General features: G+C 34.1%; 7 protein-coding genes, 1 long non-coding RNA gene, 1 other non-coding gene and 1 pseudogene across 9 annotated transcripts in view; 6 read left to right on the top strand and 4 right to left on the bottom strand.

Moving 5' to 3' along the window:
- The window catches only part of LOC109711347 (glutamate decarboxylase-like), a gene marked incomplete at its 5' end in the record, with an annotated part of 4018 nt that extends 3627 nt beyond the window's left edge, over positions 1 to 391 (top strand). Inside the window, 1 exon segment of the mRNA XM_020234346.1 lies at positions 1 to 391. This exon segment is cut by the window's left edge and continues 388 nt beyond it. Coding sequence (XP_020089935.1) covers positions 1 to 89 — 89 coding nt within the window.
- On the bottom strand, positions 663 to 5016 carry LOC109711348 (putative D-cysteine desulfhydrase 1, mitochondrial). The gene is made up of 10 exons (XM_020234347.1): positions 4651 to 5016; positions 3859 to 3924; positions 3578 to 3772; positions 3377 to 3487; positions 3100 to 3191; positions 2793 to 2879; positions 2318 to 2375; positions 2126 to 2239; positions 1484 to 1581; positions 663 to 1087 (listed from the first exon to the last, which is right to left on the bottom strand). Exons 1-10 carry the CDS (start codon positions 4936 to 4938, stop codon positions 883 to 885), a joined length of 1314 nt encoding a protein of 437 aa, XP_020089936.1. The 5' UTR covers positions 4939 to 5016; the 3' UTR covers positions 663 to 882.
- On the bottom strand, positions 9044 to 12249 carry LOC109711236 (protein trichome birefringence-like 1). Its single transcript, XM_020234181.1, has 5 exons — positions 10660 to 12249; positions 10373 to 10565; positions 10077 to 10270; positions 9830 to 9988; positions 9044 to 9692 (listed from the first exon to the last, which is right to left on the bottom strand). The coding sequence occupies exons 1-5, from the start codon at positions 12150 to 12152 to the stop codon at positions 9350 to 9352; spliced, it is 2382 nt and encodes a 793-aa protein (XP_020089770.1). The 5' UTR covers positions 12153 to 12249; the 3' UTR covers positions 9044 to 9349.
- LOC109711800 (formate--tetrahydrofolate ligase) lies at positions 27377 to 31525 on the bottom strand. Its single transcript, XM_020235036.1, has 5 exons — positions 31276 to 31525; positions 31031 to 31180; positions 28721 to 29896; positions 28263 to 28409; positions 27377 to 27813 (listed from the first exon to the last, which is right to left on the bottom strand). Exons 1-5 carry the CDS (start codon positions 31441 to 31443, stop codon positions 27538 to 27540), a joined length of 1917 nt encoding a protein of 638 aa, XP_020090625.1. The 5' UTR covers positions 31444 to 31525; the 3' UTR covers positions 27377 to 27537.
- On the top strand, positions 35675 to 39796 carry LOC109711183 (thioredoxin-like 3-1, chloroplastic). The gene is made up of 5 exons (XM_020234108.1): positions 35675 to 36139; positions 38723 to 38797; positions 39252 to 39318; positions 39442 to 39459; positions 39560 to 39796. Exons 1-5 carry the CDS (start codon positions 35799 to 35801, stop codon positions 39656 to 39658), a joined length of 600 nt encoding a protein of 199 aa, XP_020089697.1. The 5' UTR covers positions 35675 to 35798; the 3' UTR covers positions 39659 to 39796.
- LOC109711184 lies at positions 40824 to 41382 on the bottom strand. The gene has a single exon (XM_020234109.1). The coding sequence runs from the start codon at positions 41314 to 41316 to the stop codon at positions 41032 to 41034; it is 285 nt and encodes a 94-aa protein (XP_020089698.1). The 5' UTR covers positions 41317 to 41382; the 3' UTR covers positions 40824 to 41031.
- On the top strand, positions 45701 to 45782 carry TRNAS-GCU. The gene has a single exon. It is a non-coding gene; the product is annotated as a tRNA-Ser (tRNA).
- Positions 47847 to 51774, top strand: LOC109712114 (annotated as a pseudogene).
- On the top strand, positions 62056 to 62541 carry LOC109711382. The gene is made up of 3 exons (XR_002216580.1): positions 62056 to 62118; positions 62215 to 62295; positions 62385 to 62541. It is a non-coding gene; the product is annotated as an uncharacterized LOC109711382 (long non-coding RNA).
- On the top strand, positions 66965 to 69899 carry LOC109711380 (anthranilate O-methyltransferase 1-like). The gene is made up of 4 exons (XM_020234392.1): positions 66965 to 67072; positions 67765 to 68160; positions 69048 to 69320; positions 69424 to 69899. Exons 1-4 carry the CDS (start codon positions 66998 to 67000, stop codon positions 69784 to 69786), a joined length of 1107 nt encoding a protein of 368 aa, XP_020089981.1. The 5' UTR covers positions 66965 to 66997; the 3' UTR covers positions 69787 to 69899.

The raw sequence follows: 72089 nt of genomic DNA, 5'->3' as shown, positions 1-72089 counted from the left end.
TCAAGAAGAGTGTTCAGGAGATGGAGAAGGATATCACAAAGTATTGGCGGAAACTGGTGGACCGCAAGAAAACCAGTGGAGTTTGCTAGTTGTGGAGTGCTTTTTAGGGATTACACTGGTGTGTTGCTATGGTGTATCCGTGTATGTTTGTGTGAGTGTTAGTGTGAATAGTGGTGATTGCTGATGGCTAGACTCTTCCCTGCCAGTCCATCAGCTTTACTGCTGTGTGTTGTGCCTTCTGAATAAATGTCAGTCTGCTACATGTTGCATCTGTTTTGATCACCTGTACTCTCTCTTCTTAGGAGCTCTTGTAGTATAGTGCTGTTATGAAATTTCTGCGGAAGTACTGTTTTAGAGTGGAACTGTTCAAAAAGATAGTAGAGCTTTTGTATTGAAATCCTCAGGTGGGTTTTCCATGCTGCAGAAAGCCATTTTACCCCTTTTTTCTTCCAAAACTACCTGCTTGGTGCAAAAGCACTTGGACAAAATTCACTGCTGCCCAGCTTTTTGTTTTGCCTTATCTTTTCACTGCAAAGCAGAACCCAATTCCTCAGGTGGAATAAGACCAGTAACATTGTTGAGAAATCAAAGGCCAAATGTCCCTCTCGTTTGTTTTCTGCATGGTAGTATATTGAGAATTCCAGAAATTTGAAACATTGGCATGCAGAAATTTAAAACATTGGCATGAATGATATTAGCATCATGGTTTACCAATCTTATTACAAATATCGACCCGTTATGTCCAAAATAATTAACAACAATCCCTTGAGAGAAAAAAAAAAAAAAAAAAAGGGAAGGAAAAGAAAAGAGAAAACGAAAAAAACTGTGCTCCTATTGGGAAATTGAGCAAGTACTTTGAAGGAGAGTTGATGAAGTAGAGCATTAGAACATCTTCCCCGTCCCGTCCTTGCGTGGAACGGACTCATCAACTTCCATCCTACGCCAATTGCCGACGAGAGATGCCATCTGTTCGGTCTTGTCGTACAACCCGAGGAGGCCGCCGGTATGCACAAAGAGAACTCGCCGCCCTTTCCACTTTGCAGGGTTGTTGTCCATGTCCTTCAACATACCGTATGCAGCTTTTCCACTGCGTTAGGAAAGGCAAGTACATACTAAAGAGCTACTCGTTTCAGCAAGAAAAAATTTGGCACTTAAACCAAATTCAAAGGCATCACTTGACTTGATAAACAAGTTTTAAGTCATGTCTCAAATATGTAACATGGGAAAAAGTTCATTTTTTTCCGCATGATCTTTCAATTGGAAGTGTAAGGTCAGCAGGTTATCTGAAAAAGATCCTTCGCAGTGCGAATTATTTACTTCTCCCTATAGACTATATTCTTGCAAACAGATTGCCAAGATTTCGTAAAATGACCAGTTACTTCATGTAAAATGCTATTTGAAAATAACATCTCAGGTTTAGAAAAGGGAAACATAAAAAACATTTCCTGTAATCTCAATTAGAAATAGTTGAAAACTGTCGCACCTGTAGACTGGGTCAAGAACAATGCCTGTTGCAGCTGCTATCTTTTTAACAAATTCAAGCTCCTCCGCTGTGTTCATGGCATACCCTAAGCCTTTGGCCTATTTTAACGACAGTGCAAATTTCACAACTTGATAGAACAAAGCTTAAATGCCAGTAATATCATCATAGAAGCCAAAAAATTACTTGTAGCACGGCAAATTTTAGTTCAAAAAGTGGTTAGGCATAATAAAAAAATATATCTTTCATTTACTTCAAACAAACTTCACATTTTATACACATAGAATACAAAAGAACCACGATATGTTTACAAGCAATACATGAGTAAACACAACTGCTAGAGCTAGTGCTTGATGTACATTACATGGCTTCTAGGCTGTTACATTACTATTAATTGAGCAAAACCGACTGAAGGGAAAAGGATTTAAGTTCAGTAACCACACAAACAAGCCAAAATGTCATATTATTGTCGCTTAGAAAGATACTTATGACTTCTCTTCCAGGAAAACAACACAAATTAACCACAAACGAAGTTTTCTTCTTTCTTTGTTAAGTAAATTTCGAAGAAGGCATTCATGTGAAGAGAAAAAAAGGTATAGCTAGAATTGTTGGAAGGTAAGAAACTTTGTGTTAAGTACCACTCACATTTTCAATGTCGACTATATCATGTGAATCGACACCAGCTTGAAGTCCATCAATCAGGCCTTGAACATAGTCGTAGAAGTAGTCAGGATCATCACAGACAGAAAATGCATGAACCTATCCTACAAACCAAGGATTAGTAGGTAATTATGTAACTATGAAATAACAATCTGCTAATCTAATGTCGTTGCATACTTTTGCCTTCAAACTACTCAAACTTGACCCCAGAGAAAGGCCAGCAATAGTTCCACCACTACAAATCAAAAGAAGAAGTCAAAAAGAAAACCTTAAACTTGAATTCGTTGCAATATCCACATTAAACTTTGTAAAATTTGACAAGATACGGAGAGTGATGGATAATTAAAACATAAAGAGAAATAGCTCATGTGTGCAAATGTAGTATGTGCTATGCAAAGTCATTTAACTTCCTATCTGTTTTGAAGCTCTTTCTGTGACAGCTCCAAATTTGACAGGAAGCTAACACACTGAAATCTCGATAGCTAAGTGTATAAAAGGAAGCCAGCTTTAATGCAAACTCCTTTCCAGCATATAACAGTATTAGAATGGTTCCGAAATAAAAACAAGCTCTTAGGCCATGGATCATATAATTATGGATAGTAACTAATAAGCATTCTAAAAGATGTAAAAATTTGCTTGGCAAGAAAATAACCTGCCGCATGCAACTACAATGTCATCAAACTGAAAACCAGATAAACGGGTTTGTTGCTCAATCTCCCGCATTGCCTCAATGTATCCCCTGAAATAGCAACCATTGTAACGAGTACTTCAGAAGAAGCCAAAGGGCTAAGAAAATTGAAAAGAAATGCCAATAGATGAGTTCAGGGCATGTTTCGGTATCTCCACAAGTTTCAGTTTCTCGGCATATTTTTTAGGAAATGGAAACAAGTAAAAAAATAATGATGAAATATGACATCGGAAGAGGCATTGTTATTCATTTTGTTTGCTTATTGACATACCAAGTTCCAAGAGAATTTGATCCACCGACAGGAATCACATACGGCTTTCTTCCTTCATTTACAAGTCTCCTTTTCAGCATGTCGGCAAGAGCCTAGGCCCAAAGAATAGAGTAACGAATCATTTGATGATAAGTAAGAAATCAAATTAAAGCAGCAAGAAAAAGAAAACTTAACGTATGTGACTTAGAAACATCGGTCTAAACTTAACGTATAATTAGCTGAAACCCAGAGACTTGATTAATGCCAGTACGATAAGGAATGACAGAGGTGAACAAACCACGCTGCCTATTTTGGCATATTCTTCTTTTGAAACAAGTTCGATGTGTGCTCCTACTAGGCGTTCAACTAGGAGATTACCGACCAAACCAGGATCTTTATCCACAAGAACCTGTAAGAGTACCAATTAGTCAATCAAAATGTCTGATCAAGATATCAACTTTAAGCATCTGCACTTTCAGCCATTTCTAATTTTTGTAACCTTGGAGGTGCGTAGTATCAGATAGCAGTCAAGATTAAGATATCTCGCCGCCACAGCAGTTGCACGACAGTGGTTGCTCTGGATACCTCCCACCGTGATGACGCAGTCCGCTCCTTGTGCCACAGCGTCAGCCATCAAGAATTCGAGTTTCCTGACCTTATTGCCGCTCAATTGCATTCCTGAGAGGTCGTCACGCTAGAATTTCGAAAAGAATGCCAGGTTCAGAAAGCACGAAATCAAGTGAACATCCTCAAGCAGCTTATAATAATTCCGAGTTAAACCTTAATCCAGACTTCAGTGCCTTCTGGAAGGTTAGGAAGGTTCCACTTGTGAATTGGAGTCGGAAGCTGACGAGCGACCAAAGAGAGTGTAAGAAGATAGCTAAACGAAACATGCAGAAGTAGTATATCATGCTAATACAGGAGCTCGGGCATTCGACGTAACAAGGGTATAATCTTAATGCTAACAACACTAATAAGAGATTCTGATCACAAGTACAACGAACAAAACTTTTGTCGCGCTAGGCATCTAAAAATGACTCTTTGATAACATAGATGATGATCTTTCGCGATAATTTTAGCTAGAAACCGGACTATTCTACTGCCACTTCCTCAAATCCAACAGTCTAACAGTAGACCTAACATTTAGTTTCGTATTGGATACAAATTANTAGAGAGAGAGAGAGAGAGAGAGAGAGAGAGAGAAGAGTAGAGAGAGAATAAAGGAGGGGAAAGAGAATAAAGGAGGGTTTGGGAGGGGGACATGGGTCACCTATGGTCCTCCCAAATCCTTCTTTAATGTAGAAAGAATAGATGTACAATATATTAATTATATAAACCACAAAATAACATTTCGAAGGCCCCTAGAATTTTTCAAATTAAACTCTCCATATTAATTTGAGAAATGGTTTGATTTTCAAAAAAAAAAAAAAAAAAAAAAAACTTTACACCCTATTAAATTATGAATTATTGATTCGCTTCCATTTACCCTAATTACTTGTATTGATCCTTAAATTGACCTGCAAAATTCAAAATTAAATTCGAGAAAAGGGGAACAAAGAAGGGGGCGGGTACGTGTCCGAGGGAGAGGGAGTGGGAAGGGATGGGGCGGAGGTGCGAAGCCCAGGAAGGGGGATGGTAGGGCTGCTTCGAGAGGAATCCCCCGATGTCGCGGGCTGCCATTGACGAAGAGGAGGAGGAGGAGGAGGAGGAGGAGGACGAGACGGAGAGCGATCTGCTGTTTCTTCTTCTGCTGCTTCGTCTCTGACAAGGGCTTCGGAGGGGGAGGAGTGGGACGGCAGCACTGCAAGAAGCAGCTCCGCAAATTGCCGGCCGCAGCAGGCAGTACCCTGAGGAGCGCATTATTTTTTTCGTCTGCTGTCTGGTATCATATGTTTCTTTTCCAGTGGCGCCGTCAGCGGTGACACCAGATTCGTTGGATCTTTCTTCTTTTTTTTTTTCCCTTTTTTTTTCCATCGTAATTTGTGAATCAAATTTAATCAGACTTAGATTTTATTTGATAATATGGTGATTAAAAATTACTGATTTTGTTTTACATAAGGCGCAAAAATTTAAATACATTTTTTTATTTTTTATTATTTTATTTTATAAAATTACAGTGTCAAACGTTACTGGTGCAAATTTTGTCGGTGCTGGTTGTCGCTATAATTTTGGCCGTATTTGGCTTAACAATATGATATGCTCGCTAGTCGCACCGCAGACCTTTTCTCAAAAATGCTTCTCTTACGATTTCGCGTAACGAACGGGACGCAACTGCAAGGCCTAACAGGTGCTTAATAGCTCAAAATGAGAAGAAATTTGAAGTTTTAGGTTTTTTTTTGGCTAAATTATAAAAAGCATTATAGCACTTTAGCATTTATCTCAATTAATCCCTGTATAAAAAAGTGTATCAATCATTTTTCTACACTTTGTTATTATCTCAAATAGGTTAACTATTTGAGATAATTGTTGAATTTAGCTATAAAACTTGTTATCTATAAGTAATATAATAGAATCATATAAATTGAATAAATTAGTAAATAAACTATAAATTTAGTAGTATGAGCAAAATAGGAGATTTTCTTTATCTAAATTTTTATATATTTTTTGAGTTGCAAATTGAATATATGTTGAAAAAAATGTAGAACAATGTGGTACGTCAACTTATTTTATTAAAATTTTACTACTTAATTTACCAATTTTTAAAATTTTTTGGTCTATTTAAGATAATAACAAAGTATAGGATGATCATTGATGCAATTTTTAATACAGAAGATAATTGAGACTAGGACTAAAGTGTAAGAAGGTTTTTTATAATTTAACCTTTTTCTTCTCTAAATCTTCTAATAATATATAAAGTTGGTATTTTTAGCCCCCACATTGGCATTGTGGTGGTTTATTTTTAAGCTTTTAAAGGTCCACAAAATTTAAAATTACAACTTTTACTTTGGTCCTTGTCATAATTTTAAAATAATATTGGAGGTGGAAAGAGTGGAAGCACTTTTAAATTTTCTTTTTTAATATTTCTTAAATATAAAAGCAATTTTTTTGAAAGTGCAATCCCAAACTATGCCGTAACCTAAGTTTAATGATGTTGAATTTATTAGTAATTTTTATATATTCGTTCATGAATGTTGAGTATAATAATCACCATCATCTAAAACAATCGTGAGTGAGTAGGTACCTCTTACTCCATCACAAAATATTAGCATAAAATTATTTATTCGGAATAACGCATTTCATCTCTAATGTGCTTCATTTTTTATTCCTAAAAATAACTTGAAAGTTAAATACAATATAGAGTCAATGACATCTTAGTACATCCCTCATTTCTTAATTATATTTTGTAATAATTTCTTTGATAAATAAAAAGATGCGCTCATCGATACGTTAATGATTCAACAACAAAGAGAGCCACAAATATATATTGGGCTTTGAATGGTCCACTCACCAAGCCCAGCCCAACTAGCCCAATAGCAACTGGTGAACAAGTTCTTTTGTACAATTGCGATAAATATAAGTTCAATAATCTAAAATAAAATTTTTTAGATTTTTTTTAAAAAAAAACATTTAATTTTTCGAGTTCGAAAGTTTACAGTTTTTTGTTTTTTTTTTTTAAAAAAAAAATCAAACATGCGTTACATGCCTATAGCCCACACAAACACATTATCAGTTTTGCTCACGACAAAAAAATTTGAATTATAAATTTATGCCTTAGTTGTCTCTATCACGGGTAGGGCTAGGGCTGGCAAACGAGCGAGCCGGCTCGCGTTCGACTCGTGTTCGGCTTGATATTCGGCTCGCTCGAGCTCGACTCGAAATTAAATGAGCCGAGCTTGAACAAAATAAAAGGCTCGAAATTCATTTCAAGCCGAGCTTGAGTATTACTCGGCTCGTTCGAATTAGGCTCGAAAAGCTCGAATATATATATATATATATATATATATATATATATATATATATATATATATATATATATATATATATATAGTAAAGCTACTATCCTATCGAAAGTATAGAGATCTGGTACTTTCGATTTTTTGATTCTTAGATCAATCCCTTTAATCATTTCTTATCTTTGGATTAATATTATTATTACCTTGTAGGGACCACTCAATCCTAAGAGTATTATTTAATCTTAGGAGAGACTGCAATCATCCAAACCATACAATTTTTAATCAAAGGGTCAAATATTCAAAAATATCAAATTCTCTATATTTTCGATAGCATAGTAGTTGTACCACTATATATATATATATATATATTAAAAAATATATAAATATAATATATTTTAATTATATATAGGCTGAGTGAATAATGTTGTTGGCCCATAAAAACAAATCCAATAGACAAATAAAAAGGCAAAATTTTACTAAATTTATATATTTTTCCTTTCATTCTTTCTTTCATTCTTTCTTTCACAGAGCTTTAAATTTTCAATATGTTTCTCTCTTTCTTTTTTTCTGTCTCTCACCCTAAGTGGCCAAGCCGGAAGCCCTCTAAGTTACCAAGTAATATCGTATGCTCGCCGTTGGCTACCTTGCTATTAATTGTATGCTTGAGAAAATATACAGAATATTTTTAAAGTAAAAAATTATTATTCATATAAAATTTTAATTTTAGTTATATATGATTGGATAGTTTAATCCAATATTTATCTATATAATTTATTTATTTTTGACTGCATAAATGAAAATGAATAATATAGAGATTGAAGGCGGAAGAAAAAACATGTGAGGCTGAAAAAATTAGATATTCAACTCATAAATTATTATTTTTCATATTATAATACTATATTTCATATAATTATTTTGTACTTTGAACTATTAGACATATTTTTGTATCAAATTATAGATAATGTTTTATACAAATTAAACTATTGATCGTATAATGTTGAGAATTTCAAGCGGCTCGTTTAGGGCTCGAGCTCGCTCGACTTGAAATTAGGCTCGCTCGAGCTCGGCTCGAATTAATTTCAATCCAAGCTTGAGCTTAAATTTAGGCTCGAAATTAATTTCAAGCCGAATTTGAGCCGAGGTAAGCTCGCTCGAGCTCGGCTCGTTTCCACCCCTAATCACGGGTCTCCAAAACAGTACAATGATCTACAGAAGCAAAAGAAACACTGAAAACACCGTTACACTTAGACAACAATTCTGTAGAAATTTTAAAATTCACTACAAAAATACATTCTCTAGATGTAACCATCTTGATGCTTAGAATCTCCTGAACAAGTGAGACTGAAAACTAATTTTTTTTTGGGAAAAACTTCAAAACCCCCCTGTGGTTTCGCACTTTTTTATTTTAGTACTGTATTGTTTAAAGTGTATCAAGTTAGTATCATGTGGTTTTGCACTTTCTCACTTTAGTACCCTGTGGTTTAAAGTGTAACAAATTAGTACTATGTGGTTTTATATTTGTATCAAGTCTGTGGTTTTATTTTTGTATCAAGTTATTACCCTGTAGTTTTTAAACCACATAGTACTAAAGTGAGAAAGTGTCAAACCACATGGTACTAACTTGATATACTTTAAACCACATGCCATAGAATACTAAAGTGAGAAAGTGCAAAACCATATGTACAGAATCCGACACGATGGACAAATATTTGCACCATATATGCCGATCACACAAAGGAAATAAATTAGATGAGGTCCACCATGATAAATTCGCGAAATCTCGATTGATCTGAAAGAGACCCTTACCAGCCACAGAAGCCACAGCAGTAACTCACAGAATCTTGATCAACACTGGTATGTATATAGTCATAGATCTAAGAGAACATATTACCATGCAAATAAAAATAAGGTATAACTGGTTCATAAAATGAGTAGTTAAATATCTGTATACACTTTGCATTGACTCACAGTGGCATATGTAAACTTTAAAGCAAAATATAACGAAATCATACATGCAGTAATAACATACTCAAAGAACCAACAAAGAGAAGAAAAGGAGAAGCAATCAAAGAGGACCCAAACTGCTTTAGAATCATATATATACTGCTTTCTATTTTAAATTAACACATAACATCAACTTTACATTCTAAAAGCATAAAAAGGGTTCTAAAGAATCTGTGTCGATATTGGGAGGTCTCAGCTTACCATCTTGCTTCCCTCCCATGTGAGATGCTAAGTACTCGAAACCTTTCTACTTCGAGAAAACTCCATTCTCTTTATCGCGACAACATCGCTTTGATCAACTTGTCGGTTATTGAATCCCCCCTACATAATAATAATAATAATGTATAAACACCGAATCTACGTATATGGCTTTTTTATTTGTGGAAGAGTTGATGCTGTTTAATCAAAAGCTGTGCGTAGAGTAGCTCGTTCCAAGAATCCGGCACGCCGGGGAGGCACCAGTGGCTACAGTCCTGGTACCTCTCGGGGGACCGCCTCTCCTCTTCGGTTAGGTTTTGCTTGCGGTAAATGGAAGGGTGCGCGTCTTTTCTATAGTCGGTCATCCTCGTAATGTTCAAATACACAACAGGGGTTCTCATTCCCCTGATCACATCTTCTAATATGCTCATCTTCGGTGGGTACGACGAGAGATACTTTTCGTTCTTGATTGGCTCGGTTTCTTTGTCGCATTGCCCACCTGAATTCCACTGTCCCCCACTAGACATTTAAACATATCGAACGAAAGTTTAGAACGAGAGGTTGCGAAGAATTAATCAAGCATCAAATTCCGCTCTAAACAAAGCAGAAAACATTTGAGATCTCGAAATCGGTATAAAGGAAAAAGGCGAATCTACCTGAAATGGGACGCGGAGTAGCCCCTGAAGATCACTATGGCTTTCTTAGGGTTCACGTTGGAATCGACCCATTTGGACCAAGTGTTGAGAGCTTTATGAAAAGCATCCACGACGTTCAACTCACTATATACATGGTTTCCTTCTTGATAGTAATCCTTCCTGTATGGCGCGACTTAAATTCAATTATAAACTCCTAAAAATACATGAAATATGATAGCGCGACACAATGTTGCGGAAGAAGCTTTACCCTTTGGAAGTTTTCTCGTGCGTCCACCAATGCCCGGTATTGAAGACGATAACATCTGCGTCCTTATACTTCGGAGATGATCTCTCGATTATGTCGAGCCGAAGAGTTTCCTTCGTCTTCCCGTTGCTTATCGGCATCTCCCATTCCTGAACAAGGAAAGGGGATCGAAAGAACTCCACACTGCAATTGTAGTCCTACCACCCACAAATAGAACAACAAGCAGTGATCATAATCACTAACAAGAACAATGAAGAATACTAATAGTATCGGCCATCGACAACGTATGGTTAACTAACCGTAAATAAGAAAGAATATGAACCCTCGGTCCGGAACTCTTGCCGACCAGACGCCTCGAAAACCTTCTTCTTATCTTTAATCGAATGCCGAAGAGCACAAACCAGAGACTCCCACATGTTCCTATTGAGCGAATCGCCCACAAAAACTAGCCTTTTTCCCCTCAATCTCTCTAGCATATCAGTTGCATTCAATCTATAAAAAGAAGGTGAGCAATTAATATGCATTACACTAAACATGAATCGAGTTAAACCAAAAAGTTTGAAACTTTTCTTATTATTTTCGTCACCTTGGGATTGTGCATCCGCTAGGCTGCCACCGGAGCTTCTGATAAGCGCGATCAGGCCGTCCATTGAGATAGCAATCGAACGGCTCATCGATGTGGGGGCAGGAACCCTCCGGGTAGAGAGGATATGAATCATCTTTAACCCATGTCCCCTGAAATATGTCGCAACCTATCATCGATTTGATCCAATCATCCATTCTTTTCCCGCCGCCATCAGAAGCACTAATTTTCGAAACACTCGCGATTGTTTCGACGGATTGATTCTTCGCCGCAGGTTCGCTTCCTTGAGAAACAGCAACTGTTGCCTTCTGTTTAGTACCATTAACTCCATTACCATTTGAAGCAATTCCTTTCCCTGTTTGATTTTGATTCCCACCTTTTACTCCGCTGCCGACGACAATCGTTGTCTGATTCTTAGTTGAATCTCCATTACCCTGAGAACCAACTTTGTCCTTAGATTGATTCTTTATAGAAACCTCAGTTTTAGTCGTATCCGTGGCCGGAGCTCCATTTCCGAGCAAAACCACTACACTTCCTGCTTGGTTTTTCCCATCCAAGGCGCCATTTTTCTTCGACCCGACCGCTTCCTCCGCCTGATTATTGGTAGAAACCCCATTTTTCACCAAACCAACACCAATTTCATTGTGATTCTTCGTTGGGGCCCCATTTCCCTGCGGTGTAATCGCACTCCCCGTATTCCCATTCCCTTCCAGGGCTTCGTTTTTCTTCTTCGGCGCCGCTGCCTCATTCGAAGCAATTCCGCCTCCATTCTCGTTCTTATTCACCAAAATTTCGTCTTTCTTGCTCGAACTCACACCATTAACCATTTGGTTCTTCCCAGAAGCTCCACTTCCTGTGTTCTTATTCACTTCCAACATTCCCTCTTTTGCCTTCTTCGCCGGCGCCGCCGCCGCCCCATTGCCCGTCGAGTTCTTGAGCCCAATTCCGCCTCCGCCGTCGTTCTCCTTCGCCAAGATTCCACCTTTACCACTCAAAACCCCGTTCTGATCCTGCGGAGAACCCACATCACTAACCGTGTGATTCTTCACAGGAACTCCACTTCCCCCACCTCCCTTCGACCCAATTCCCCCATTTCCCCCGTTCCCACCCCCCAAAATCCCATCTTTGTCCGACCCACCTCCCCTTCTCTCGCCCCCATTCCCTCCCACCTCGCCCCCATTCCCCGTGGAATTGGGGAAGATGTGGGAGAAGAAGCTCGATATCTGAGACCTGTAAGGGGCCGTACGCACGGCGGCGGAGGAGTAGAGGGAGTTGAACCACGGCGCGGCGGCGCCGGCCCCGGCTGAGGAGGGGGCGCCGCCGCCGCCGGAGGGGTTGAAGATGGCGATGTACGCGGTGAGCGCGGCGAAGGCGAAGGCGAAGCCGTAGAGGAAGAGCTTCGTCCTCCGCGTGCTCATCACCAAGACGAGGCTTTTGAGATCCGAAGAAGAAGAAACTACTCCACCACTCTGTGGGTGCTTCCCGAGCTCTTTCATGGCGCAGGGGGAGGGGAGAGGGGGGGAGGAGTGGAATTGGGCTTTAATGGTGGGAGAAGAGGAGGAGAGAGAGAGAGAGAGAGAGAGAGAGAGGAGTGGGTGTTATGGGTGTTATGGGTGTTATGTTGCTAAATTGAGGGAGTGAGGGAGTGAGAGGGACAGGTGTAGAGATAGAGAGAGAGAGAGAGAGAGAGAGAGAGAGAGAGAGAGAGAGTGTGTGTGTGTGTGTGAAATATTTCCTGCACCGCGTGTACACGTACATCTTATACACCACCCCTCTAAAATTATATTTTTTTCGAAAATTTTTTTTTTCCGTCTTCTAATAATTTTTGAAGCAATTTCAAATATAACCCTGCAAAATTTTAATATATTACAATTATTCCTTCAAAATCTAACATTATTTTTATCCAACTAAATAAGCAAACCTATCATTCATACCCCTCTAATATATAAATATATTACAAGTACTCTTATAAACCTCAAACTCAAAATATAAACCGTTAACATTTTATATATATATAACGGCATCAATAATATTTTACAACTTTAAAAAATATTTTTGAAATTCCAACCTTTCATTAGGGCAATGAAGAAATTAATTTTAATTTTTAGAGTAAACTTTAATTTGTCTATAGGCGGTTTATCATACTTTTTTTACTTTATTATTATATAATTTAAAACATAACGCTTAATTATTTTGTAATTTTATTTTTATTATCAAAGAAACTACTGTTAAAAACGGTAGCGAAATGATATTTTTTTTCTAAAACTATAGGATGACAAGGTACAAATTATAATATAGTAAATCATATTATATTATTATATATTTTGCAAAAAATATCAATCTCATATTCTACCAAAAAATAAATACTTAAAATACAGTAAAAAAATTATAAAATAATTAAATATAACTTTTCGAATTACTGGATGGTCAAAAAAAATATTAAACCATACGAAAGATAATTAAAGTTTATCTTAATTTTTATATAAAAAAATAATATCTAATAAAAAGTTCTCATATTTGTAGTACAAGACAAAAATAGTTTAGCATAGTTTTAATATAAAATTATTAGATTAATTTTAAAAAAAATTTCTTATTTTTGAATTAAAAAAACGTAAAATGTATGCTCCAAACAGCGTGCACATGTAGCACCTATCTTTTGAAATCTAATTCTTTCATGCACCGGGTCTTCAAAAATTACATTAAATAATTTTTAATTTTTAAAAAATTATTATCAAAACTAATGCGGTTCATGAGATATAAGGGTACACCGGGTTCAGGCAATTGTTTATTGAACCCGTGACCGTATCATCACATCACTGTGTGGTGGTACAACCGCATCAATGGTTTGACTTTTGCCATTACTGTTCTCTGTAATATCTAAATTGCCACTGAGTTTGTTTTGGAGTAATAAACTGAAATTTAGTGAGTGTTGGACGGAAAAAACTGCTACGGTTCCACCGTGACAATTTAAAAATTCAATTCACATTTTTTTTTCATTAATTCAAATTTCAAAATTTTTGGACCTGTTTAATATCATTATCTTTTTTTTACATTAGGATATAAATTTTTTTTTATATCGGCTCATGTATATTTATCAATAATTTTAAGATAAGATAATAATTAGATTCTAGAGTAGAATAAATGTACAGAAATAATGAATGTGTGTGTCATATCCACTATCATTTTTGAAAAAAAAAAAAGAAAAAAAAAAGGCTTGAAGGTCATTTTAAGAATTCGTATAATTTCGATTTTCAGATTTATTCAATTGTTTTTATGTTTCAACATTCAACTTTGGGTCAATGTGGATACAAGCTACGTCGTATTTTTAATTATTTCGATTTAAATCTAAATAGTTCGAATTTCAAGTTTTTTTAAGGTTTCGTGTTACATGATATTTAGGTTTTGTACCATTGTTCGAGCTTTTTCGAATGTTGGGTTTTATTAATGTTTCATATTTTAGGCTCAAATAGATTTGAATTTGAATAACTCGATTGGATCAGCGTGACTTCTTATTTATTTTAGGATTATTATTAATTATAGCTTAGAAACAAGATAATTAAGAGCATGCAATCATTACTTTTTAATGATACAATAAGTCATATATAACTATTAATTAAGAGCATGCAATCTTTAAGGGAGAATTGCCTGTATATCTCTCGAAACTTCGAAAATATCTTATTTAACTCTACTTCTTTTTTTTTCAATATACTTCTTATATGTTTCTCCGTTATTTCAAAATAGCTCTATAGTTACCATCCGTTAAGTTAACTTAGGTTAAATATGAGTTAAATATTTACAGGAGTTAAAAAAATCAAAATGCCTCTTTTGTTCTTAACTTAAGGACAAATAAGAAATATGGGTAATAATAGAAGAGTATATTTGACAAGACGAAAAATCAAAGTACATTTTGTGCCTCTAACGTAAGGGCAAATAAAAAAAGTCAGTGATGATAGAAAAGTATATTTGAAAAGACAAAATAGTAATTTTATAAAGATAACAACTATTACTAACAGTTCATTGACAGAATTTAACTCTAGTGGTATATTTGAAATAGGTTGAAACGTAAATAAGGTATTTTAAATATTAACTTTCTAAAAGAGGTAAATGAGAAAGTCGAAAACTTTCAAAAACAATATAAGCAATTGCCCTTATTATTAATTTCAATTAAGTCCCACCACTGAAAGCAGCTCTAACTGATAATATGCATTAAATCTTGCCATATGATAATAAAAGTAATTAAAATAAATACAAATTATTCGCGACTCAATTGGATGCAAAAAGGAAAAAAAAAAAAAAAAAAGAGAGCTAAATTTTTCTTAAACACAAAAGTTTAAAAACCATTGGTGCGATTAATCCTTTTTACAAACTACTGGAAGTCCTAAATACGGAAAGGTTACAAAATATTCATGTTCTTGCAACTTCATGCATAGAATTTTTTGTGCACGAAATTTATCCAACTGCTGATTTTTAGCATAATTAATGCACATGCATTGTCTGATATTAAACAGTACAGATTAATTTCGCTAAAATTCAGCAACGAGATCAATTCCAAAATCCGCGCCCAAGATTTATGGCTTTGTACCAAAATGACTTCAACGTTACATCAAAATGCGTTTCAACCAAACATTTGGTATTAGGTAATAGGCATGATGTTGGTGAAAAAAAAATGTTCTTTCCATCATTAAAGTTATATTGGGGTCATTTAGCATTGAGAAAGGTTTAAGATAATTAGGTAAAAAATATTAGAATAATAAATATATTAAGCGAATTATTAGTGCGATCTACGTAATATATTATCATTCACAAAAATAAACATTTAATTAATGCAAGCAACGCATCACTAATAGAAGCAAATATTTATATTTAATCATACATAATGCGCCCTCCAAACTTGTGCGATTTGTATAATATTATTATTTATTAAATTAAAGTATAAATTTGTTGTTCTTTAATAGCTTAAGTTGTGGAAGATGGTATTTTTTAATATTCATATTTTTTTTTTCTCATGTTTAAGTTTAAAATTTTTCGATAGCCCAATACATGAACTTAAATTAAATGCTATGCTCGCATATCTTAATATTTATATTCAATATTTTCTCTCAGAGTTCCAAATTTTTCGATATGCCTAAAATATGGATTTAAATTAAATACTAGAAATTTAATTTGATGAAACTCAAAGTCAGGAGTTTGTATTCTGACATTATATTAAAGTAAAGTGAAACAAATATTGTTCTCTAAGCTGTCAGAAAATAATATTGGTTATTATATTGATGTTCAACATTAGTTAAAAAAATAAATATTCAATCGGTTGCAATGCACTCTCCGAAAATAAACATTTAGTCGTATGCGAGACACTCGAATGGTCAAATATGGTACCAAGATTCATCCCAATTTTTATTAGGCGAAACAAAATTAGGGCCAAAGGATGTAAGATATCCTTGTCCAGTTTGTGATAAAGTATTATAACTCGTTCATTATATATATATATATATACTTCTAACTTTTTAGCCATTAGATCTACTCCTTGATTATTAATAGCCTTTGGATCAAATACTGTTCCACCTACCATCACCTACCATCATCATCTCAACCCTACATCTCTCCATCCAATGGTTAAAAACTCAAAAGCACCAATCCCTTCGTACTTTTGAGAGTATTCTAGCTCAACTCTATGGGCGTGTTTGGTTCGCTTTTTTTCCACCCTGGAATCGGAATCGAAATGGGTAAATCCGTTTGTGGGTGTTTGGTACGCGGGAGTCCCATTCCGATTCCGATTCCCGAGTGGAATGGGAATCCCTCAATCACCTCTTTTTCAATCCGGCCTAGGAGGCCGGATTGAAAGTTGAATCCGGACGGAATGGATATTTATTCGGATTAAATTTATTTTTTTAATTTTTTTAATTAAAATATGAGTTAAAATTTAAAAATTAAATATATAATTTTAAATTTTAATTTAAACCTAAATTAAAAATTAAAATTTAATCAAGTATTTCGAATCTAACGTATGAATTTGAATTTAAATTAAATTTTAATTTATATAAAGTTTTATTCAAATTTTATTTCAAACTTAAATTAAATTTATGGATTCAAATTAAAATTTAAATTGTAATTTTAAGTTTGAATTTGAATAAATTAAAATTTAGTTTCATATTTTGAATTATGCTAACTCAACTACAAAGTTTTATTTTTTAAAAAAAAATAGATTTTAAAATTTGACATTATTTCAAAATTTTGATGTAATTTTTAATATTTAATTTTTAATTTGAATTTAAATTAATATATTATAAAGATAATGTTAGTATATTAAATTGATTACGTTTTTTATATCCACCTGAACCAAACACTGATAATGGGAATGATTTATTCCGATTCCGATTCAGGTGTTGAACCAAACAGAATAGTAATTAGTCATTCCGATTCCGATTCCAGTTTATTTTGATTCCGATTCCGATTCCGACTCCGACTTCGAACCAAACACGCCCTATATATAGTATAGAGAGAGAGAATTCAGCTAGAATACTTTTAGAAGCACAATTCCTTAGTGCTTCTAAGTTTCTAGCACTTGGATCTACTACTTAATTACAAATATTCCTGGATCAATACTATTCAACTACCATCATCTACCACCACTTACCACCATCATCTCAATCCTACATCTCTCCATTCAATGGTTAAAAACTCAAAAGCACCACCACCTCATGTGCTTTTTGAGAGTATCTAGCTCAACTGCTCTCTCTCTCTCTCTCTCTCTCTCTCTCTCTATATATATATATATATATATATATATATATATATATAGAATTAGGCTACTATACTGTCTATAGTACCGGAGCTCCGGTACTATAGTCTTGTTTTCGATCTCAGGGTGTTCAAATTAATGATCCACACCGTTAAATATGATCTAGGATATATGAAGTTCTTAGAAATAAAATTTTAGTTTTTTTCAGCATCGTTTACTTAATAAATAAATTATGTCAAAATGGACGGCGGAAATTGAATAATCTTTAAATTTTGAGTATAGAACTTTTAAATTCAAGATAAAAAATATTAACCTTAATCTAGATAGTTTAAAGTATTTTCTATCAAAATTTGAAGAAATTTAAATTCTTTTATACCGTTGAACTCCAAACTCATCATAGTAGCCATTGAAAGTTGACAATTTTGAAATGATTTGATCATAAAGTAAATTATGTCGAAAAAACTTTAAATTATCTAAATTAAGGTTGAGATGATAGTGGTAAGTGGTGGTAGGTGGTATAGTACTTGATCCAAGTGGTGGTAGGTAGAATAGTATTTGATCAAAGTATTCTTCTATAGTCTCGTTTTCGATCTTAGGGTGTTCAAATCAACGATCTACATCGTTAAAACTGATTTAGGGTATTTAAAGTTTTTAGAAATAAAATTTTATATTTTTTCGATATAGTTTACTTTATGATCAAATCATTTCAAAATTGTCAACTTTCAATGGCTACTATGACGAATTTGGAGTTCAACGGTATAGAAGAATCTAAATTTCTTCAAATTTTGATAGAAAATACTTTAAACTATCTAGATTAAGGTTAATATTTTTTATCTTGAATTTAAAAGTTCTATACTCAAAATTTAAAGATTATTCAATTTCCGCCGTCCATTTTGACATAATTTATTTATTAAGTAAACGATGCTGAAAAAAACTAAAATTTTATTTCTAAGAACTTCATATATCCTAGATCATATTTAACGGTGTGGATCATTAATTTGAACACCCTGAGATCGAAAACAAGACTATAGTACCGGAGCTCCGGTACTATAGACAGTATAGTAGCCTAATTCTATATATATATATATATATATATATATATATATATATAGAGAGAGAGAGAGAGAGAGAGAGAGAGAGAGAGAGAGAGAGAGAGAGAGAGTCCGGCTAGGGTACTATCGATAGCACCAAGAATTTGATGCTATCGAGTTTTTCACCTTTAGATTTAACCTTTTGATTAGTTTTACCAGTTAGACTATACTATTCAACCAACGATTCACTCAACCCTAGGAAGCTCATATCATCCTAACCATCCATTTATCAATCTAAGGGCTAAAAAATCAATAGCACTAATAGATTTGTAATATTGATAGTATTCCAGTCTAATTCTATATATATATATATATATATATATAAAATAAGTCCGGTTATTATACTCTTGTAAGTATAGAAGTTTTTATACTCATAAATTTTCGACCGTTAGATTTATCTTTTTGATCATTTCTACTCGTCAGATCATACTGTTCAACCAATCATCCACTTAACCCTAGAGAACCACTATCATTCTAACTGTGCATCCCTTTATCCAACGGCAAAAAACTATATATAATATAATATTACATATAAATATAAATAAATATTTATAATTTTACTGTATATTTTTAATCTCCTCGTAATCCAGTGAGCCTAATAAGAGAAGAAGATTGTGGAAACTAAAAAGGGTAAATGGGTAATTTAATAACATCCGCTATAACATCCGCTCCCCATATATATATATATATATATATATATGAGTAGCCCTTGAGAGGCATGTGGTGGGGCCAACTAAGTCTAAAAAAAGTAAAAAGTTTTGAGGAAATCAAAAAAAAAAAAAAAAATGTTTATTTTATTTTATATAATTTTTTTATATTATTTGGGCCTCGGGAGAAACGGGGGTGGTTGCTTACTTGCTTATGCGATCTTTGCCTCTTCTTGGTTCTTAGTTTTACGACACAATTCCGCGTGGGCCCCACCATAACGTTTATTATAAGCCCTGGGAAAACGGGCCCAAAATCTAACGGTGGAGATTCTCCATGGTGAGGCACCGACGGTGCTGATGTGTCCACGTAGCAGAGACTTAATTTAATTATTTTACAGTAAATAAATCTGGATTAATCAATTACTAATAGCTAAATAAGCCAGATAAATTTATATAATTTGTAAGTTAATTATTAATTAACTGTAAAAACCTAAATAAAAAAATAGAAGTTAAATGAAATGTAACTTGAAGTTGAGGGGACTATTGCAGAACAGCATATAGTTGAGGGGTCTCCATGCTATTTTTATGGGCACTTTTTTTTTTGTTTGCGTTGATGTGACGCAGGGGTAATAATTAGGGAAATAAATTTTCAATAATCTCGTGAGTAATAGGCACGAGGTTGATCCAGCCCCTCATTTTGATTTTTAGCGTAATTAATCCGTACCATCCGATATATACGAACAGCCAAATATGACTGAATTTTTAACAAAATTATATTTGCATTTATATTTTTTTTTTGAATGTAAATATATATCGTATGCTAAATTTTCATTATCCTAGGTTTAGATTCAAATATAAGTTAGAACTGTATTTGAATATTATTCAGATAAAATAAGATATACTAGGAGTGAGGCTACTATGCTTCTGGAAGCACGGAGTCTTTCGTGCTTCCAGGTCGTTTTCGATGTTGCGACTTTCGAATCGTCGATCGGTTCCGTTAAACTTGATCTAGAGTATTTGAAGTACTTAGAAAATAAATTTTCTGATTTTTCGATATCATTTGCCTAGTGATCGAAGGGGCTCAAAATCAATAATTTTAAGGACCGTGGTGAGCCGTTTGGAAGTTTAACGGTATAGAAATATCCAAATCACGTGAAATTTTGATAGAAAATTCTTTATACTATATAAAATAAGATCAATATCTTTGATCTAAAATTTTAATGTCATATTATCACGTTTTATAAGATTTTTATTTTCAGCCGTTGATTTTGAGCCCCTTAAAGTTCACTAAGCAAATGATATCGAAAAATTGCAAAATTTATTTTCTATATACTTCAAATACTCTAGATCAAGTTTAACGGAGCCGTTCGATGATTCGAAAGTCGCAACATCAAAAACGACCTGGAAGCACGGAAGGCTCCGTGCTTCCAGAAGCATAGTAGCCTCACTCGATATGCTAGTATGTATATATAACTATGACCTAAAATTAGCTATAGATAAGATAATCAATACAATTAAAAATTCGCACTCATGTTCAAACTTCGTATACCCATATTTTATTTGATAAAATTTAATATTTTAACAAATATAAATATAATTTTAACATAAAACTTACAATAAAATAAATATAAAAATATAATAGAAAATTATTTTATTTTGCCCTAATATATATTAACATCCATTTTTTTCTTAAAGGTGAAAATGATGGATTTTTTTTTAAAAAAATATATGTTAGCATCATATTATTTTTAATATTTTTTAGATATGAATTTAGATATAAATATGTGTTGATGTTAAATTTGAATATCTATATTGTATTGATGTGAGATTTGATTGTGTCACATACGTTCAGAATTTATCCTAATTATTTTCTTTCCTAAGAATAAAAAAAAAATTTAGAATGTACCAATTAAATTACTGATGTAACGTTCAGCCGTCCTATCATGATTAATAAAAAAATACTTTTGTCGTACTTTTCTCTCAAGAAAAGATATATATATTATTAATGAGTTGAGCTGGTATACAATTGATTAAAGTATAAATCTAATGGTTAAAAAATCAATAAAAAAATACTTTTGTCGTACTTTTCTCTCAAGAAAAGATATATATATTATTAATGAGTTGAGCTGGTATACTATTAATAGTATTTTGACTCTTTTTTTATTGATTTTTTAACCATTAGATTTATACTTTAATCAATTTCACCGTTTAGGTCATACTATTTAACTAACCACCTACTCAATACAATGATTAAAAATTCGATAGCAAAAGAGCCCAAATAAATATTCCAACTCAATTCATTATTAATTTATTACAGATAATTTGATACAAGTGTGACACGGTGAACTTCTTTGGAGGAATGAGGCATTATAAATTAGGGGTGTCAAGTGTCAACGAGCCGAACACGAGCTGACTCGTTAAAGTATCGAGTCGAAAAATTCAGCTTGTGTTCAGCTCGTTAATAAACGAGTCGAACACGAACTGGCTTACGAGCTGGCCAACGAACAATAAGTTAAAAGGATTATATTGGATATATATAAAAAATAAATTTATAAAATCTTATCCGTTAGATTTTGATCTAATAGTTGAAACTTTATATATAAATGAATCGCTCGTCTTTATATTTTTATTTTGCTTAAAATCAAATAACAAAAATATATATTATATATATAATTATTTATTTATATATAGATAAATATGAATATAAATTAAATAAATTTATATAAATATAAAATATAGGTATTCGAGGTGTTATTGAGCCGAACACGAGCGAGCTGACCTCAGCTCGTGTTCTGCCCGTTTATTAAATAACATGAAAAATTCATCTCATGTTCGGCTCGTTTATCAGACGAGGAATTCGATCTTGGGCTTATTTTGAGCCGAACACGAAATGGCTGACGAGCAGCGAGTAGATTGCCACCTATTATAAATAAATAGAGCTTAGAGAAGGAAATTGCTTGGCCACACTTTGACTTTAGTCCAATCTTGGACACGCTTTGTGGGCTCCGTACAGCGGTACAGGTGGTGGTGGTGTCTCACCAGATTCTCTACGGATTTGTCGCAATGTAATTCGCGTAATTTCGGAACGGTCAATGATTTTCTTATTAAAGAAAATTTAAAACGATTTATCGTTCTTTATTTTTATTTAAAAATTATAAAAATTTCAGCGAGAAGTTTAATTTTTCAAAAAATTCTATTGTTAAAAAATATTCAACTAATTATTGGATAACGATAAAACCGACACGTGATAGCAGATGATTAGAGAGTTCTCCACTGAAATTTTGTTTATTTTCTAGTATAAATATATTAAAGCCGCATTAATATAATATAAATTGTATATAGTATTATTATAGATATTTGCTATTTTTATATAATCTTACTTAATAATATATATAGGCAAGTTTTCGTGATATTTAAAAATGTGTACATCAGCCAATAAAACTATACTACGAGAGATCCAAAATTCCAAAGTGTGAATGAATATAATATTGTATTTTTAATCAAAATTTAACCTTCTTTTAATTAATAACAAGAAGTGCCTTAGCAATATTTACTCTTTTATTTTTCAAGAACCTCTAAATATCTTTATTACAAATTAGTACTTCATAGTTATCAATCCAATATATATCTATACATCAAAGTGGATAATATTTTGGGGTTGTTTGAACATCGAAATAAGTTATCCGACAAAAATTTACATATTTTAATTGAATTCGCAATCTATAATTTTGCTTTTAGTTTGTTAGTGTGAGCACTTTGCACTCCAATGATGGATTAGTATTCAAGTGATCTCTTTTTTTTTTCTTTTTTTTTTTCTCTTTTTCTGGGAGCTTTTGCTCACTTGTCTCTCTTATTACTATTTAAAATTTTTAAATTTATCCTAAAATTATACAAATATTCTTTTAAAATTTAATCTTTTATTTAAATTTTTTTTTAAAAAAAATCAACAAGAATATTTTGGTCCTTCATAGATAAATTAAATATTTTTAAAGTTTTAAAAAGCATGTTAAATATTATTCTTTCTTTGAACAAAATAATATATTTGTAAAATGTAAACAAATTAGTTAAAACAAAATATATGACAGTCAGAATCATCTTAGCTTTTTTTAGGTCACCGACCACACACTATCAAAAGTAAAACAAATTGGCAAAACATCCACTCCCACTTTACACTTTCTTAGAGAGAGAGAGAGAGGTTTAATAATGAGATAGATTTAGAGAGAGAGAGGGATTTTGACCCATTTATTGCATTAATTAATTGAGCGCTAGCACTCAGCAACTAAAAGCCGCGGCACATGCACTCACTCACTAGCTCTCATGTTTCTTTTAATTAATAATAACTAGTTAAGGCACGCCATACAGCGAAAAAATAATATAACAGTAAATTATTATAATTATTATTAATATTTTTTATTATAGATTAATATTTTTAAGTATTATTTATTTCAGTATTGAATAATTAAAAATTAGAGAATAAATTAAAAAATAAAATTAAAGTATACTTCTTTCTGAAAATATTTAAACCTAATAAGTAAAATAAATATATCAGTTTAAAATAAAATAAAAAATTATTAAGTATTAAGAAAGATAAATAATATTTTTCTATTATCATCAAGATAGAATTTACAAACAATGTACAACTAATAAAATATTTGATTCCTAAATTTTAAATCAGTGAAGAAATCAGTAAGTAATTATAAGAAGCAAAAAAATTAAGACTAATCAAAAGGCATTCGAAATTAAAATAGACATTTTTTACATTGTAAAAAAATTTAACTACCAAATAGCATATTATTATATAAATTAATCTTTTAAAAAATTATGTAGGCCCCACAATCCTAGAGAGATCTTTTTTAGGATTACTAATTTATATATGTGTTGGGAACTAAAGTGAAAAAATATAAAATTTCGGAATCAAAATTGGCACGCAAAAGAAAGTTAAATAGGCAATGACATGATAATTTTATTAATTCTAAAATATTTTTTAACCATTGCTATTTTATCGCGATGAAATTAAGAAATTTGAAAACTTAATTGTAAAAAAAAAAAATTAAAAATCAAAATAAAAATGGTAGAAAGTTTGGAAAGTACTATGCAATTAAATTTTTTTAAAAAAGAGAGGTCTTCAATGGATTACCAATTAGGAATCAATTGAAAAAATTTTTAAAAAAATTTATTAGGAATCAAAATAAAAAAAAGGTGCAAAATTGGAGACAATTGGAGACCAATTGTCTAAAATCCCTTATTATTTAATGCTTATACATGAATTTTACTTTTGCAGTGGCTGCTCCATGAACTTTTTATTGCTTGAAGCTATGACAGGTACAAGTAGTAAATAACATGTCCCCCACATTTTCTTTTATTATAATTTGGGGCGGTGTGGATCATAAAAAAGTCTGATGAGAGAGTTAGGACGAAGCGTAAAGGGAGGCATGGGAAACACCTAAAGCACTTGTGTGGCTTTTGTTGTGAATTGTGATCAGTTTAATGTATAGTAAAGTGGTACTCTTTGGTACAAGTATGGTCACATGAGAACTTGTGATTAATTTGTGCATGGTCTAGAGAGCTTTTAGCTTCATGAAAAAGCCAAAATGAGTTGCTCCCAAAGAAGAACAAAGACAAGCAGCTATAGCTCCACACCTTATTCTGCTCATAGAAAATGCAAGAAATAGTAATAAAATAAAATAAAATAAAATAAAAGTCAAGAGATGGAACTGAAAACTAGAGCAATTTAGGTTTTGGTAGGTTAGGACTTCTTAATTACCTTTTGGGTTAGTACCTCGCTGGCTAAAAGGTCAGAGGTTCGATAGGTCAGAGGTTCGATACTTTGAGTGCGTATCTAAAATATATGGACGCAAGTTCCTGAATTATTGAGTTATAAATAATTAGTTGTAATAGCAGTAGTAGCAGCAACAATAGTAATAGTAGTTATGAATTAAAACGAAAGTATTGGACTATATATCTAATATTTTGTTAGCAGGAATTGATGGTGTTCAAATCTTGTTTAGGACTATCTAATCTCTTAATTATTCTTTCCTTAGTTGGATTTATAAATCACTAAATTAGCAAGGAATTTTGAAAATGGGTGTACTTTTAATTTGAAAGTATATATCGAAGAGAATATAATCCAACATTATTCCTAAGCAACTTCTCATGCATCATATGAGGTAAATAAAGATGCATTAGAAAGGTGTCATTATTGATCATGCCTCACATGGTCCATGTAACTTTAAAAGCACTTCATGATAACTAAAGCAGCAAATAATAGCATTAACATAAAGGTTTAAAAAAAGAAAAAGTTGTCACATGGTGTGGGTACTTAGATCTTGATAAAGTGGTTTCATGGAAATTACTCTGCACTATTCTAAGAATCTAAAGAAGCACTTTAGTCACCATTTCTAAGTACCCTTAGATAGAATAACTTTATACTGTGAAGAGGTAATTAGCTGCTTTTATTGGCCACACATAATATATATGGATCAAACAATAGAAATGGAGAATGGTAGCTAGGTCTCCATTCACACCACACTTTCTATAAGAAGATAAGGAAATTTCCTATTTTCTTAAGTTCTTGAAATGTAAAAACAAGGATCAATTGCAGTTTGGAACTTTTCTAGTTTCAGAAACTATCAAAAGAGTAGCATGGAGATGCCCTTAGCAGCATTTGCAATCCATATATTCACATTCTAACTGGAATAAGGCAATACTTTGTTGAGGAATTATACTGAGAACTACAATTCTAGATGACATCTATATTGTGTTTGGCTGGGAATAGTACTGATTCCTAGGGATATCGGTCGACACATGGGCATGGAACAATTTCAACATATCTCATCAAATTGGTATCTCCAAAATAAAGATACTATTTTTATGGAGATAAACCATATTCAATGGTGTTTGGTGGGATAGTGACAATATTTATCACTATCCCTACTGTTTTTCCCTCCAACCAAATGCTGCTTAATAATAGTCCAATTCCCCTCTTCCATTATACAGACATGAATTGGTTCAAAGGCATGAAAATAACAAGGCAGGACACGAGATAGCCCAACGAGGTACACAGAAAAAGATCAAACATCAACATACATGGGTGGGACCATACCATTTATTCTCTTCTCTGCTGTACAGCTTAGAATGAGATCCAACAAATCTGTTCATCTGCATTTCAAACCCCTTGCTATCTTAGTTGGTAGACGGTTAAATTCAGACCTCACCAAGGCTCCGAATCCAAGATTACCGAGTCGGATTCAGATGAAAACCATTACGACTAATCTTTGGCCGCTTTTTAATATATTGATCTCTTAAATAACCCCCCTCCTCTTTTTTAAGAGGTTGTGAGTTCGATTATGACATTGTTAGGCTAGTTATTTTGCCCTATATACAGGTGCCCTTGTAATTGCAATGAGTAAGAAAATTTTTTGAGAATGAGCAAGATTTTCCATTTCTACACTCATCTTCAGCCGAAGATCCACTTTTCCGATCAGCAGATCTCCCTTTCAGCAGTTCTATAGATGGCGGTAACAAGCTTCCTTGCATTAAAAACAGAAGTGGGTCTACTAGATGTCGGTTAGCTTTTATATGTAAGCATTGATTCTACTAGTCTCATTCAGAAGATAGCAAAGGCTATTAAATAGAAAAAGTGGTCATCAAGTACAAAATTAGAAGTTAAGTGGGTCAGCATATAAGTCGATTAATTATCCGGACTTGCCATAATTCGCGATTAGGACATCTCAACTAATGTTCAAATTCTCAATTGACAATCTGATTGTGACCTAATGGGTACAGATTCTCGGATCTAATAACGGACATCTCAACTAATGTTCAAATTCTCAATTGACAATCTGATTGTGACCTAATGGGTACAGATTCTCGGATCTAATAACGGACAAACTGATCTGGGGTAGTTCAAGTTCAAACCTAATTTTTGCATCGATGGACCACGTAAAAGGCTTAGCAGATTGATCTATTTTCTTGTACAGCAGCTATTCTACTTAATCTATGACAAGAACTGTCAAGGGAACAAGAGGGAATTCTATGTCTTTCAAGCAGTAATCCCTAGATTATACTGATAGATGAGTGTGCGATTGTTTTTCTTTTCCTTTCTAATATATTTCAACCAAAAAGCCACACAGGGATGTTTCTTTCTTCACTCAGAAATTACCAACTTGACATTCATCTTCATTTTCTGAGAGAAAAGTCGGTAGGCAAGCACTGAACATTCATCAGTTAGAAAGCAATCAAGGGATCATAAACATGGAGTACAAAAGATATTATTCATAAATTAATATTCAACAATTACAAAACAACAATACAGGAAGGATATTATTCAGCTCAATGCCTACAAACAAGAGGAAGTTTTTGAGGATCCAGCAGGAGAGTAAACAACAATACAAGATTCAAAAGTCTAAGAGAGGCCAAGAACCTTTCCAGTGGCTATATCGATGTCAATGTCAAAGAAACAAGGTCGGGTTGGGAGACCAGGCATCGTGCTCATCGTTCCAACGAGTGGATATATGAAGCCTGCTCCGATGCTGGCCCTCACGTCCCTTATTGGTAAAACAAAACCAGTGGGAGCACCCTTTTGAGATGGGATGTGAGAGAATGAGTACTGGGTTTTCGCCATGCAAATCGGCAAACCTGAGAAGCCTTGCCTACTGTACATCTCAATCTGCTTCTCAGCCTTCAGAAGAGCAAAATAATTTGTCATTGTATTACATATATCACGTCTAGGAATTAGCAAGCCAGCCCCAAAATCTTATTTCAATATCCTACTGATAAGGACAATAAAACTCGCAAATGTGTTCAACAACTAGAATTATTACGCACTAATTGTTCACACAGAATAAATGATGTTGGGGACTATTTATTTGCTCCTGTTAAGGTCTTACCTTCGACTTTAAAGGGTTAAGTTTAAAAGCTTTTGTACATATTAAATAAAATATCCATTTGCAGCATTAGAAAGATGATCTGTGTTCAATAATTAGACTTTGAAGCATTGGATAGATGATGGTGAGGACTTTTTATTGGCCTGTGTTGAGTCTTAACAGGGTAAAGTAAAGAAATTTTTATACATAATCAAATATTCAGTAGTGAGCATGGTAACAGTCTGTTAATAAATCAAATACTTGCCTGTTCTGAGTATTCAACGCCACTGGCTCCATAAGACTTGGCAATTGCCTCAATCTTTTCCTTGATACTAAATTCCAAAGGATACAAGAATCTCAGAAGTTGTGTCACACTCTCACATGCTCTTTGAACAGCAATTCCAAGGTCAACCTGTGTGCATGACAAAACAACAATAAAAGAATGATTGCCACCAAAAAACAACAACAACAACTCCAAGATTATACATCCTGTTTTAAGAGAAGTATATAACAAAAACTGCTGTGTTGGACATATTGGAAACTTAGTGTGCAAGAATTTAGAAGAAACTAGTTGGACTGGTTTAGTAGACAGCTATTTTAGATTTCATATGTGAATAAGCACTTCTATATTCTGGAAGTTGAAATTGAACTCCATGTTTACTCTTGAATAACTTCACTGGGGAGTGTACAATAAAAAAGAAAGAAAAGGAAGGTCGAACCAACCGCTCCCTTTCCACCATGCGCATGGTGAGTGCAAACAACTGCATCAAAAGCACCAGCTGCCAAAGCCGCAGTTCTCACAACACTCATTTCTGCTTCAGTATCGGATGCAAACTTATTAATCGCAACCACAACATTAACTCCATAAGCCTTTGTATTGGCAATGTGCCTGGCTAGATTGACACATCCAGCTTCAACGAGAGTCACATTCTCAGCCAAGTAAGCATGATCTAAGGGCTTCCCTGCCGCAACCTCGGGCCCACCCCCATGCATTTTAAGCGCCCTTATCGTCGCCACGATAACAGCACATTGCGGCACCAAACCACTATACCGACATTTTATATTCATGAACTTTTCAGTTCCAATATCAGCACCAAAACCTGCTTCCGTGACTACAAAACCCGATTTTCCAACAAGCTTAAGTGCGATTTTATCAGCTACTATCGAGGAGTTCCCATGGGCAATGTTGGCAAAAGGGCCAGCATGGACTAAAACTGGGGTTCCTTCTAGGGTTTGCATTAAAGTGGGGTTAATCGCATCTTTCATTAATACGGTCAAGGCACCTCCTAAACCAAGATCATCAGCTGTTATTGGTTCGCCAGCCTTACTATTTCCTATAACCATTCTACCAAGCCTTTCCCTCATGTCTGCAAGTGAAGTCGTAAGAGCTAATACAGCCATTATCTCACTGGCTACTGATATATCAAACCCTGTTTCTCTCACCATTCCCTTTTCTTCTGGGCCTTGCCCAACGGTAATTTTTCTTAAGAAACGGTCATTTACATCCATGACTCGTCTCCAAGTAATAGATTCTGGGTCAATATCAAGTCTGGCAAATCTCTTTATTTCCTCAGGTGTGAGCTCATCAGGATTGGTCTTTGCTATACCAAGCTTCTTGAGACGCCTATGCATAATGTCGGCGAAGGTGCGCTTACCTTCTTTGTTAGGTGGGCATAATCGGTTGAAGAGAGCTTTATCTGATTGAGATGCCTCATGGAAAATACGGGTATCAATAGCGGCTGCGAGAAGGTTATTTGCAGCTGTAATTGCATGAATATCGCCTGTTAGATGAAGATTGAACTCATCCATGGGAATGACTTGACTGTATCCGCCGCCAGCAGCACCGCCTTTAATTCCAAAAGTGGGTCCTTGTGACGGTTGGCGAAGGCAAGTAAAAACCTATTATTAAGAAGAAAAAACAAGGTTTAGTACACTGAATAAATTAATACAAAATGCACAACAGATTGAGGATAAACATTTATCCCAAATTTAAGTGTATTAGTTGCTAACTTTCAGATTTTGATGTCATTGATAAACACCTTGGACATATCATGGGGAAGTTTGATTGATTTAGTCGCCACTAAAATTATCAGAAAGAGTTATTAGAATGGCAACGTCCTACGAAATAAGATTCAAATGGAGAAGCAACAAGGTCAACTTTGTACAGTCAGAGTTATCAAAATTGCAAAATGCATTTCGAATCTAACTAACAAGATATGGTAATATATGTCTGTAAAAGCAATAATTTTGCAATAATTGTTCAATTATGTAAAAACAAGGCATCAATTAATTAAAAAAAAGATATCACCAAATATATATTGCAATTAGTGGAATGCCCTTACGCCCCATCAATAAATTATAAAATAAACCAAATCATATAATAAATAATCTCAACAAAACTAATATTTGCATCAATACAATAACTCTCACACTTAGAACAGATAGTAGCACTCCTAGCATAAATACATAACCATGAAAGCTTATGACATCAGATAATTATTCTAGAACATAAAACGAGAAGGCATCAATTTAACGCATAGACAAGAGGAATACAAATTATTAGTGTTCTATTTTCAGAGATAAAACATGTAGACAACAGGAATACAAATTAGAATTAAATAGAATTAAGATCGAATTTTTAAGTTTATCCAATGAAGCAGTGTAATTAAACTTAACTAACATTTAAAAATCTATTAAAAAGTATGTCAGAGTATCCTTGGATATTGAGACTAAGGATATGCAGCACTCTATATCTTATATACCAAAAAAAAAGAAGCATATCTTTATGTTACTCTCGCAGCATTACGGAATTAGTATTTCAACTGCCGAAACCAAATTTAGAAGCCAAACAAGTTCGAACTTTTGACCAGGACTTTTTCTACATATTGAGCAATATTACATCAAACATCAACAATTGACCAGTGATAGAGTAGCAATCAACATTCCTATTCAAGTAGAAACCCTAGATAAGGATAGAGCCATAGATCTCAGCTTCTTTAAGAACATAAACCCTAAATTGATAAACAATCACACCTTTTTATCAAGGAAAGCTCCCAGAGCTTGGCAAAGCCCCACCGTAGTAGTCGATTTCCCTTCTCCAAGCGGGGTTGGAGTGATCCCTCCCACCACAACATAGTACCCATCCTCGGCTCCTTCGAGCTCATCGAGAACCGACAGAAGCACCTAAAAAGCACCCGGAAACCGCCATTACCGATCGGAGCGAAGAAGAAAACGAGGAGAAGAGTGGGGAAATGGGGATCGATCTGGGAGAACAACACCTTGGCTTTGTATTTGCCGTAGAGATCGTAGTGCTTGGGGCCGAGGTTTAGGGCTTGGGCGATGTCGGAGATGGGGAGGGGCTCGACGGAGTTGGCGATGTCGATGTCGGCGGGGACGGGGGAGACCACCTCCAGCCTCCGTATCGTCTTCGACGAGCTCATCGCCATGGATCTCTCTCTCTCTCTCTCTCTTCTTTCTCTCTCTACGGGAGTGATAATGGGAGGAGGAGGAAAACGACGACGACGTCGACGACTACGACGATGCGACCGTAAGAGACTGTTTTTTTATATATATTTAGTAAAATAAAAATTCATGGCGATCACCCTCAACTATAGGATATTTTGAAGTTGACCCTCGACTTTTAAAAACAAAATTTTGAGCTTTTGAATTTTTTTTTGAATTAAGTCATTTTAGTCAAAATATTTAAAGATTTTATTAAAGTTTATTTACAATTTTACTAATTTTAATAACTTTAATTACTTTTAGTAAATAAATTAGACTAATTAATAATTAACAAAGGATAAATATATTAAATTTGAAAAAATTAACTTAATTAAATAAATAATTCAAATAAAAAACTTAAAAGTTGATAGAATATCAATAAAAAAATAGAAGTTGAGAAGCCTACTTTAAAACGGCCTATAACTCAACAAATTCACTCTCTACGTTTACTTTTTATTATCTTTAGATTGCAATCTTGTATGGAGACCCCTCAACTACACACTATTTTGAAATGTTTTCCCTTTGTAACAATTTCAATTTAAATCTTTCTAGTTATTAGTGTTAAAAAATTTTATCAAATTTAGTCGCTTTTTTATTTTATTTTATTTTATTTTTTTTTTTGAGAGAAGGGTAGCATGTTACGCGCTTCGTTTATTTTATTTAAAAATAAACTTAGTTGAAAATGTGAATCAACTAGGATTCGAACTTGGATCTTAGGTATCAATCACCAAGCGCTTTTGCCACTTGCGCTAATGCGCTAATAGGGACAATTAGTTAGTAACTCTTTTATTAAAACTATCAAAGTTAGTAGCAACATCAATAAGTAATATTAAAAAAATTAATTTATTTTATTTTTATGGTAAAGAGTCAAAAGTCTAAAGAAAGTAGGGATGCAAATGGATTCGGGTTGGTGGAGCTCCCGCCCCGACCCGCCCCGAATGGGGTAGTAAACGGGGGAAAATAAACGGATTCGGGGCAGGAAACGAGGCAGTTTTTGTGATCCGAGACGGATTCGGGGCAGGAAACGGTAAAATTTTTGATCCGCCCCGAATCCGCCCCGAATCCGCCCCGTCCCGAATCCGCCTGAATCTGCCCCGAATCCGCCCCGAAAACCATTTTTAACTTCTTTAAATTACCCCTGAAAAATGATATATTTACGAAATACCCATCTGTATATATAGCTATCAATTTGCAAACCCTAAAAAAAAAATCCTCTGCCGACCATAGTCACAACTCACAAGACACAACTCTCACAACCCAATACCCATCCAGATCTCCACCTACCACCCTCCACGACCGGCTGCCGCCGCCATCGCCGCCCTTTCCCTCGCTTCCGCCGGCCGACGCTGCCCTTTCCCTCGCCTCCGCTGGCCGACGCCACCCTTTCCCTCGCCTCCGCCGGCCGACGCCGCCCTTTCCCTCGCCTCCGCGGCTCCGCCGGTCGCCGCCCTTTCCCTCGCCTCCGACGGCCGCCGCGCTTTTCCTCACCTCCATCTCCTTCTTTGCCTCCATCTACAAGTACCATACCTGTTTTTTTTTTTTTTTCCTTATTTTTTCTTCATTTTTAGCAACATCTAATATTGTTGATAAACATCACTGCATCAGGTGCATTTACACATTGTTAGTGCAGAGGTTCAGGAATCAGGAGCGTTCCCAAGTTCCTCCAGGTACTACTCTCGTGTTATTAAGGAAAATAAATTTGTACAATTATTTTATTCTGCTGTTATTTTTCTGACTTAAAAGAGATGCTTTATTGCCCTCATTAATTGGGCTTAGGTCTGATTAAAAGGAGGTATGCTTGTCTTCCTAATTCTAACACTGATTGAGAGCATTAGAGCAATGTATCCAGTAATTTGTTTTTTTTTTTTTTTTACTTCTTTCAATTTACTCTTGAGTACTCGCTGATCTTATGGAACTTGTGATATTGAGAGATTTACTGTGATTGTTACTTATTCCAGCTGTCTCCTGCAGGATATTGAGAGATTTACTGTGATAGATCTCCTGCAGGATATTTAAATCTCCAGCTTGAGAGATTTACTGTGATATTGAGAGATTTACTGTGATTTATATTTACAAAATATTAATAATATTAAAATTTATAAAACAAATACTATTTGGCGGGGCGGATTCGAGGCGCCGGCGGGAGGCGGGTTATGAGGCGGGGCGGAGCATGGGATAACTATTTTCAACCCGTCACAGATTCGGGGCGGGAGGCGGGGCGGACTTTTTGTAGTCGGGGCGGGAGGCGGGGCGGGGCTCCCGCCCCCAGATCCGCCCCGTTTGCATCCCTAAAAGAAAGATGTTATTTAAAAGAAAAGTAAATTTGAGTGATGTATTTCAAAATCGCCTATAGTTGAGGGGGGTTCTGTACATTTTTTTACTTACTTTATTCAGTTGCATGGGAAATGAGAAGAGTTTAGTAATGTAGATAAGGTATGGGTTTGAGTGATGAACCTCGACCGTTGGATTCTGATCGGACGGATCGATTTAGACTGTGTGCAAGTTGGTTCTATGGGGACCGCATTAGCTCTGAGATTAGGTGGAGTGGTTCTGGGCCGTCCAATCATTTGGTGATTCGTGCACGGGGCTCGATAAGCTGATTTTTTTTTTTTTTTTTCCTTTTGAGAGATAGATACCTGTTTCGTTTATTTGGTTTAGAAATAAACTTAACTAGAAATGTGAATTAATTTGGATTCGAACTTAGGTTTCGAATTCCAACCATCAAATCTTTTATCATTTGCTCTAGGAACAATCGGTTGATTTATTTTATTTCTAAAAATTAGTTGAAGCACAAATATGATATTTCATTTTAAATAACTAGTCGTATTTTTTAGTTATCAAAAATTATAAGTTTTTGAGTAAATCAAAAAAAATGCAGACTAAGAGATCCACCTCCTAATCATGGTTAATTTTTTCATTCATTATTATTCATATTTTTTAGTAAAAAAATATACTTATAGACAAAAGGATTTTTTGAGAATTAAATTTGATTACTTAAGCTTGATAGGGATTTACTTGTTATTAAATACATTTATAGAAAACTATATGCAATTATCCCAAGAATAAACAATGGATTAGTCTCTATCATTTGGCAATATGACCTATATTTAAATTTTGCTTTAAGCATGAAAGATTTGACTTTAAATTTGATCACCACTGTATTAAACAGTTGCTCAGTACCGTTCATGTTGAAATGCGGTCCAAATTATTAAATTTGGCTTCAAACGGGAAGAATTTAAATTTAAATTTAAATTTAAGTACAATCGAATAAAACAGCTGGTTAACACCCTTTATTTTGTAATACAATTATAATCTAAGTTTCACGACAAGCAGAGAAAATTTATGTACATGCACTGGATGGATATTAAATATTAGGATAAGTTATCAAATAAATTTTTTTTGTGTAACTAAAAGTCAAGGAATTTAAATTTTACTCTTTAAAAAACTTTACTAATTGTAATTCGATAGAATAACATATTTTATGTATGAAATAATTTATTTTGTTCTGAAAAATTAATGTAAAAAAAATGCTATTTTATTTAGCACATTTGATCACACTCCTAAATCCAATCATAATAAAAAATTTTGTACCAAATAAAAATATTACTAAAAAATTTATTCTAACATTCAGTCATTGGGAAAAAGTATTTATGTGGTTTTTGGATCAAGTTGAACCGGTGCGAGTAATGACACGCAATCACGACCGTCCAATGAAGTGGGCCCAACTAAATCCTTAGCCCCCGTTTGGTTGGGGGTTAAGGGGTGGAATAACCCCTTAACCCCCAATTTATACCCAAACACCATGAAAAAAGGGTGGGGTTTACTAACCCCACCCCCTTCCCAACTTTAACCCCGCACGCATCCCGAGCTCTCACCTTTTTCTTCTTTATCAATCATTAACCCCACTCCCCTTCCCAACTTTAACCCCGCACGCATCCCGAGCCCTCACCTTTTTTCTTATTTATCAATCATTATCTTTTTATCCCACCTACTCCAACCAAACACAAAAAAATTTTAACACCATTTTAACCCCGAACTTAACCCTATCCCTGGTATAGCTACTTTTTCCTTAACCCCGAACCAAACGGAGGCTTAGGATAATTATCACGTGGCGGCCCCAAAGTTCTCTGTGTGGGTGAGTGGGTCCCACACTCCCACCCCACTTCGTCCTACTCCTCCGCTTCCTCCCATTCGTGGATAAGCCTTTTCGTTCGCTCTCTCTCTCTCTCTCTCTCTAAAATCGAATTTTCTCGAACCGATTCGAAGAGGATCAAAACCCTAACCCGCTCATCGCCCAACAATGGCGATTTTGGCGCCGAATTTGTGCGTCCTCCACCGCGAGCTCTGGAGCAGGGATGAGCACGGAGCGGCGCACCAATCCAACGGCGCGGGGTGCTCCGCGGGGCCGTCGAACGGCGGAGGATTGGTCGGGGTGAGCAAGGAGGGGGGGAGGTGGTGGAGGAGGAGGAGGAGGATGGGGATGGGGGGATGGAGATCCGGGGAGGGGATGAGGGCGGGGGCGTTTTGGCAGGACGTGTCGCGGCCCGCGTCGGTGGAGATGGAGGCCATTAATGGCGTCGAGGAGCTCGACGAGGTGCTCCGCCGCTCCAAGGAGCTCGCTCAACCCATCGTCATCGACTGGTTTGTACCCTAGATCTCTGTTTTTTTTTTTTTTGTTTTTTTTGGTTATATCTCTGTTTTTTAAGGTAAAATATGTGCGTAGTCCCTGTACTATTCCACCATTGTAGCATAGTCCCCATAGTAGTAGTAATGACCAGGGGCGAAAGTGGTTACAATAAACTCTAAACGCCGGATTCGATAGAATGCAAAAATGAATTTTAAAATTGAACGTTCGACATATCGCCGTATCTGAATTCATAGCCGAGAAAAAAAACGAATGCGAATATGGTTTCTTAAAAAATCCGACAGTATTTGACTGTTTTTACCTCTAAGAAAAAGATAAGAGAAATGTAAATATACATTGTAGAAAGTTAATGTGGTTTTTTATCATATTTTTTGCTTACTTTATTATGAATTTTATATTAAAATTGTATTTATATTTATTAAAATATTAAATTTTATTGAATAAAATATATGTATATAATGTTTGAACAGGAGTGGAAGCCTTTTATTGCATAGTGTGTTTTATGCATGCTAATTTTAGTCTATATATTTTATTGCATAATTGTGTTTTATGCATGCTAATTTTAGTTTATATTTATGTATTTATTAGGAATTAGGCTGCTATACTATTAATAGTATCAAGCGCTTAGTGCTATTAGGTTTTGGTCCTTGGATGAAGGGACGTGTAGTTAGGATGATAGTGGTCCCTTAGGGTTGAGTGGGTGGTTGGTAGAATAGTATAATTTAACGGGTGGAAATAATCAAAGGGGTAGATTTAATGGCGCAAAACTCGATAGAACCAAGCACTTGGTACTATCGATAGTGTAGTAGCCGGACTCTGTATATTAGTATATATTATTATCTGAATAATAGCCGTATATAAATTTGACTTGTATATGAATTCGCATCCCTTTTAAGAGCAGATATGATAATGAAAATTTTACCATCTGACACATCCAAATCTGAATTCGCATCGGAAGAAAAATATGAACGATTGTCTGATTGTATTCGACCGTCCCAACATGAAATTGCAACTTACGAACTACTCAGAGTCAGGATTGGACTACGGCTTTATTCTGATTGCAGGGAGATTGCATCACATACATTAAAAATGTGCCGTGAAAAAATGTTCTATTAATTTATGATATTACGTTGCTTATATTGTAATAAATTCGTTACGATATATTTTTATGATGCTGCCAAAAAATACATAAGTATATTTTTAAATGCTTTCGCTCTAGTTCCGTTTTACTTAATAGCGTTGGATGACTGACGATACCAGATAAGATACATTAAAAAAAAATTATGGGATTATATTGAAATATTGGGATAGTATAGAGATTATCCATATTGGGCTAATTGACATCAGAGTATGGCCATTTAATTATATGTGTTAAAGATCATTTCCAACTAAATTAATTCTTTTGGATAATATGATATCGAAGATAGTTCTAAGTCCTAACTCATTTCCATTTAAGAAGTCCTGAATTCAATTTCCACATGTAGCATGGTTCTCGTGATATTTATTATAGATGTGAGCGAGAGTGTTAAATTTCTGGACTGTTTTCTGCTAGACCAATCATTAATTTTATTTTTTTATATTTTTACTAGATCAATTTTTGAGCAACAACATTAATATCCTTGCACTTGTTTGAAAATACTTTACCAAAAGCAACAATTTTGATTGTTTTTGAGTATCAAAAGAGAAAAATTCAAAATCACTTTAAAATTTCAAGTTTCACTTCATCAATGCTGCAAAATAATGATAAACTATTTTGTTGGAGAAATATCTCTACAATGAAAAATGCTATTTGTACACCTAATTATTGCTGTAAATCTTACAACCCGCTTTTTCTAGTGTTCACTTTTTGAGTTTTATATACTAAAAAAAGTTGATAAGACTAGTAAAAAAAAAAATTATTAGCTTTCCGATAAGTGAAGTGCAAAATTTACACTCTATAGATAGATGTACGGGTAGCATTGCTCATCTATAATAGTTCAAAGATAGAAGTGATAATACAGTTTCAGCAAGATTTAGGGGAAAATGTACAAAAACCCCCCTGAACTTTAGGTCTTCTGTAATTGGCACATGAACTATCAATTTTGACAATTTGACTCTCTAAACCTTATCAAATAGTATAATAGGCCCCTCTCTCCATTCGAAGTTTGTTAATTAGTACAACTGTTTTGATCAGTTATCGTTCACGTAATGTTTTAAGATTTCAAAATATTAAAAAATCTATTTTTTTCCCTTCCGTTTTTGATAATTAAATATGAAAATTGAAGAATAAGATAAATCTAACTTTAATTTTTGTTGTTCTTTTATTTGTTAGAAATTACAAAATAATTTTTTTTGTGTGATTTGAAGTTTTAGAAGGTTATGTGTAATTAATAACTTCAATTGAAGAGAGAAACCTATTGAACTATTTTATAAAGTTTATACGTATAATTGCTAAAGTTGAAAGATCCCTCCCTATTTGCAAACGAGCTAAAGTTTGGGAGGTTTTGTACTCTTTTTTTTTTCCATAAAATATTATTATTATTATTATGGACTATTGCTTTACACGCACAAACTAATCTTACTGATCATTTTCTTGCTAGGATGGCTGCTTGGTGTCGAAAATGCATCTATTTGAAGCCCAAATTAGAGAAGCTTGCGGCGGAATTTTATCCAAGGTTGATTTGAGTTCTCACCTCGATCTAATTTAGCGCATCAAATGTGTACAGTTAGATATTGATCGAGTAGAAAAACAGAGGAAACTACACATTTGTGGGATTTTATGGTGGCATTTTAGGGGATGTTTGGTTTTCCGAAAAATGGTGGAAAAATGTTTCATGCGAAAAAGAAAGTTTTCCTGGAGAAGAGATTTTCCTGCCTGCAGGTTTGTTCTCATTTTCCGAAAAACGAGAAGCCGGCTTCTCCATGAAATATAGAAAAAGTCTTCTAGGAAAACTATTTTTTTGGGGAACCAAACAAGCGGAAAATACTTTTTCTGTCAGAATACTATTTTCTGAAATATTATTTTGGAAAACCAAGCACTCCCTTATGGTAGTAACTGGTAAACTTTTTAGAGTTTATATTTTGGTAAAAATAATTGGTTTTAATTTTTTCTTTTACCTTCATTTGTAGAGTTAAGTTTTACGTCGTGGATGTTAATAAAGTTCCTCAAGCCTTGGTAAAACGAGGAAATATTTCGGTAAGATAGCCATTACCTCATTCATTTTTTATCTCTTGTATCTTGGTTTGCTAGCTATTTTCCTGCAATTTTCTAACTCTTATGAACTAATCCTTTTTTTTTTTTCTTTTCGTTTTCTTTCAGAAAATGCCTACAATTCAGGTAACACCACATTGCATTTTCCTAGTCTCTCTTAATATGAGTCTCTACATTATGATCCAGTGAGAGGATATTTGCTTTGAAATGTGCATGCAATTTGCAGATATGGAAGGATGGAGAATGGAAAGATGAGGTGATTGGAGGACATAAAGCATGGCTTGTAATTGATGAGGTCAGAGAAATGATCAAGAAGCATATGTGAGATAGGAAGGTCACTTATAAGCCATTATTTTAATTTTTTTTTTTTCTTATTTTTTTCGGTAAAAAAACGTACAGAAATTACTTGAACTATAATCCCTATTTTGAATCGGCTATCTAACTTTTTAGAATTTTGATTTTACTAATTAATCTTTCAATTTATTTGATTTGAGATAGTCAATAGCACTCTAACTTCAAAATTGAATACGCCATTTATCTTTATAAGTTTAGTTAATATATTGCATGCAGTTTTTGCAATTATAAATTTTTAAGTAATAAGTTTATATTTTGAAATCAAAATATCGTTGACGGATTCAAATCAAATAAATTGAAAGGTTGAATAGTAAAATTAAAATTTTGAAAGATTAGGTAGTCGATTCAAAATGATTCATAGTTCAGATAATATCTGTGCGTTTTTACCTTTTATTTTTATTTGACTCTTACTTGTTTATAGTATGACTTTTTTTTTTATTTTTTATTTTTTGTCATCTTGTATATGCAAGCCCAGAAATAATAAGTATATTTATAGAAATATGGGCTTTTACCTTTTTGAGATTAGTAGTGCTCTAATTAAATTGCTACTTTATGTTACCTAGCTTTAACAGAGCTAGTTTTATTATCTATAAAAAATATTCAGTTAACTTGATCGCTACGCATATACACACCTTAACATGTAAGGTTTTTTTTGTTATGCGCGAAAGCATGATGCGTATTATGGATCTACAGCCCATGGCATTGTAAACTTGTAAGATAACACTTGAATAAAAGATAATCAAAACTGAAGAACAAAATCAGTGCAATTAAGGGGCTCATTCGTTCGCTCTATTTGAAGTTTATCTGTCACATCTTAATAGTTTCACATCGAATAATGTTGCAAACTTTGAGACAGTGAGGGGCTTACATGTGGTGGGCACGGTAAATTGATGACTGAGCTTTAAGTATTTTAGGTCATCGATTTAAGCCCCACGAGTTATAATCAGTGTTAGTAAGCTAGATCGTTATATAATCATATATGTATTATTGCAGACAAGTTGAAAATTTTTTATATTAATTTGTTTGCTATAGTTGTAATTATATACTGATGAAGGCTGATCACCTGCATCTCAAGCTATGTCAAAAAAAAAAAAAAAAATCCTTTTGTGGGGTAATCTTGCCAAATACAACTTCCATGCTACAAAGGAACCAAACAAAATATTTATGGCCACAAAAGTTAAATACAACTACAACAACGGTTGCATTTTCAACTATATATATTGCACCATAATATTTACACAAGTAACGCTAAAACTGCTTCAACATACCCAATTATCAACAAACCTTTCACAATCAAACAAATTCATCACAACTTTCGATTAAATCGAGATATATAAATCAAAACTAATCACTAAGGTTTGCCGAGGAGGGATCGTCGGAGCCTGCGGGAACGTCGGAGAGCGAGGCGAGCACGCGGCGGACGCTCGACATCCGGACGGGCCGGAAGCTGAGAGATCTGAGCACAGAAAAAGAAGAAGAAGAAGAGCAGCTGGAGAAAATGTTGGAGGATTTGGTGAGGATCAGATACACCAGAGCCTGCACCAGAACGAACACCCCCACCTTCGTTAGAACGTCGCCGCCGCCGCCGACGCCATGCTCCAGAGAATTGAGAAACGCTTCAAAAGCCATGATGATGAGTTTAATGAACTTTGCTTAATCTACAAAGATCTAATTTGGTTGGTCTTTTATAGTGTTGTTGTTGTTGTTGTGCTTGGATTCGATTACGTATGTAGTGAGTTTTCATGGGTTGCTTCTTTTCTTTTTTTCTTTCTTTTTTTTTTCTAATTGCCACGCAAGCAAATGAAGGGCTTAATTTCTTCGCAAGCGAGGAGAAGTTTTTACGTTTGCGTCTTCAAAAAGGGGGACGCCTCTCTCACGTGTTTCTCGCCCTCTTCATTAAACTGATTCTTTTTTTTTTTAAATAGAAAAGTACTCGTTTTTATTTAAGAAATAAATTTAGTTAGAAAAAATGTGAAAAAAATAGGTTTATAAATTTAAGACTTTATATAATTATTATTAAGTTCCGGATACAATTAGTTTGGTTAAATTGATTCTTAGAGAGTTTATGAGGGATTTTCAACGATTAAACAATTTTTTCCTTAGTGAGCTCTCCTCCTATTTATTATCTGATATGATATTACTACTCTCGTGTTGGAACTGACTTTTAAAATTCGGGTACGGGACAGTTACATGACTTTCGAAAGAATTTTAACGAGATCTCGTTGAGAAACTTCTCGACAAAGTCACGTTTGTTTTCGGCCTTTCTTATTTCGCTACGTCAAATCTTAGAAACTTAAGTTGGATAATAAATTTTAAAATTTAGAAAGATTGGATAGCTGATTCAAAATGATATATAGTTTATGTATGTTCTGTACATTTTTATCATCTAAAAAATTAAAATTCTATTTTTTTTTCTAATTTGTTGTTTACTATCATAAATTAATGAGAATTGAATTCATTATGAAGAATTTGGTGGAATTTCTTATAATACAAATGACTCGTACGCAAATCTCGTGATTTGAGGCAGAATTTGACAGTAATTCATTTGCTATCATATATTCCTTATCAATAACTCCAAAATAACACCTTTTTTTATTATACAACAAAAGATAGAACAGGAAAAATAATTATATTGAAAATTTTTTTCACCCTTTACCGAACAACGAAATAAAATAAAATTTACTCAAACTCTTGGAGCCCGTTTGGTTCATAATTTGCAATATTCCAATAATCCTTTTTTTTTATTATTGAAAATATTCAAACCGTTATCTGTCAATTCAAATTGGATAATTGTGAAATGTGTAAGCAAAGTAGTCGAATCATTATAGATTTCCAACCGGCGGGAATATTAGATTATCTCAGGTTGGGAGGTAAGCATGGAATTATTATTAGTCCAGTAAGAAAGGGGCCTTTGTTTATTTATCCCCGACTATTATTAAAAATTTTAAATTTATTCTGAAATTACTAAAATATTCTACTAAACTTTAAATCCGATTAGTAAATCCTATGAGTTTGGAGATATTTGAAGAAATTTTGAAAATTAATAAGAACATTTTAGTCCATCAGAAATATATTAGATATTTTTAAAGTTTTCAAAGATATATTTAGATATTATTCTTAAACATAGACTTATTTCTAACAACCCCCGATCTAAGTGGTATGATAAGTTAGTAATAGACTCATCAGTATTTCAATAATCATAAATTCTTTTATTTTTTGAAAAAAATCAAAGGGGAATGTTTCCAGAATTTTGACTGCTCAAAACCGTCCATATCCAATTCTTCAAATTCAAACCAGCTGACCATATTGGAATTCTTGTGATCTTCTGGAATGCTTGCCACATATATAGAGACTCAAGCTAATCCATCAGTCACAAAAGGTGACAAAATAACAAATTATTTCACAAGCTAATCCATCAGTCCAAAATTAAAGCTATCGAACGTTGCGTTTGAGGGAGTATTAAGTGTGTGAAAGGGAAACTTAATATGCATAAGCAAAAGTTTTCCCAAATCATTGAAACCATTTAAAGGTTTAAATCCAAGAGCGACGCTTCAATATGCCATGTAAATTGTAGCCGCTTATTTTTCTAATTAAGTGGTTGAGATATAATATTAATTTAGAGGTGACCTACTGATACCCATCTAGAGGGCAATTAGCATAATAGTAATCATAAAATTGTAAACAAAAATCAAAGGGAATGTTTCCAGAATTTTGACTGCCGAAAACCGTCCATATCCTAATTCTTCAATTTCTAACCCTCTGTCCATATTGGAATTCTTCGTGATCTTCTGGAATGCTTGACGTACATAGAGACTCAGGCTAATTAATCATGCAGTTATAGAGGTGATCAAATCTTCTATATCTATACATTATTCTTTTTAAATTTGTTATATGGCAATGTTCTCTTTATTATTGGGTGTGGGCTCTACTCCGAACCAGCTCAAGTTCTCCATCTGTTTTTTTTTTTTCTTTTTTGTTTGAATCGAATTGAATTTTTTTTCTTTATTTACTTGAATGAGTGTATGCTCTTTCAAACCGGCTCAAGTTTTCAACATATTTTTCTTTTTCTTTGTTTGAACCAAAACGGATTTTGTTTTTTTATTTTTGCTTGAATTGAACAGGATCACGCCTTTGCATTGAACCGAACTGTTCATCTTCTGCTTTCTTTGATTGTTATCTTCCTTCATCGGTAGGATGAATTTCATCCGTATTATTGCTTCTTCTATTGCTGTTTTATTTTTCTTTTTCGCCGTTTTCTATTTTTTTTCTAACTGTCTACCTATCGCATGCACAAATTACTACACTAGTGGCACATTATTTCACTAGCCTTCTATACCTTTTTTTTTAAATTGAAGCTATTGAATTGAATAGCCTTCGAGAGAGTATTATGTGAAAGGGAAACTTAATACGCATAAGCAAAAGTTTCCCAAAATCACCCACTTGTGTGGCTCCAAATGAATTGACAGCAAATCATGGAAACCAATTAAAGGTTTAAATCCAAGAGCCATAATTCGACAAGCTATACAAATTCTGGTTGTTTATTTTTAATATAATATCACTTTAGAGAGGTGACCTGTTGATAGAGATGTCAACGGGTCAGATTTGGGACGGATTTTCAAAAACTCGAACCCGAACCTGACTCCAAACCCGAGACCCGAACCCGAATTCGAACCCGACGGATTTTAAAAATTCATATCCAAATCCGAACCTGACAAAGAAATCCGAAACCCGAACCTGGAAATTTGAACTCGAAACGATTATTCCTTTTTTCAATATTTCAAAATATATTATATTAAATCTAAATTTTTAAAATACAAATTCAAATATAACACAATAGATTATATAATACAAATTTAAAATATATTATATATATATATTATATATATATTTATATATATATATATAATATATATTATATATATTATATATATATATTTTATTTTATTTATTTATTTATATAATACAAATAGATTTCGATTGGATTGGTTTCAGGTGCCGGGTCAGGTACAGTGGAAAATTCATATCCGTCGAACTTTCTATAATTTGATATACCTTCCGAATCCATACTCCATTTAGTATCGATATATCGCTCGTTCACGTCCGGGGTTCGGGTTCGGGATAAAATTTGGATATCCATAGTCCATTGACATCCCTACCTCTGGACCACCCACCTATAGGGTTTTGCGTCATTGCCAGGGATAACCCCGCTAAGCGTATTATGGACTTTTCAACTGGCCTGTAATAACAATCGAACTCAAATGTATCATTCATATATAAATATAGGCGGGCGCTTACTATACTCAGTATGAGTATAGAGCCTTATACTCATACTTTTTCGGCCCATTCGGTCATGAAAAAATGTGCGATTCGGATAGAGTGGTTACTAGGGGCCCTAGGGTTGAGGATGGATTGTTCGTTGATATAGATAATCTAATGGGTGAAAAATGATAAAGGGTAAATTAAACCGTCGAAACTTATGAGTACAAGAGACTCTAATACTCCTATCTATCAGAGTCATAGTAGTCGACTCATATATATATATAGTATATATATATATATATATATATATAATATATAATAGTATAATATATATATTGTAAACAGATATAATAGTTTTTTATCGAATTCTTCATTTATTTTATTATAAACTTTATTTTAAAATTATATTTATATTTGTTAAAATATTAAAATTTGTTGAGTAAACTATAGATATACGAAGTTCGAACACGAGTGTGAACTTTTCATTATATTGTATCTCTAATTTGTGTTAATTTTAATTCATATTGGTATATGCATATTAGTATATATTATTATTCGAATATAAATTCAAATCATTTCTGATTTCGAATTCGTTTTAGGTGATATGGTAATAAAAATTTAACATCCTATACATATCCACATCGGAATTTGTAAAAAATCCAACCATATTCGTTAGTTTTCACCCTACTCAAACTCGGAGAACACATATATTAAATCATTAAATATATCTAAATGGGATTCAAAAGTAATCATCGTCGCTTTGGCCGAGTGGTTAAGGCGTGTGCCTGCTAAGTACATGGGGTTTCCCCGCGAGAGTTCGAATCTCTCAGGCGACGATTAATTATTTTCTTTATTTTTATTTTTCTTTATATATATATATATATATATATATATATATATATATATATATATATATTTCAAAATTACTTTTATGTCAAATAGTTCTTCTATTGATATGTTTTTTATATGATTTGATGAGAACCATTTGGGGCGAAAGCGTGAATATATGCGTTGTATGATTTTTTTTTTGAAGAAATAAAAATAGTTTGATATTATAGTAAAAGAATAGCATAATCAAATGAATATGATTCAAATTCTTACATGCGTAGCTCAGATATAATTCATGTATTTATAAATAAATAGTAGACTAAATTGAAAATTACTAGCAGTTTTACATACGTAGTTGTATGAAATTATATGAAACAATCGTTATTCTCCAGAAAGCGGTATTTTTAATATTTTATATTTAATATTTTTACCCACGTCTAGGCTTAACTAATAACTACTGTGTATATAAGATGTGTGGCCCAGAGTCTGGAAACTGTGTATGTATAATTCATGTATTTATAATATATCATAGTTTATTTTAAATTACTAATCATCAATATTACATATAATTTATAAGATATAAAATGCAGTGTATGAAGCATTAATATAAACTATGTGCGAGCAACGATTTCTTCTCTCTCTAGTGGAATAAGTTTGCCCTGCGTTAAGCATTCTCTGCACTTGATGTGTATGAATACATATTCTTTATACTTAAAATTTTGCAATAAAAATTTTAAAATATAATCCATTAATTCAACATAATTTAAATTATTTGACATTGGATATCAAATATCAAATATAATGAATTAAATTTTAATGTTAGAATAACAGTTATCTAATATAAATGCTGCGTATGGAGTGTTATTATACAAATCATGATGATTGGTTCGTAGGAAAAAAAAAATCATACCATCCTTATATGGTTTGCTTGAAAGATATGACATTAATATTTTAGATCAAAGATATTGATCTTATTTTATATAGTATAAAAAATATTCTATTAAAATTTCACGTGATTTGGATATTTCTACACCGTTAAACTTGCAAACGGCTCACCACAGTCTCTAAAATTATTGATTTTGAGCCCCTTCGATTACTAGGCAAATGTTATTGAAAAATCATAAAATTTATTTTTTAAGTACTTCAAATACTCTAGATCAAGTTTAACGGAGCCGATCGACGATTCGAAAATCGCAATATCGAAAACGACCTGGAAGCACGGAAGGCTCGGTGCTTCTAGAAGCATAGTAGCCTCACTCTATATGCGCACCGGAAAACATCTTCTAAACTCTTTTTTTTCTTTTCTTTTCACCATTAATAGTCCATTAATCTACTTTCGAATTCGACAAAAGTTAAAAAATGTAAACACTATGGACGTGTTTGATTCAAAATAGAAATTAAACTTGGAATAGGAAACGGAATTGATTAGAATAAAAAATTGAATGGTAAAATCCTTTAATATATTTACCTTTTATTTAAAATTGCTTTCTTCAACTACTATAGATAGAATTACGCCCAACTGCGACCAATGTAAGGATAGTTTCAACTTGCGTAGCTGGATTAAAAAACATCAAACCAAATTTCAAATTTGAATCTATATGCATTTACCACTACAGTATAGCTGTGACTATATAAAACCAAACGGCCACTAAGGCTGGGTTTGGTAGCGAGGATGTTCCGGAACAAGAAAGGATATTTCTAAATTTGTAACTAAATGGTGGAAAACTAAATGGTGGAAGAACTGCAGAGAATGGACTGTTTTGATCAAGACGAATTGTTCTGGGTTGTTATGGAACAATCCATTAAGAATTGTTGCTAGGGGAACTAAGAACAACTTTATTCTTCCTTTTATTTTATTAAATAAATAGATATATAAATAAATATATTAATATAAATATTATTTTTATGATAATATATTAATACTTAAATTTTATTGTATAATATAAATTAATTATTTTATTTTTAAAAATATATTTAGATATTGTTCTAGACTTTTTATTCAAACCTTACTAAGGATTTACTCTATAATATCTTCGAATGCATCGAAATACAAATTTATAATTATTCTATCTTATATCGAAATATACCCTGTTCTCGAAAACAACAAAAATTATTGTTCTCTAAAATTTAGTTCTTTAACTAAACGCAGCCTAAGTGTATAAATCAATGATCTCTTTGAATTTGCTGTGTAACTAATCCCAGGAGAAGGCTATATTGGAGACCAAGGCCATCATAGAGGAGGTAGTCGGAGAGATTTACAGGACTCTCCTGCCGAAGAGTATGGTCGCGGCGGACTTGGGTTGCTCGTCGGGCCCGAACGCACTTCTGGTGGCGTCGGAAGTGATCGAAACAGTGGCCGACCAGTGCAGGAAGGCCGGACGCCCCCCGCCGGACCTCCAGGTCTTCTTGAACGACCTGCCGGCAAACGATTTTAACAACATTTTTCGATCTCTCGAGCTGTTTGAGCAGAAAATGGATAAGAAGACATTCATTCCTTACTACATCGCAGGATTGCCCGGCTCCTTCTATGGCAGGCTTTTTCCGCCTCAAAGCGTCCACTTCTTTCACTCTTCGCATTGTCTCATGTGGCTCCGACAGGTATATATATATATATGTAATTTAGGATATGTTTGGTTTCTCTATTAATTTTAGGCTACGAAATCCAAATGAGCTTCAGTAATTCCGAAGGTTGTTATTTATTTTTACAGCAATCAAATTCCAATTCCAATTTCACTTTGAAATGAGAATGATCCAATCTATTAATAGTCCAATTCAATTTTAAATTCCGAATTGATACATTCCAAAGTAAACTACTCTCCTCCCTTCGACAAAACTGTTTCTTAAAATTCTAGATATTTATTTAGATTTTCATTTTAATAATAAACCAAATATTTTTAGATTATTCGTCATTTCATTTCTCAATCCAATACAATTCAATTTCATTTCTAATTGCTATTCTAATCATGAACCAAATATACTCTTAGGGCATGTTTGGTTCGTATATTTTGGATCCGGAATGAAAATCGGTTTAATCAAATCCTTCTAATTTTGTTTGGTTCACAGGAATCGGTTTGGAACTCCCATTCCGGATCGGAATGGGAATGGTCCATTAGTTTACAAATTAACAAATTGATTCCGACTTTTAAGTCCGGATTGAAGTTTCAATTTCAAGCCCACACTCACCTCTTCCTCAAGCCCAGTCCAACGTTTCTCAATCTTTTCCTTCATTTCTCTTCCTATACTGATTTCTTCCCTCTTTTCTCATTATTAAAAAAAAAACGTGATATATTATTTTTTATTATAATTTTATTCAAAAAAATTTATGCATTCTTTTGTAATTTCTTGCATAAAAATTTTTAAAATAAATTCCTTTTTTTTTTGGCATTGCTCTAACTTGAGAGTAGTATTAATTTTTTTTTTATAAATTTTAGATAGTTTTATAAAATTATATTTAAAAATGAAATTAGTATTATGTTTTTCTATTATTTTTTTACTTTGTATCAACCAAATAGTGAAATAGAAATAATTCATTCCGATTTTCAATCCAGAAATGAACCAAACGTCTTGGGGGAATGGGGCAATCTAATTACCATTCCAACTCATTCCTATTCTATTATCCATTCCAATTTCACTCTTGAACCAAACATACCCTTAATATGTTATTTTTATTTGCTACATTATACTCTTTTTTTAGTAAACACTATTTTAAACTATATATGCAATCAAAATGAGATTAATTGATTTTGATAGTTGTTATTTATTTTATAGAAATCAAATTTCAATTTCCATTTCACTCTGAAATAGAAATGACCTCATCCATTTATTGCTCAATCTGGTTTTGAATTCTAAATTGACCCGTTCGAAAGTAACTGCTTAAAACTTTCTTTCACAAACACTTCTCTCTTCTCTCTTTTCATCGCTCTTCTCTGTTAACAGAAACTCTTTTTTTAAAATCCTTAGTATCCATTCCGATTTTCATTTTAATATTGAATCAAACATTTTTTGATGATTCATCATTCCATTTTCTATTTCAATATAATCCAATTTTATTTCTTATTTCTATTCTAATGATGAACCAAACATGTCCTTACTATTTTTTTATTTGCTATATTATACTATTTTTTTTCAAAGGCGTTAAGTACGATTATATTTTATCAATTTTACACTGTACTTTAGATTTATTTTTAGTTTTCTATTTTATACAATTTTTTTCTCACAGATATTCCTTAACCATTTTTTTTTCTTGACAATCCCTGCATTACAGCTAAAAAAATATTATTTTAGACAAAAATTTACGTTGCACATGCATATACCAATTTAAATTGTTTTTATTTAAATTAATTTAATTAATAAAACTTAACTAAATTTTAATATATATTAAAATATCTTATATCTACCGCATCACGTGAATTCTTAACTAGTACATATATATAAAATAAAAAAAAAGAGAAATATGTGAATGTGTATGTATGCATACAAACGTTTGCATAGAAAAATTTTCTTTAATTTCTACACGTTTTCTTGAAAAAGCCGAAATGTTTTCTTATTAAATAGAGAGAACTATGGCCTAGTTTTGTTAATTTAGGTTCCTGAAGGACTTAAGAGCAAAACAGGCACAGTATTAGACCAAGGAAACATTCATATCATCTCTCTCTCTCTCAAAAAAAAAAAAAAAAAGAAAAAGAAAAAGAAGGGAAACATTCATATCGGAGAAACAAGCCCTCCTTGGGTGGTGAATTTATATGCACAAGAATTCAAAAATGGCTTCTCAAATTTTCTCAATTTTAGCCACGAAGAACTTGCTCCCGGAGGCCAAATGGTGTTAACATTTCTAGGGAGCGAGGAGAACATGTCAATTGGAGATGAAAGGTATTTTTGGATATTACTACAAGATGCGCTTCACGACATGGTCTCAGAGGTTAGATAATTTTCGTCAACCAGAAAGCTGTTTGAGCAGAGCTATTTGTAAATGTGCTCGTACTGATTGTGCAATTTTAGGGACTTGTGGCGAGGGAAAAGTTGTACTCCTTCGAAGTACCAGTACACGCACCTACCATGGAAGAAGAGGGAAAAGTTGTACTCCTTCAAAGTACCAGTACACGCACCTACCATGGAAGAAGTNTCCCACATCGGATGGGAATGGGGTTGTCATTGGGTTTATAAGAGACTTAGACACTAGTAATAATAACTGGGCTTAAGCATTTTGGGCTGTTGACTGGGCCCAACGAGTTATTATTGCTAGTGGGCTGGGTCTTTATACCTAGTTTTGTTAATTTAGGTTCCTGAAGGACTTAAGATCAAAACAGGCACAGTATTAGACCAAGGAAACATTCATATCATCTCTCTCTCTCTCTCTCAAAAAAAAAAAAAAAAAAAGAAAAGAAAAAGGGAAACATTCATATCGGAGAAACAAGCCCTCCTTGGGTGGTGAATTTATATGCACAAGAATTCAAAAATGGCTTCTCAAATTTTCTCAATTTTAGCCACGAAGAACTTGCTCCCGGAGGCCAAATGGTGTTAACATTTCTAGGGAGCGAGGAGAACATGTCAATTGGAGATGAAAGGTATTTTTGGATATTACTACAAGATGCGCTTCACGACATGGTCTCAGAGGTTAGATAATTTTCGTCAACCAGAAAGCTGTTTGAGCAGAGCTATTTGTAAATGTGCTCGTACTGATTGTGCAATTTTAGGGACTTGTGGCGAGGGAAAAGTTGTACTCCTTCGAAGTACCAGTACACGCACCTACCATGGAAGAAGAGGGAAAAGTTGTACTCCTTCAAAGTACCAGTACACGCACCTACCATGGAAGAAGTTAAGGAAGTGATTCAGAAGGGGGGGCTATTCGATGTTAGCCGAGCGTAGTTTTTCGAGTCGAGTTGGGACCCGTTCGACGATTCGTGCGACGATTTCGTGCTCGACAATCTCCGGAGCGGTACAAATGTGGCCAAGTCCATAAGAGCAGTGTGTCACGGGTCGATCGTTGGGGGTCGAACGTGACGCTTAAGTTTGGGAGACTTGTCCGTGTTAGGACTTGGGATAGGTTTGTCCATCTTCGAGCAGGAAGGGGGCGCCGCACGGGCTTTGAGGTCGAAAAATTTAAGCCCGTGACAAGTGGCTGAGCCCATAATTAGTAGCCATTTTGGGGAGGGCATAACTTGATGAGTTGTTCTCAAGGTATGCAAATAACATTGCAAGGCACCTTTTGAAAGGAAAAGCAAAGTATCGTGTGTTAGTCTTTGCCTTGAAGAGGAAAGGGTGATGCTCAAAATATAATCTTTATGATAGAATTTTTGTACTTTTGTTTTGTATATCGTGAGACACAGAGTTGAGCTTCTGTATTTTTAAAAATATAGAAATATTTGCAGTGTGATTTTTTAGCAATCGAATATTCAAATCGCCTCAAAATCTATACAATATTAATAAATGAGACTTAATAGAACACATCGTTGATAGCACTACACAAATCTTCAGCTCTATACTTTTAGGCGCATTTGGTTCACTTTATATAGCATTACAGATTATTTAACATAATCATGTATTTAAAATTTCTAAATCAAATTACTATTAATTTTTCATAACTGTGTTTGGCTTAATCAGTAATATAATGTTGAATTACAGTGTATATAGAACTAATATGTTTCGTTTCATTTTATAAAATTTAATAATTCTGACAATAAAGTATAACCTATTGCAAAATTGCCCTTAGTCATATTTGAAATTTTTTTTGCTGTTTACAAATAATAATTTGTAACTAAATTGTATTTTAAATAATTTTTTAAATTTTTTGACCACTTGATAAATGATATCGAAAAATTATGGATTAATATTATTACCTCATGGGGACCACTCAATCCTAGGGAGTACCGCAATCATCCAAACTGTATAATCCTTGATCCAAAGGGCCAGAAAGTCGGAAGTACTAAGGCTTAGTTTGGTATTGAGATCTATCTAATGCTGTTAGATAAAATGGAGTTGAGAAAAAAACATATAGGAATATGCTTCTGCGTTCTCCGACGGGACCGCAGAAAATATATCGTAATCGACACATCACGATATGCGGAACGCAATATTACGTACGGAAACAAACTGGGTATTTTTCTAACGTACTTTCTCACTGCATGTAACGCAATCTCTCCGCAATCCTAAACGAAGCCTAAGTCCTCCATGCTTCCGATAGCATAATAGCTCTACACTATATAAAATAGAGCTACTATACTATCGGAAGTGAATGAGATAAATTGACTTTTTTACCTCTTTTATATTATTTGTGATGGTAGAAAAGAAGAAGATATTTGTTGAAAATTTTTAGAAAGTTATTTCTACATAATTCTAATAATTGGCGCTTTTGGATAGACATATTTACGATAACAAAAATGTCATTTTACTTATCTTTTATTAGAAAATAAATAGTACTCTAATGGGAACAAAGCAGAAAGACAAATATAAATATCACTGAACTTTTATAATGACAAATATAAAAAATTATATTTTATAAAAATATATTTATTATTCGATATATTTATATAGAACTATATAAAATTAATGTTATTTTAAATACACCCTTTTTCTCAGATGAGAACGTGTGTACAGGTTGTAGTGTCATGCTAGGTGCGGATCACAGCGACGAGATCTGGATTGTGCTACAGTACTTGTACCCATTCTTATCACAAATGTCAATTATTATCACATCCAACGCTCCATTACTGTATCATAACTTATTTTAAATTACTAATCATCAAATATTACATTCAATTTAGAAAATATAAAATGCGGTGTATATGAAGCATTAATATATACTATATACGAGCAACGATTTCTTCTATTTAGTGTAATAAACTTGCCCTGCTGTTAAGCATTTTCTATGCCTGATGTATATAAGTACATATTCTATATACTTAAAATCTTGCAATAGAAATTTTAAAATATAATCCATTCAACATAATTTAAATTATTTGACATTGCATATCAAATATGTTAAATTAAATTTTAATATTAGAATAATAGTCATGTAATATAAGTGGTGTGGTATGGCGTGTTAGTACACAGGTCATGATGATAAGTTCGTAGGAATAAAAAAAGAATTTTCATTATCATCCTTATATAATTTTCTTGAAATAAATACAAAGGATAAATTGCATGTATATTATTATATAGAATTATGTTACTATACTATCAATAGTATTAAGCCCTTGGTATTATTGAGTTTTCGACCGTTGGATGAAAGGATGTGCGGTTAAAATGATAGTGGCCTCCGGTTAAATTGATAGTAGTCCCCTAGGATTAAGTGGGTGGTTGGTTTAATAGTATAATCTAACGGGTGGAAATGATCAAAGGATAGATCTAACGTCAGAAAACTTAATAGTACCAAAGGCTTGATACTATCAATAGTATAGTAGCCGGACTCTTATTATCTATTATGAATTATGGATTATTTAGAGGAATTTTTTATTTTATATTACGTAAATATTATATTTAATTATTACAGGACATTTAAAAATATTATAATATATAGTAATAAGATAAAATAAAGTTTAAAGTAATATGATAGGATAAGTATGCTATATTATAATACAAATCATGTGGTCCGTGGACATGCACTGCAATTTTGGAAGTTTTCGATTTCCAATTTTTCAAAAACTCTTCTGCTAAAAAGAAAAAAAATCTGTAAAATTATTTTCGGAGAAAATATTTTTACTAGCAACGAAATAATTAAAAATTTTATTTTTGGGGTGTAAATAGTTTTCCGGTCGCTTGTATGACTAACCAAACTGATTTGATTTTGGATTTCCATCAAATGAATGAGAGCCAAATAAAAGAACCTAACTGATTTGATTTTGGATTTCCATCAAATGAATGAGAGCCAAATAAAAGAGAGATAAAACTAAAAAGTGTAATATATCTATACTATATGTAAAAATACGTATTTCAAATTTCGATCTATCGACTTTTTTTTGTATGCAAAATAAATATTTATTCCACTTTGTTCTCCAACTATTAATATTTTATTTTTTATTAAATATTTTTATTATTAAATATTTTTTCTTTTAAAGATAAATATGTACATATTATGTCTATTCTATCTACTAATATTTTATTGTTATATTATTTTTTTAATTTTAATACTTTTTGTTTAACACTACAACAAAAACGACCTATAGCGATACTTTTAAATATCGGTACAGGTAAAAAAAAGTGTTGCTGTTAAAAGTGTCGCTGACTAAATTACCGACATTTTTAAAATGTGTTGCTATATGTGGGGTCGTTAGGTATATAGTGATAGTTAAAGAGTGTTGCTATAAACTAAAAGAGTGCTGTTAATTTACCAACACTTATTTAAGCATTTGGCAACCGCCGAAACTCTACCTCGTTAGCTGCGGTGGCGGAGGAGGATGAGAGGGAAGGGCTCTTTGTCTAGGATTCTAGTGAATTAAGCGAGGGGAGAAGGGGAGATGGTAATCGATTTTTTCTTCTTTTTTTTTTGTTTGTAATCAGACTGAATGGGCTAGATGGGGTGGGTTGAGTAGAGTAATCTTTTATTTTTTGTTGGATTGGGCTTTATATTTAGGCATTAGTAAATATTTTCTTAAGTTTTGGTATAATAGGACACTTACACAAAAGTGTCCCAAACATGTGTCCCTATAAACTAATTCTGTTATAGTGAATATATATTTAAATTTTAGATTTATTAAATTAAAAAATATAGAAAAATATTCAATGTATATCTATATCTATTTATATAAATAAAAAATAGAATTATATAATTATTATTGACAACAACTATATAAATTTGAGTTAGAATAAAACAAATATTTTATAATAGTATATAATAAATAAAATTATTTTTTAAAATTTAAATTTTACAATGTAAAGTTTTGAATGAGTTTACATATTTATATTAATTTGGGATACTTATTAAAATATTTATTACGCATATTTGCAAGTATGCTCAAATATATATATATATAGAGTCCAGCTATGGTGCTTGTAAAAGCACCAAGCACTTGGTGCTTGTAAGTTTTTACCATTAGATTTACTCCACGGATCATTTTCAACCATTAGATTATACTATTCAACCAACCACCCACTCAATCCTAGGGAGCCCACATCATTCTAATCGCATATCTCTTAATCCAATGGCTAAAAATCTACAAGCACCAATGTCTTGATACTTTTAAAAGCATAGGAGCTCAATTTTATATATATATATATATATATATATATATATATATATATATATATATATATATATATTAATATATATATATGAGCTGGCTGGTATACTATCGGTATGGAGGCTTCGTACTTAAACTTGTTTTAATGATGTGGCTTTTCAATCGAACGATCGGTTCGTTAGACTTGATCTAATAACGCTATATATATATTATATATATTAAATTTTCACTATTTTGGCATTAATTTACTGTCAAATCGAGGTTAAAAAAAAAAAACAAAAAAAGTCTAAAAAAGAACGGCTAAAAAAAAAACCTCTAAAAACATGGATGAAAATAACTTGAATTTAAGATCAGAGGTACTGATTTTACTCTAAATAGTGAAAAAAAATTTCTATAAAAATTTTATCAGATTTGGATTGTTTTACACCGTTAAATTTACAAACGCATCACATCTACCATTAAAATTGTCAATTTTGAGACATTTTGATCACTAGCCAAATGATGTCGAAAAATTATAAAATTTAATTTCCAAATACTTTTAATAGTGTAGGTCAAGTCTAACGGAGCCGACCGTCGATTTGGAAGCCGCATCATTGAAGACAACTAGGTAGCACGGAAACCTCCGTGCTACCGATAGTATATCACTCACTCTCTCTCTCTCTCTCTCTTTCTATATATATATATATATATATATATATATATATATATATATAGCAGGGCTACTGTGTTATTAGGAGCACAACAACCTTTATACTCCTAACTTTGTAACCATCGATCAAGTTTGATAGGTGGTCAGAATGAGATAAAATGAGAGAGGGAAGAGATATTGGGGAGAAATTGGGCGTCTCAATTTATCTTTTTTTTAAATTTCTCTCCAATATCTCCTCCTCCTCTCATTCCAACCACCCATCAAATTTGATGGGTGATTAGAAAGTTATATGTGCGTGTATTTGTGTGTGTGTGAGAGAGAGAGAGAAAGAGAATTAAAAATTTAAAAGCACCAGGTGAGATGATGGGATTAGAATATTGTATGTTGAAATACGGAGATTAAAAATTCTATACTTCTTATAAATTATAAAGATTTCTAATTAATTACGGCTATTCACATTTAGACAGCTCCGATTAATCTGGTCAATTATGATAATTAGCAAAACAGAATGTATTTCTTTTATTATTCTTGTATATCGATGTGCAAAAATTAATAGAACTGAAAAAGAGAAAAAACAACAATTATCATCTCTCTTCTTCTCTCTTTTAATGCAAGTAATCACAAACTTATGATTAGTGTCTCGTTAAGATATTTCTCCAAACAATGTGAGCCATGCATGAATAAGCTTTCCTTGCCATTTCATCGAGCATTTGACAAGCACATAAGTAATATATTATACGCAAACTGTCTTTGACATTTCATCGAGTACTTGGCACGCATACATGAATAATGCAATATACTCAAGTTTTCTTTGACATTCCATTATGTGCACACCATCTTTGGCATTTCATTGAACACTTAACACGAGCACATAAGTAATGCGCTATGTACAAATTTTTTTTGGCATTTTGTTTAACACTTGGCACATGCACATAAACTATCAATTATGCACAAGTTGTTTTTGACAAAAAAAAAGCCAATTAAAAAGAGTGGCAATCAATAGTTTGATTGGCGCTTTCCGTCGACGGCTAAGCATCAAACGAATGATTGTCGTCGTTGTTGCCGCCTTTACCGCCGACGGCTAAGCATCAAGTGGATCGTTGTCATCGCCTTTCTCCACCACCGATGTCTAAGTGTCAAGTGGATCGTCGCCGTCGTTGTCGTTGCCATCTTTCTCCACCGCCGACGGCTAAGCGTCTAGTGGATCATCGTCGTTGTCATCGCCGCCTTTATAGCCGATGGCTAAGCATCAAGCGGATCGTTGGCGTCGCCTTTCTCCACCGTCGATGGATAAGTATCAAGTGGATCGTCGTTGTAGTCATCGCCTTTACTGCCGACGGCTTAGCATCAAGCGGATCGTCATTGTCGTCGCCGCCTTTCTCCACCGCCGACAGCTAAGTGTCAAGTGGGTCGTCGTCGTTGTCATTGCCGCCTTTACCGTCGACAATAAAGCGTTAAGCAAATTGTTGGAACAAATACCGTAAAGAAATCTGATTGTGATTAATGATCTAAGTAAATTTGTGATAACAATAAATAAATCAACTTACAGATAAACGCAAATATTCCAATAAAGATTTGATCTTATCCGGAAGCGTGCGAGGCACTGCCCTAAGGCGTATTCCCGTCCTTACGTGCGGGATTAATCGGAAATAACACCCCANCCCTACTGCAGGTAGATGTTTTGTTTCGAGTTTGTGTACATAGCTTGCTTAACTCGCCAGTGCGAGTAACCATGTATTTTGGATTTGGACTATGTATATGAAACTCAGTTGTTTAGATTTTGTTTATTGAGCAGCTCTATACTACTGTTTGTAGTATTGTATATCTACAGGTACTTTCGACGCTTCGTATATAGAAAAAATTCCTTTGTATACGGCGGATTTGTCGACTTGCCCGGGGAACGAGACATCCGGGGCGTGACAGATTAGCATTGTCAGATTTAATCATAATCAGATAGGGATTTACGCCTTAGATTGTTGGAACAAATACCGCAAAGAAATCTGATTGTGATTAATAATCTAAGTAAATTTGTGATAACAATAAATAAATCAACTTACAGATAAACGCAAATATTCCAATAAAGATTTGATCTTATCCGGAAGCGTGCGAGGCACTGCCCTAAGGCGTATTCCCGTCCTTACGTGCGGGATTAATCGGAAATAACACCCCAAGGTACGACCGGAATTCCTCCTCCTGCGAGCACGATCGTGAAGGAGGTTGACGGAGATTCTCAACACCCAGTAGATAAGGGGAATGTTCAAATAGTAAAAGATAATAGATGAATAGATAAAGATTAACAAAATTATCTAAATCTCATCTTTCAATGAGGAGGAAAAAAGGAGATCAAAGTATTGAAGAAAGGAAAAGAGAATTCACGCTCTTTTTCTTACGAGAAAGAAGCAGAACCGCACAACGGAATGAGTTCCTTTTGGCGCAAGAAACGGAACNACGGAAATATTCCGTTAGTTCCTTTCTCACTAAGAAATTAAATAAATAAATAAATAAGATAATAAATATCAATGAATATTAAATGATAATTCAAAATTCAAATAGAATAAAATTCAAACTTTAAATTTTTGAGTTTTCACCAACGCAAATCGTCGTCTTTGTTGTTGCCGCCTTTACCGCTGACAGCGAAGCGTCAAGCAGATTGTCGTCGTTGTCGTTGTCGTTGTCGTTGTCGTTGTTGCCTTCCTCCACCGCCGATGGCTAAGCATCAAGCGGATCGTCGTCGTAGTCGGCATAGCAATAGCATGCAGGTGGCCACCTCCTTGGTAGATGATGATGCGACAGCAGCAAAAGGGAACGTGCACCACTCTCGGATCAATGATGACGAGGCAACGGTAGTCAGCGACGGTGTAGGAATGGTGACTAGCGGTCGTTTCTCATTGGTTGATGGTGACCTGTCGTAGTAGTGGTTGACGACAGCACGAACTGATTTTCATGTAGTCCGGTATGCGTTGAAAGCTTGATGTTAGGGGTACTTTGACTAGAGGAGAGAGAGAGAAAATGAGAGTGAGAGAATTTAAACCTACCTTCCTATTTTGCTCTTTTTTTTAATCTTCTTTTCTTTATTTTTTGTGAGTAGAATTCCCCTTTGTTTTTTTGTTGTTCACTTCTTTTTATATAGAGAGAGGATGGTGGAGGTCTATGGTGTGGAGAAGTGGAGTGAATGATGGAGAAGTGGAGGAAATGATGACGAAGTAGAGAAAATAGTAGAGAAGTGGAGGGAATGGTGGAGAAGTGGAGTGAATGGTGAATTAGGAGAGAAGTAGGGAGATAGTGAAGTGGGTTTAGTGAGAAGTGATCTTTTTTTCTTTTTTTTTTTTAACAATATATATATATAGAGAGAGAGAGAGAGAGAGAGAGAGGAGATCTATTATATTATCAGAAGCATAGAGTATCTGGTGCTTTCGACTTTTTGGTCCTTTGATCAATCCCTTTAATCATTTTTAATATTTGGATTAATATTATTATGGGTTAATTACACCGCTAGTCCTCAACCTTCTCACCAATTTTCACTTGAGTCACCAACCATTTCTTTTTTGTAATTGAGTTCCTAACCTCTTGATTTTATTACAATTACGCCTCAACCGTTAAAAAAACTGTTAAAATTAACAAAATTGCCACGATAGCATCTATTTGGCAACCTTTTGCATTCAATTTAGGTCTCTAAACTTTGCACATTTTTCATTTTAGTCCCTAAAAATAAAAATTCAAAATTTTAAATTTAAATTAAAAAATAATATTAAAATTAAAATTTTAAACTAATGAGAAATTAGAATTTTGAATTTAAATTTTAAGCTGAATTTAAATTTGAATTGAAATTCAAATTTTAAATTTAAATTTTTAATTAAATCTAAATTTTGAATTCAAACTTAAAATTTTGATTTTGATTTTGATATTTCAATTTCCATTTAAAATGAAAGTTTTGAAACCGAAATTTAAATTTAAAATCTAAATTTAAATTTAAAATCATATTCAAAATTTTGATTTTAAATTTTAAATTTGAATTAAAAATTTAAATTTGAATTTAAGATTTGATTTCAATTCTAAATTTGAATTTAAATTTCGAATTCAAATTCACATTTTGAATTTGAAATTCAAATTCACATTTTGAATTTGAAATTTCAAATCGAAGTTTGAAATTAAATTAGAATTTATAATTCCAAATGTGAATTTGAATTTAAAATTAAATATAAAATCGGAATTTGAATTCCAATTTAATTGAATCCAAAATCAAATTTAAATTTAAAATTTAAATATTAAATTAACATTTTTTTTGAATTTATAAATTTAATGGGCTTAATTACACATTTGTCCTTAACCTTGCCCAGTTTTCAATTTTGCTCCTCAAACTTTATTTTTTTTGTAAATCGCTGACACAACGGCCACGTCGGGTTGACATGGCGCCTTCGTGGCAGCTGACGCCCCCCCACCCATAGTACTGACGCTCGCAGTTTTTCGCAATTATTAACAGCTATATCTAACGTTGGACTTTAATTTGAAATGAAATCAACAAGATTAGCGGACTTGATTGAAAAAAAAACTGGGTCCAAATTGAAAAACAGTGTAAGTAGGGACATTGGTTGTACTTGAACCCTTTAAAATAATAGATCAATATTGTAATTTTAAAAATATAAGCTGAAAACAAATAAAATTTGAAGTTTAGAACCTAAAACGTAACATAGATAACTCTAATAAATTTAAATGTGTTAGTGCATTTAAACTTACCAATAATGTAGTGTTCTTGAGCTTTGGATAGGATTGGCTTCAGTATTAGCGACTGGTCGACATCCCTGGAGAGTGTCGGACTGAGGCGGAGTCAATTCTGCACGAATTGGATGCAGAATTGGACTCGGCGCACTCAAATAGGCAAAACTGGAGTTTTGCCAGATTCGGGCGCCCAGAACATTTTCAGGGTCGCCCAGAAATGAGTGTTGAATTTAACTGAAACTGGAAGCCAATTCGGATCCCATGTTCTGGGCGCCCAGATGTGGGTCCGAAAATTCGACAACGTGAATATCGCTTGCTTCGACGCGTGGCAGGCGGTAGGTGAGTTCCGCCGGAGCCATTTACAGGCACAGCACACCGTGAGCGGAGAGTCCGAGGAGCCCGTTTTGTGCAGGCTGGATGTTTTGGTCACCCAGAACGTGGTTCCGGGCGCCTAGAAACGCCCATTTCTGCAAGGACACTGGATAGCAGCTTGAGTTCCTGAGGCTTTTTGGATCATTCTAACTCACTATAAATAGATAGAATGCGCCCCTTTGCTGCTCTTTTCCGCCCTTCTTCACAGAGAAGTCTCTTTTAGCATCTCTACCCTCGGATTTGCCTCAAATTGCATCAAACTTCCATTGATCCAGCTTGATGGAGTGCTGATTCTGCAGTTCTTCAGCGACGACCTCCAGTGTTTTGGCTCATGCGTGACGTAGGAAGGTCGGATTTCGACGAAACTTAGTTTGCTGGATTCTAGATTTCCAGAGGAATTCACAAAGTCCTGAATTGCAGATTTTGGTTGAGGTTAGCTTGATCGAACTGAAGTTTTTCTAGACTGCTGTTGACTTTGAGCTGAAAATAGGATTTTTGAACTTTTCTTGATGCTATCTTTGTTGGCAGTAGGATTTTGGACCTGAGTTTGATCACCCCTCAGTATTTGCTGGTTTTGGAACTATTCTCACTTGATTTGGAGATCATTAGGTGAGTTTTGACATTGGAATTGAGAAATCCTAAGCTTAAGGCTGAAATTGATGAATTTTATTGGATTTTGGGTGAATTGTTATATCCAGATCTTGAGGGGCTTTGTTGCTGGTTTGGAGGTGTTTCCAGCAGTGTTGCTTGTGATCCAAGACCTTCTTGCTGCCAGGATTTTGCTCTCGAGGTGGGTGTATCATCGGTTTCGCTCCTAAGTGCATGTTTAGTCGACGTGTATAGTTCGATTTTTGTATATCATGCTTTAATTCATCGATTAGCATCTTGAATGTAATATGAATGTAGAAGCATGCTGAAATGAATATTTATATTATACATGTTGGACTTGAAATTTGACTTAGGAGAAAACCTGCGTTTTGACCCGTCATATGCTTAAACTACCAGATTTAGCTCTAGGAGCCGTGATTCGATTGTATCGTTGCAGCATCAGTGCGATGGATACCTGGGGTAGTTTAGAAGGCATTTACGCTCGTGCTGGGATGCCGAGCTTATTTTTCAGCAGAGTTTAGGCTGTTTCGGGTCGTTGGGTGCCGTTCGGGTTAGCGGTGGACCCAGATTCTTGTTTTGGTCACAGATTGTGCCGAGGGCACGTGGGTTTGGTTTGTAGACCTGTTTTGACCCTGTTCACTTGACTTTGGCTAGTTGGAGCCTGATTGAGCTCGACAGAGATACGCTGCATACTCGGTTGGGTAGCGCCCACGAGTGCCACTCCGGAGTCAGGCTTTGTGCTTTCGCGTTGGTGTCGCTCATGCCAGTTGGACTTGCTCTCCACGGACCAGTTAGTGTGGATAGAGCCTGATAGTCGCAACGGGGCAGGGACGGGTGTATTCACAGTCCCGGGGACGGGTATGCTTACAGTCCCGATTGGATTGGGTCAGATTTGACATTTCCTACAGTTGGTTAGTGTAGAGCATGATAGTGTAGTGATTTGTAGCGGTAGAGTTTATTTCCTGCTTTTTGGCTATTCTTGCTCCCTTCTGTAGACTTAGTGGGTGGACCGATGTTGTTTTGGGCGGTACCCACTGAGGACTACTTGTTTTTACAGTAGTTCTCACGCCCTGTTGTTACTTCATTTTTGCAGAGCCATCGTCTTCGGCTGCTGCTATTGCTGATCAGGATCGAGGCAAGGGCGTCGCGAGTTAGAGCCCTACCCGACGAGCCGAGCTAGGGGCGCCCTACTGCAGGTAGTAGTTTTGTTGGAGTTCATGTACTTACCTACTTTTAACTCGCCAGTGCGAGTAGTTTTTGTGTATCTTGAATTTTGGGGTATGTATATGGAACTCAGTTGGTTTTCTCCGTTTCTCCTAACCAGCTCTATACTACTGTTTGTAGTATTGTTTGATTTACAGATACAGCTATCGCTTCGTATACAGGAAAAATTCCTTTGTATACGGCGGATTTGTCGGCGCGCCTGGGGAACGTGTAATCCGAGGCGTGACAGGATACTTGCTAATTTAACGGTGTAAAAGAATCGGAATCAGTTGAATTTTTGATAGAGAATTCTATTCACTACCTAAATAAAGATCAATAACTCCAATCTTAAATTAAAAGATCCGATCATCCATTTTGAGGACGTCATTCGATTTTGACTGTTCATTTTATGCCCGCTTGATGGACTTTATTATTATTTCGAAAAATTACAAAATTTATTTTTTAGGAGTTTCAAATACTCTAGATCATATTTAACGGAGTGGATCGTTGATTCGACAGCTCTATCATCAAAAACAACTTATGAGTACGAAGGGTCCAATACTCAAAAAAGTATAGTAGCCATACTCTAGAGAAGTTGAGCTTGAATACTCTCAAAAGCACCAAAATGTTGGTGCTTGTGAGTTTTTAACCCTGGGATGGAGAAATGTAAGGTTGAGATGATGATGGTAGGTGGTGGTAGGTGGAATAGTGTTTGATCCAAGGGCTATTAATAATCAAAAAGTAGATCCAATGGCTAAAAATCTAAAAACACCAAGGGGGTAATACTTCTACTTCTAGAATAAGATCTATCCTCTTGATCTTAACTACAAGACTCCTATCATCATTTTTTAAAGAATATTCATTTTCAACCGTTCATTTTTGTGTCCACTCGATGGATAAGAGAATAATATCGAAAATGTATGAAATTTAATTTCTAAATGCTTCAAGTGGTATAGATCATGTTCAACGTGCCGATCATCGATTTGAAGGCTCTATTATCGAAAACAAATGGGTGGCAACGAAGACCGTTTGCTACCGATAGAATTATAGCTCAAATATATATATATATATATATCCCGACCAGGATGTATATCCTACATCCCATCCATCCAATGAGTGAGATGTTTTAATTAGTCACTTGATATGACTAGTAGTTAATACCCTATCCATCCAATAGGTGGGGTATAACTTATACACCCGGATTTGGGGTGTACAAGTAGCATTTTTCTATTTTAAACACAGCCTTTTTCTCATATGGTAGACGTGTGTACAAGTTGTAGGGTCGTACTGAGTATATATATATATATATTCCGATCAGGATGTATATTCTATATCCCATCCATCCAATGAGTGAGATGTTTTAATTAGTCACTTGATATGACTAGTAGTTAATATCCTATCCATCCAATAGGTGGGGTATAACTTGTACACCCCGATTTGGAGTGTACAAATAGCATTTTTCTATTTTAAACACACCCTTTTTCTCATATGGTAGACGTGTGTACAGGTTGTAGGGTCGTACTGAGTGCGGACCACATCTATGAGATCTGTTTTGTGCTACAGTGGTACCCACTGCTTATCACGACGTCAATTATTATCACATCGAATGCCCCATTACTAGGGATGGAAACGAGCCGAGCTTGAGCGAGCTTATGTCAGCTCAAATTCGGCTTGAAATTAATTTCGAGCCTAAATCTAGGATCAAGCTCGGCTTGAAATTAATTCGAGCCGAGCTCGAGCGAGCCTAATTTCGAGTCGAGCCGAGCTCGAGCTCTAAACGAGTCTATTGAAATTCTTGACATTATATAATCAATAGTTTAATTTTTATATAACATTACCTATAATTTGATGCAACATGTTCAATAGTTCAAAATACAAAATAATTGCAAGAAATGTGAGCTAGGGTGATTGCCTAACTGGGTGAGGGTCTGAGGGAGAACGAGAGAGAGAGAGAGTGGAAAAAAAAATTAGGGATTTGAGAATTTGAATTTATCATGTTTTAGGTTATGCTGCAACAGTGAAAGTCTGAAAGAGAAAGTGTGTTATGTAAATTTAGAGTTGGGCTCAATTGCCACGGTTGTATTTTGTTGGGTTTATTTTATGGACAACAATAATATCAAATGTAATTAAAGCCTATATATAATTAAAATACATTTTATATATATATATATATATATATATATAATATATATATATATATATATATTATATAGTAGATAGATACGAATTGAGCTTTGATACTTTTAAAAGTATCAAGTTATTGGTGCTTGTAAATTTTTAGCCATTGAATTAAGAGATATGCGGTTAGGATGATGTGGGCCCCCTAGGGTTGAGTGGGTGTTTGGTTGAATAGTATAATCTAATGGTTGAAAATGATCAAAGGAGTAGATCTAACGGTACAAGACTTACAAGCACCAAATGCTTGGTGTTTTTCCAAGCACCATAGCTGCACTATATATATATATATATATATATATTCGAGCTTTTCGAGCTTTTCGAGCCTAATTCGAACGAGCCGAGTAATACTCAAGCTCGGCTTGAAATGAATTTCGAGCCTTTTATTTTGTTCAAGCTCGGCTCATTCAATTTCGAGTCGAGCTCGAGCGAGCCGAATATCGAGCCGAACACGAGTCGAACGCGAGCCGGCTCGCTCGTTTGCCAGCCCTACCCATTACTTGATTTCATTTTATTTTATTATATTTTATTTTTGGATAAAATGTATAAAAAAGTCTAAAGTGTAACAATAATACCACATTATTTATATCTAATCAATTATATCTTTTTTCTGAAAGAAAAGAATGGTAAAAATATTTTTAAAAATCATGATGAGATAAGTGAACCCTAAATAATTTGATTGGTTGAAAACACCACGTCACTTTTTATGATCATCACAATTTAGACTTGTTCTAAAATATATAGAAGCAGCTTCCTGAACTTTAGATCTTTCTGTAAATAGGCGTCTGAACGTTCAATTCTGTATAACCTGTATATAATCATATAAGACTTCAAAATATAAAGAATGTTTTTTTTTCCTTCTAATATTGATAATTAATTAAATATGACGAGTGAAGAATATATCGATTGAACTAAGCTTTTAGTTTTATTATTGTTTCACATATTAGAATACAAAATATAAATTTCTGCGTTTTAAAGATTTACCAAACTATATGCAATGCATACGGCCAAAAATGATTGTAAAATTAATTGCTTTAATTAAGTAGAGCGATCGATTGAACTATTTAATAAATTTGGGATATTTAGTCGACAAAATTGAAAGTTTTTACGCATATTTGCATAAAACCAAAAGTTCAGATAATTTATGTACATTATATTCTTTTAATATTCTTGTGCGGTAAGGTTTCACGGACATAACTTTTTTCTTCGTGTGGCCCCCAAGAACGTTACGGTCGAGCCCCAACGATTTACACGTGACAAGGCGCTATAAATAAATAGAGCCCTTTGAACTGCCACTTACAGTCTTACATTGCAGCTACGCACGATGAGGGCAGGGAAAGCACACAGCATGGTTGGTGGGGGAGGAGAAACAAGTTATGCCACCAATTCCAGGCTTCAAGTTAGTTAATTCCTTGCATTTCCCATTTACTTTAGATTTCGTTTTGCGGTGCTGTTGCTTCTGTTTTTGCTTTCAACTATAGTTACCTCGAATTGATCATTTTGTAATTAGAAAAATTAAAAATCTTGCTATGGTGAAAAATATAATGATTTGATTTTGTGCTCTAGAAATAGAAGTTTTAATTTGAAATTTTTAATTTTGCTTAAAAAAAAAAGAGAAGATACTGATAAGCAGCTCTATACGTTCTCAATATATATACATCCATGCACCTGAAAATATCTTCTTACCTCTTTTCTTTTTTTCCTTTCCTTCTCAACATTAATAGTCCATTAATTTACTTTCGAATTTGACAAAAGTTTAAAAATGTATACAATATGGACATGTTTGATTCAAAATAGGAATTAAAATTGGAATAGGAAACGAAATAAATCAGAATCAAAAATTGAATGGTAAAATTCTTCATTATATTTCTCTTTTATTTAAAATTACTTTCTTCAACTACTATAGATAGAATTACGCCCAACTACAATATAGTTTCAACTTCTGTAGTTGAATTCAAAAACGTCAAATCAAATACTAAATTTAAATCTATATATTTTATCACTACAGTGCAACTGTGACTACATACAACCAAACAGCCCTAAGTGTATAAATCAATGATCTCTTTAAATTTGTTGCGTAACTAATCCCAGGAGAAGGCTATATTGGAGACCAAGCCCATCTTAGAGGAGGTAATAGGAGAGATTTGCAGGACTCTCCTGCCGAAGAGTATGGTCGCGGCCGACTTGGGTTGCTCGTCGGGCCCGAACACGCTTCTCATGGTGTCGGAAGTGATCAAAACAGTGGCCGACCAGTGCAAGAAGGCAGGACGCCCCCCGCCGGACCTCCAGTTCTTCTTGAACGACCTGCCGACAAACGATTTTAACAACATTTTTCGATCTCTCGAGTGGTTTGAGCAGAAAATGGATAAGAAGACATTCATTCCTTACTACATCGCAGGATTGCCCGGCTCCTTCTATGGCAGGCTTTTTCCGCCTCAAAGCGTCCACTTCTTTCACTCTTCGTATTGTCTCATGTGGCTCCGACAGGTACATATGTACTTTAGAGCATGTTTGGTTCACCTATTGTAAACTATGAAATCAAAATAAGATTTATTAATTTTGATAGTTGTTGTTTATAATTTACATAAATTATTTTCCAATTTCACTTTAAAATGAAAATGACTTATTTTATTGCGCAATCCAGTTTTGAATTCCAGATTGTCCAATTCCAAACTACACTACTTAAAACTTTCTTTCACGAACACTTCTCCCTTGTCTCTTTTCATCACTCTTTTCTCTTAACCAAAGCTCATTTTTAAAATCCTTAATATCCATTCCTATTTTCATTCTAATATATTGGATTAAATATTTTTCGATAAGATCATTTCTCATTTCAATGCAATTCAATTTTATTTCTAATTTCTATTCTAATTATGAATCAAACATATTTTTATTTGTTATATCATACTATTTTTTTTTCAAACGCACTAAGTATTATTATATTTTATCAGTCTTCACACTGTATTTTAGATTTATTTTTATTTTTCTATCTTATATAATTTTATTTTCTCATTGATATCCCATGATTTTTTTTTTCTCTCCAATCCATGCATTACTGCTAAAAAAAAATATTATTTTAGACAAAAATTTATGTTGCACTTGCATATACCAATTTAAATTATTTTTATTTAAATTAATTTAGTTAACAAAAATTAATTAAATTTTAATATTAAAATATTTTATATTCATGGCATGGCGCGTGTTCTTAACTAGTACATACATAAAAAGGAAAGAATATGCCTGAATGTGTATATAAGCTGCAAACATATGCATGCACAGAGGAATTTTCTTTAATTTCTATGCTTTTCCTTGAAAAAACCCAAATGTTTTCTTAATTGAATGGAGAGAACTTTGGCCTCGTATTGTTAATTTAGATTCTTGAAGGGCTTAAGAGCAAAACAGGCACTCTATTAGACGAAGGAAACATTTATATTGGAGAAACAAGTCCCCCTTGGGTGGTGAACTTATATGCACAAGAATTCAAAAATGGCTTCTCAAATTTTCTCAATTTTCGCCACGAAGAACTTGCCTCTGGAGGCCAAATGGTGTTAACATTTCTGGGGAGTGAGGAGAAGAATCTGTCAATTGGAGATGAAAGATATATTTGGGGGTTACTACAAGATGCGCTTCATGACATGGTCTCAGAGGTAAAATAATTTTTTTTCTAATTATATGTTAATTTTAATTTGTTTACCCACCAAGCAACTGAAAAGTTGCTTGAGCAGAGCTGTATTGATTGCCCAATTTTAGGGACTTGTGGAGAGGGAAAAGTTGTACTGCTTCAAAGTACCGATGTATACGCCTAGCATGGCAGAAGTTAAGGAAGTGATTCAGGAGGGAGGGCTATTCGACATCAGCCGAATGCAGTATTTCGAGTCGAATTGGGACCCTTTCGACGATTCGTGCGACGATTTTGTGCTCGACAATCTCCAAAGCGGCGCGAATGTGGCCAAGTGTATAAGAGCAGTGGCTGAGCCCCTAATTAGTAGCCATTTTGGGGAGGGCATACTTGATGAGTTGTTCTCAAGGTATGCAAATAACATTGCAAGGCACCTCTTGAAAGGAAAAGCAAAGTATCATGTGTTAGTCTTTGCCTTGAAGAGGAGAGGGTGATGCTTGATCAAGCTACAATGGTAGAACAATCTTTATGATAGAATCTATGTACTATATATATAGAGAGTCCGGCTACAATATTATCAATAACATCAAGTATTTGGTACTATCAACTTTTTCGCCGTTAAATCTAACTCTTTGACCATTTCTACCTATTAGATCATACCATTCCACGAACCATCCACTTTACCTTATAGAACTACTATTATCCTAACCGCACATCATTTCATCCAAGGGCCAAAAACCTAATAGCACCAAAGACTTTGTGCTATTAATAGTATTCTAGCCTAGTTCTAATAGCACAACAAGCTTTGTGCTCCTAAGTTCCTAACCATTCATCAAAATTGATAGATAGGAAAATTTTTCTTTCCTTTTTACTGTCTCTCTCAATTTTTCCTCTCTTTGAATTTCTCCTTAATTTCTCTTCTCTCTCTCATCCTTCTCACCACCACCTCTACCCCAACGCACCTTTCACCATCAACCCCTCCCCATCCCTTTCCATATGTCGCCACGGTGGAGGTAGGCGCCACCCTCGCCATCGCCACCACACCACCTCCCTCACCCTCCCACATGCCTTGCAGCGCCGCCGACCCTCAACCACCCCACCACCATCAGTCCCCCCTTGCCAAAAAGTCAAAAGCACCAACTTTCTTATATATTCGAAAATATAATAGCTCTACACTAGATATATATATAGTGTGGCGCCTGCTATACTATCAGTAGCACGAAAGCCTTCGTGTTATCAAGTTGTTTTTAATGATGCAGCTTTCAAATCGACGATCGACTCTATTAGACTTGATCTATGCTATTGAAAATATTTGAAAACTAAATTTTATAAGTTTTCAATATCATTTATCTATCAAACGAGTAGTCTAAAAATAAATGACTGAAAATAAAAATCTGATAAAAAATGATAATACAAGACTTGAATTTAAGATCAGAGGTAATGATCTTACTCTAAATAGTGAAAAGAATTTTCTACAGAAATTTAATTAGATTTGAATTACTTTACACCTTTAAATTTACAAACGCATCACATCGACCATTAAAATTGTAAAGTTTTTTGATCTTTTGATCACCAGTCAAATTATATTGCAAATTATGAAATTTAGTTTTCAAATACTTTCAATAGTGTAAATCAAGTCTAATAGAGTCGATCGTTGATATGAAAGTTGCATTATTGAAAACAACTTGGTAGTACAGAGGCCTCCGTGCTACCGATAATATAGTATCTTAGCTCTCTCTTTCTCTCTCTACTACTCTCTTCTTCCTGATATATATATATATATATATATAGAGAGAGAGAGAGAGAGAGAGAGAGAGAGAGAGAGAGAGAGAGAAAGAAAGAGAGAGAGAGAGAGAGAGAGAGAGAATTGGGTTAGAATACTATCAATAGTATTTTGACTCTGTTGCTATCGAGTTTTTAACTCTTGAATGAAATATTGTAAGGTTAGGATGATAGTGATCCCCTATAGGGCTGTGTTTGGCTTTGGAATTAGCTGGGGAATAATCTCTTATCCCCCAGCTATTCCCCAAACAACTTTTTTGGTGGTGGGAACAACAGTTCCTACCACCATTGGGATAAGTGAGGGGTGTTGTTCCCACCCACCTTTTGTCGTTGTGTGCTCGGATCTGGATTTTTCCAAAAATACCCCTGCTGACTTCTTCTTCCCCTCTTCGTCACAAGGTAAAGCTCCTTCTCTTGCTCTTTCTCGCCGAGATCCTGCAGCTGGTTCCCCTCTCTCCACCTTATCTCACCGAGCTCCTTCTCTTCCGCCGAGGGGTCGTCTCTCTCTACGGCCTCCCCTTCCCGTGAGTCCCCTCCTTCCCTTTGCCTCCGACCGTCAGCGCCGGTGGTTTTCCCAAAGCTTGTGGGTTTGCGAAAGGTGCGATCCAAGGCCGAATCTGCACCGCCGGTGGCTTTTCGGCGGGCTTTCTTGTATCCCTACACCCACTCGACGTGGATCGAGCCTTTTTCTTTCTCTCCACCTCACCTCACCTCATCTCACCGAGCTCCATCTCTCCTCCTGCCGGATCCTCTCTCTCCTCCTACCCCTCCCGTGAGTCATCTCCCTCTCTTCGCATCCGTCCGTCGGCGCCCGTGGTTTCCCCAAATCCAGTGGGTTTGCGACAGCTGAGGTGATGGTACGACACGAGGGGAGTCCTTACGGCGCTCTATTACCAACCAATTGTGGAATAATCGATCCTGAAGAATCCTGCTTTAATTTGGTTGTTGGACTACATATTAATACCATGTGTAATAATTTTATGTAATGTGTTTCAATATTATCATATTAATTTCG

Source organism: Ananas comosus, linkage group 6 (genome assembly GCF_001540865.1).
Source record: "Ananas comosus cultivar F153 linkage group 6, ASM154086v1, whole genome shotgun sequence".
Lineage (NCBI taxonomy): Eukaryota > Viridiplantae > Streptophyta > Magnoliopsida > Poales > Bromeliaceae > Ananas > Ananas comosus.
This window is presented reverse-complemented; position numbering and strand designations above follow the sequence as displayed.

Coding starts and splice junctions, on each gene's coding strand:
- LOC109711800 (XM_020235036.1), bottom strand. CDS start 31,443: ATGGCGATGAGCTCGTCGAAGACGATACGGAGGCTGGAGGTGGTCTCC. Junction 31,181..31,275: donor ACGGCAAATACAAAGCCAAG/GTGTTGTTCTCC, acceptor GGTGCTTTTTAG/GTGCTTCTGTCGGTTCTCGA. Junction 27,814..28,262: donor GCGTTGAATACTCAGAACAG/GCAAGTATTTGA, acceptor GCTCTTCTGAAG/GCTGAGAAGCAGATTGAGAT.
- LOC109711348 (XM_020234347.1), bottom strand. CDS start 4,938: ATGCGCTCCTCAGGGTACTGCCTGCTGCGGCCGGCAATTTGCGGAGCT. Junction 3,925..4,650: donor ACTCCCTCTCCCTCGGACAC/GTACCCGCCCCC, acceptor GTCGCTCGTCAG/CTTCCGACTCCAATTCACAA. Junction 2,880..3,099: donor TCAAATTCTCTTGGAACTTG/GTATGTCAATAA, acceptor TTGCTATTTCAG/GGGATACATTGAGGCAATGC.
- LOC109711183 (XM_020234108.1), top strand. CDS start 35,799: ATGGCGATTTTGGCGCCGAATTTGTGCGTCCTCCACCGCGAGCTCTGG. Junction 36,140..38,722: donor CAACCCATCGTCATCGACTG/GTTTGTACCCTA, acceptor TTTTCTTGCTAG/GATGGCTGCTTGGTGTCGAA. Junction 38,798..39,251: donor GCGGCGGAATTTTATCCAAG/GTTGATTTGAGT, acceptor CTTCATTTGTAG/AGTTAAGTTTTACGTCGTGG.
- LOC109711236 (XM_020234181.1), bottom strand. CDS start 12,152: ATGAAAGAGCTCGGGAAGCACCCACAGAGTGGTGGAGTAGTTTCTTCT. Junction 10,271..10,372: donor CATATTCTTTCTTATTTACG/GTTAGTTAACCA, acceptor TGTGGGTGGTAG/GACTACAATTGCAGTGTGGA. Junction 9,693..9,829: donor TACTCCGCGTCCCATTTCAG/GTAGATTCGCCT, acceptor TTAAATGTCTAG/TGGGGGACAGTGGAATTCAG.
- LOC109711380 (XM_020234392.1), top strand. CDS start 66,998: ATGAGGGCAGGGAAAGCACACAGCATGGTTGGTGGGGGAGGAGAAACA. Junction 68,161..69,047: donor GTCTCATGTGGCTCCGACAG/GTACATATGTAC, acceptor TTGTTAATTTAG/ATTCTTGAAGGGCTTAAGAG. Junction 69,321..69,423: donor TTCATGACATGGTCTCAGAG/GTAAAATAATTT, acceptor GCCCAATTTTAG/GGACTTGTGGAGAGGGAAAA.
- LOC109711184 (XM_020234109.1), bottom strand. CDS start 41,316: ATGGCTTTTGAAGCGTTTCTCAATTCTCTGGAGCATGGCGTCGGCGGC.